The 72,089-nt window shown below is 32.2% G+C and overlaps 6 protein-coding genes across 9 annotated transcripts in view; 4 read left to right on the top strand and 2 right to left on the bottom strand.

Annotated features, from left to right (window-relative positions):
- Window positions 1-11,356: 11,356 nt before the first annotated feature.
- Window positions 11,357-16,926, bottom strand: LOC119835561 (N(G),N(G)-dimethylarginine dimethylaminohydrolase 1). The gene is made up of 5 exons (XM_038360467.1): window positions 16,353-16,926; window positions 14,650-14,752; window positions 13,893-13,990; window positions 12,763-12,990; window positions 11,357-12,296 (listed from the first exon to the last, which is right to left on the bottom strand). The coding sequence occupies exons 1-5, from the start codon at window positions 16,611-16,613 to the stop codon at window positions 12,189-12,191; spliced, it is 798 nt and encodes a 265-aa protein (XP_038216395.1). The 5' UTR covers window positions 16,614-16,926; the 3' UTR covers window positions 11,357-12,188.
- Window positions 16,927-22,389: 5,463 nt separating this feature from the next.
- LOC119835905 (transcription initiation factor TFIID subunit 7-like) lies at window positions 22,390-24,221 on the bottom strand. The gene has a single exon (XM_038361013.1). It carries the CDS (start codon window positions 23,650-23,652, stop codon window positions 22,453-22,455), a length of 1,200 nt encoding a protein of 399 aa, XP_038216941.1. The 5' UTR covers window positions 23,653-24,221; the 3' UTR covers window positions 22,390-22,452.
- Window positions 24,222-24,345: 124 nt separating this feature from the next.
- Window positions 24,346-36,483, top strand: LOC119835904 (nucleobindin-2). Of its 2 annotated transcripts, none has more exons than XM_038361012.1 (10): window positions 24,346-24,492; window positions 24,774-24,890; window positions 26,588-26,695; window positions 28,356-28,463; window positions 29,068-29,235; window positions 29,622-29,744; window positions 32,119-32,215; window positions 33,842-34,075; window positions 34,848-34,951; window positions 35,339-36,483. In XM_038361012.1, the coding sequence occupies exons 2-10, from the start codon at window positions 24,780-24,782 to the stop codon at window positions 36,122-36,124; spliced, it is 1,839 nt and encodes a 612-aa protein (XP_038216940.1). In that variant the 5' UTR covers window positions 24,346-24,492; window positions 24,774-24,779; the 3' UTR covers window positions 36,125-36,483. The 2 variants fall into 2 exon arrangements, with proteins under 2 accessions (XP_038216940.1, XP_038216939.1); XM_038361011.1 differs by lacking the exon at window positions 32,119-32,215 and adding an exon at window positions 31,974-32,073 and having other exon boundaries at window positions 24,347-24,492.
- An 8,848-nt stretch (window positions 36,484-45,331) lies between these two features.
- Window positions 45,332-54,151, top strand: LOC119835527 (chitinase-like protein EN03). Of its 2 annotated transcripts, none has more exons than XM_038360414.1 (9): window positions 45,332-45,503; window positions 48,863-49,134; window positions 49,710-49,842; window positions 50,289-50,459; window positions 50,880-51,048; window positions 51,486-51,616; window positions 52,185-52,310; window positions 52,952-53,051; window positions 53,703-54,151. In XM_038360414.1, exons 1-9 carry the CDS (start codon window positions 45,392-45,394, stop codon window positions 53,812-53,814), a joined length of 1,326 nt encoding a protein of 441 aa, XP_038216342.1. In that variant the 5' UTR covers window positions 45,332-45,391; the 3' UTR covers window positions 53,815-54,151. The 2 variants fall into 2 exon arrangements, with proteins under 2 accessions (XP_038216342.1, XP_038216343.1); XM_038360415.1 differs by having other exon boundaries at window positions 48,884-49,134.
- Window positions 54,152-54,605: 454 nt separating this feature from the next.
- Window positions 54,606-55,400, top strand: LOC119835811 (ATP synthase subunit b, mitochondrial-like). The gene has a single exon (XM_038360823.1). It carries the CDS (start codon window positions 54,606-54,608, stop codon window positions 55,398-55,400), a length of 795 nt encoding a protein of 264 aa, XP_038216751.1.
- Window positions 55,401-70,361: 14,961 nt separating this feature from the next.
- LOC119835513 (carboxyl-terminal PDZ ligand of neuronal nitric oxide synthase protein) overlaps window positions 70,362-72,089 on the top strand; it is a 140,351-nt gene continuing 138,623 nt past the window's right edge. For both annotated transcript variants that reach the window (XM_038360395.1, XM_038360394.1), the window contains exon 1: window positions 70,362-70,617. The gene's annotated coding sequence lies outside the window, so the exon portion shown is untranslated. The remainder of the gene's footprint in view (window positions 70,618-72,089) is intronic.

Raw genomic sequence — 72,089 nt, forward strand, 5'->3', positions numbered from 1 at the left:
AGCATGGAAATACAGTATTCCCGTCTGACTTGGTTTTTCACGAGTTGATTTAAAATATCAAACGTCGATGGTCGGTTTAACATTTAGTTCGTAGAAGGTATGTTTCAAACTGGACGTATTGAAGAAAGAAAAAAGCATAGATCATTCTGTTACATAATGTTGTCGTAACGTGCGTTTTTTGTACTAGATGAAGCTCACCGATTCATCCACGAGGTTTTATAACAACTTACAAAGCAAAAAGGGCGCAAAAGATCAATAAAATCGTAAACAATGATATAGACAAAGATAATGCCTCAATCATAGTTATTACTCTAAAATAACAACAAAGTTTGAATAACAGTCTAGAGTGTAGAGAAATAACCAATATTGTAAGCAAATATGCATAAGATCTGTATTTCTGGATGCATCCAAGTGCTAAGAGCGAATGTTGATCGAAGCGTATCCAGGGATTAATTACACAATACATCGAATGGAAACAGTCTTATAATTTGGTGATTTGACCGAGATAGCAGATTTTGTAGATAACGAACTGTCTATAGAGTAATAGCTGTAATATATATTTACATATGATTATTAAATAAGTATATTACTGTTCTTGAAGCGTTGTTAGATGTAATTGTTTAGGCAATAAATCACATAAAAAGTACTGCAGTAAACGTCATATAGAAATTGTTTTTAATTTTTACAACTTGGTCCAATATGTGATGAACCTATATACATATGTTAGCATATAAAAAAACACCATTTTAAACGACATTTCTTAAATATTTGTAATTACACATTCACCATTTTGTAAATATAGAACATAGATTATCTGATTTTATTTTCATTTTTCCCAGATACAATAGCATTTTTTTATCAGATACAACTTTATTTTTACAACTAAGACCAATATTTTTGAGTCATCATCATTATCAGCTCAATATATGTTCCCACTGCTGGGACACAGGCCTCCTATGAGGGTTCAGGCCATAATCCACCACGCTGGCCAAGTGAGGGTTGGCAGATGTCACATGTCGTCGAACTTTTAATTCTTGGACATGCCGGTTTCCTCACGATGTTTTCCTTCACCGTTTAAGCAGTGGTGATGTTATCCACATGCGCAGATAAATTTAAAAATCAATTTATTTCCTGCACGCTCGCCCGGTCTCGAACCTCGACTTATCGATTTTGAAGTCCGAGGTTCTCACCACTGAGCCACCACTGCTTTTATATTTTTGAGTGACTGCTTTTATACTTTTTTATATTTTTGAGTACATATTAATTATTATTGAAGTAAGAGAGGTACCGTAAGAAACAAATGATGATGATGGTTTTATACGTACTGATTTATTGTTATAACTTAATTTTAATGGTAAACTGATATCTCGGCTAAACGTGATTAAATTGACCTCAATTGTATATTATGCTTATAAATATCTAATACACATAATTTATCTGACCCGAATCTTTTATGCCAAGATAGCGTAAATGCTTATTTTGCCATTATTTCTACAATCATTAATCTTCATAGAAGACATATCTTCACAAATAGGTGGACGAAGTCGCGGGTGACAGCTAGTTATTGAATCTTAAAAGGGTAAACCTCTTCTAATTGCTTAATTGAGGGAAGGGAACCTACCTACATTCGGGCATCTGCCAAATTTATCTTAGTTACAAGTTAGGGACAGTGTAAGTAGGTACCTATAGATGTAAGAAAAGGTCCAATTTTCTTTCCAGTCTTATTGTTTTCTCGGTTCTTAAAAGGATTGTGATATTAGGAGGACTTTGTTCACATTGAGAAGTAATTGAGCGGGTCTTAAATTTTCAGTAACAATAAGAGAAATTAGAAACAATTGAAACGATTCCCATTATGGTTCGTGAACCTTTAGAAATTGTTGATCGATTGACTGAGCTGTGGGAATATTTTTGACTAAACTCTTTCAGCTAGGTGATTTTTTATACTTTTAAATATCCGAGTCTTAAACATTTTGTATCCTAAACAATTTATGTATTTATTTATTTATTTATGCTATAATTATAAATTGAGACTTAACCTAGGGAAAATTATCACAAATTATTATTATATTGATGCATGACATCTATATTATAATATAAATTACTAAACTTTATCTTTTCTAGCTTTGAATTTTCGCTGTATTTTTATATCGAAGTCTATTAAAAACAAAATGTAGCCTAAAGGGTACTTCATTCACGAAGTCACTTTCTGTTGTATGTCACTGTCGTTTCCATCCCAAATACTATAATAGTATTTTTTTTCTTTATACAGCACAAAGTGAAATGTCGAAGGAAGATACACGTCGGCAATGTCAAATAAAACAACAGATTATCGGCATGCCGGCCGTGCGAAGAATATAACATAAGATTTGGGACGGTTTCGCAAACCATACTGTTCAACCTACGAACTTTACAAACTCCATTGAATGTTTGTTAAATAGATTTCCAAGTGGCCTTATTTGATATTTCTAGGGATTGTTGTATGAAGACATTTGAATGTCAGCTGTACTTTTTTGAGTTCCATGGTACAATAAGTAATTAGTAACTATTATGGTTTCGCCATATCCGTTAATTTGTCTGTCCGTCTGTACGTCCACCGTTCAGATTCGGACTATTTATTGGCACTAGAAAGTTGTAATTTAGAATATGTAAAACTGTCACACTTCAATTTTTTCAATAGAGCCACTATTGATTTTTTTATGTCATAGCGGACAACCGAGCTGGTGGATCGTCTGTAGGAAAGCGATCATCACCGATCATTAAATATTTGTAGAGACACGGCATACAAATTTGCGTTCACTAGTGTGAGGACTAAGGAAAAGAATGTAATCGAAAATTAAGGAATTGACTGGGAAGAAAGAGAAAAAGGAAACGGGCCGCCAGCTGCCCCACACCTCGTATGAAAAAAAACGCATTCATATGCTACTATATATAACGTCGATCTTCTGGGGGGTGTGGCACCTTCTCCGGTGCGAGCTGGCCCACATTTAAGACATGGCGTTTTAAATATCAACTGGCCGCGTTATCATTAAAAGTGTTTAAATCAAACGCTTTTGGAGTAGGCAAATATATGTGAATATAAGAAACAAGAGCAAACATACAATAGGACATTACATAATCAGTTTGAACGCACTAATCTCAGGAACTAATGGTCCGATTTGAAAAATTATTTCATTGTTAGATGGCCCATTTATTGAGGAAGGCTATAGGCTATATTGTATGTACCACGCGCGAAGCCGGACCGCTAGTATTAAATAAAAACAGTAGTGTTATTTAGTGAATAGAATTCGCATATTTGACCAATTAATTTCTTTTTCTAACCGTTAACTGACCCAATTCATTCTACACGCTCCCTGGTTCTAACCAATGTAATCTGCGCTAAAGCATTTTATAAAAACATATTGGAAAGGATTATTTTATTCCAAATATGCCCTGTATGATATGTTTATTTTAAAATTGTATGCAATACCATTTTGATAATGTATTCAGTTAGTCACATTAAGATCACAACATGAAACATCATCGCAATAATCACTGTTGGGAAGTGAACTTTTATATATTTTGTGTCATAAAAAAATAACTAGAGGTTACTTTCTTGAGATATAATCTTATACCTTTAAACGAGCAATTCTTGTATATATATATATATATATATATATATATATATATATATATATATATATATATATATATATATATATATATATATATATATATATATAATTGGAATCTCGGAATCGGCTCCAACAATTTTCATGAAATTTAGTATATAGGGGGTTTCGGGGGCGATAAATCGATCTAGCTAGGAATTTTTTTTAGAAAATATCATATTCGTGTATTATTCGTGTTTTATCGACTTAAACTTACTTCCGTTTGAGTAGTCCCAATTTATTATGATTCTTCCTGACATCTATTGGCGAATAATAATACTATAAATGCGAAAGTTTGTGAGGATGGATGCATATGTATGCGTGCGTCTGTTACTCTTTCACGCAAAAACTACTGAACCGATTGAAATGAAATTTGCTTCGTAGACAGCTGGACAACTCAAATAACACATAGGCACTTTTTATACCGATATTCCTACGGGATACGGACTTACGCGGTTTCAACCGCGGGTCACAGCTAGTTATCTATAATATTCGGTGTATGAATACCGAAACCATAACTTGATGAAATTAACAAATTACTATAGAAATCTTATAAAAGCAAAGCCAAAAATCTTCTTATTTCATATTGAAAATAAAAATGGATTGATTATCATTTTCTTACAATTGCAAAGTGCGACTTGTGTTGACTTATGATTTGGCATACAATTTCTTTGTATATATAAGCCATACTTTTTGATTCTTTTGCCTGAACTCCACCTGATCGCGTTGGTACCTTTGTACCCTATTTACGAATAAGGGGAAATTTAGAGCTTACATAATAAGTTATTTTATTTAATCGTAATGTGGTGAAATTTCAATAAGTGTGATATAAATAAAAACACGTTTTCAAGAAAATCCAATCTGAAATGTCTGAAAATATATTTCTATTGTCTTTTCAATAAACTGTTAATAAATTAGTTAAACAAACAATGCAATATTTTCATTATCAAGGTTTGTTAACAAGTTTTGAAATATATAAATTCCGCAAACTATAAGGTTTATAATTTTAAGCTGTGGACGAATCATCGAATCATCCGTGATTCAAGCGTTCCATAGTACCTAACTATAAAACATGTTTGTTGGTGTAAATGACTTTGTTTGAACTTTTAAACCAGCATTCGATTTCCACCGACCGTTTTATTTGATTAAACTAACAATTAAAAAACAATTACCAATACAATATTGGTTCATTTTGTGGGAACCATTGCAAAGCCGAAAGGAATCCAATTAAGATAATGGTAGTGGGCTCGACGTACAAAATATAGTATTACTGCTTGCTTAAAAGGTTTGTGTAACAACGCAATCGTATAGGATGGAAGTAAGAGTATTGCTCTTTGGTATTACTGTAAGTATAGGTTATTGTATTTGTCGTCGCAAATAGCTTTCTGCCCCAACTAATGGTGTATAGAAGACTCATAATCATAATGTAGGAGATATAACATTAGTTGAGAGCATTGGGTGTCTAAGGAGATGCCTCGAAAGTGCCACTAGATTAATATACGGGTATACTACATCAATCTAACGCCACTGAAGGGTGCCGATATTATATGGGATATAACGTAATTTTCGTACGGCATCTTTAGTTAAGTGGGCTTGTAGATCAGAGTTAATTTCAAGATAATATCGCATTATTTGATTTTATACAGAGGTGTAGGCATTTCAAAGATCAATTGTTATTCTATCGAAATTTGATGAGTTATGCTCGAGGTCATGAATACAAGGCTAAATTCCAATGAAATATTAAACCATTATTCCAAGAATACATTAAAATGGATTCACGAAATTTCTTTGGAGTCTTAGTTATACCTATCATACAAAATGATTCATTTAACTTTTTGATAATTAACGAACTAGATAGCTAATGTGGTGCGATTGCGATGCAAGCCTGGTGGCAAATAAACGGAGGACCGGACAGGTCAAAGATAGGCGGAGTCTCAGTAACAGGGTTCCGGTTATACCCCTTGGGGAGAAGCCCCTTTAGAGAGACGGGAATACACTTTGGAGACCTCTAAAAATTAAATGAAACGATCATCTTTTTTTTTGTTTTATATTCGCAATTCATATGTACATATACTTTTTTGCATTGTTTTGTTTGCTGACTAAAGAGTACCAAAAGATTACCCCGATCTATCCTGCTTACTTATTGGGTTATATTATCCGTGGGTTACTTATTGCTTCTATGGCACTTAATGACAACTGATTTCCAGAGGTGACATGTGTCTTATATACAAAATAAGTACTCAGTAGGTCCTCGATTAGGAAATAATTTTATACCATATGCGACTAGCATTGCATATAATATCTTCCCTATCTTCATTCAAAGCGAAGATTCTAGAGCCAAGGCCCTAACACTTCTCCTAATAATGTCTTATGAAGTTGTCAATACACTTGCGGCTTACATTGTACCTCCTTATGAGCAACCTGTTTCGTTCGTAGACTTTTCAAGCAAATCTCGACTTAATAGGTGACCCAATTAGCTACATTTTCTATGTTTCCCGAGGTGATATGGCGCGGATTCATTAAAACCTTAAGGTGCCTTAGGTATTCATTGTATTTGAAGTACTTATGACTGCTTTGTGAAATGTTATTTAAGTTTTGCGTTTTTAATTTCGAAATGCATGCTGTTAACACATTTTTACACGTTTGTAAACTTTTAGAAATCATTAACATGACCAGAAAATATGAATATAAATAGCTACTTACCTACATCTTTCTCTTAGTCCAATTCTGTTAACCAAATACTTAGATCGGGAAGTTTATTTTTCATGTCAGTTATATGATACTTAAGTGTAGTAAAAAAACACAACACATATTAGGTTTAGAGGCATTACACAACTCATACCGAGTTGTGTAATGCCTGTAAACAAAGTTAGGTATTACACAATTTTTAATTTGCAATATCATTATGTTTTATCGGACAAAAAATACATTTGAAAGGTATCTTACTGCATTATTTTCACAATAACACGCATTGTTTTAAATATTTTTTTATCATAATCTTCATCGCCACACGCACACGCCCAAAGGGGTTTACCTAACCTAACGCAAACCTTTTACGATTAAAAAAAACACGCCCGACGCTGGTATTCATTTCAGCCATTTGAATAATCCTTCAAAAGTATACAAATGCAGCAAATGTTGATCTAGACCCGACTTATTTAATAAAAGAAGCGTTACAATGTAGGTAGGTTATTTAGGAGGTTATTCTTTCTTCATTTTTATTTATGAAGTTAAAATTAACATAAATAAAAAAATAACAAAACATTTAAAATAACAACAGCAATACTATGTCAATTATTATATTTACAAGTAATTAATTAAGTTTGATATACTAATAAAAGGATTGTTTAATGATTTCATAAACATTTCATCTAAGCCAAGCTAGCCATTTTCTATTTCTAATTCTTAAAAAAAGGGGGACATATATTTATGCGCCCATTTCTGATCGAATCATAATTATAACAGATAGACAAATTTCATAGTAAGAAGGAAATTACATCCTAGTGTTTGAAATTGTAGCCATTTACGTCATAAGAAAAATTATATTCAATAATCACGTCATGTATTTATTTACCTTTTATGCTACGACGAGACTGGTTTAGGTTATTTTTATAAAAAAAAAATAACAAAATGAGAATTTGAGGAGAATTATAAAAAAAATAATTCTCCGTTTTTAAATTTTATTAGATGTGTTTTATTTACTATCAGGGCGATGCTTCTCTCTTTGGCTTTGTCCCTGAATTACACCCATACTTAGACTTAATCTAATAATGATTTAAATACATCAGGTCTTCGTTTAAATATACATAAAACCTATGTAATTAATAACATAGCTAGGGATAAAATAAAACAAAGTTTACACTCCGGCTTTTTATTGGGCACTACCATACATCCATTATCATAATTAAATCGAGATTCATGACATCGCTAAGTTTATTGTAAACATGTCGAGATATTCCAAGTGAATGTTTGTTTCATAGCAATTTACGTAATCTCGTAGCAATATACCGATCCGCTTTAATCAGATCGATTAAAACTACTATTAATTTATTGACAAATTTTATTATACAGTACACAAAATAAATATTCAACTAAAAACTAAACCACTTTCAAATCGTCAGAACTAGACCAAATTTAATCATCAAAATACCGAGTAAAATGTTACGTGGTAACAAACACGAAAACACATTACAATTAAGAATCACTATTTTAAGACGGTAATAAAAAATATTGATACTTTTTCCTGCTTATAAAACACTAATATTTTGTAAAGTTCTTTACTAAGTCAAAACAATGGCGATAGGGCAAAAGAGAAAGATGAAAACACATTACACGTTTACGAATTCGAAATAGTTTGAGAATAATATTTCAAGAAATCAGATAAATCGTATAAATTGTCTTAATAAAAAGTAAGTCTGTAGGGCAAATATTTGATTTCACATAAAATAATGGATTCTAGAATCTATTAAATAGATACAAATCCCACAAACATTCACTTAGAAGCACTGCCTATACAAAATTTAACGATACAATAAATAGGTTTAATATTAAAAACGTCGATATATCGATTACTATAATACTAATATTACAGGGGAATGCTAATAAATACTTATTTGTGCATAATTAATATGTGGGTAAGCTCACAGCTATATTGTGCGAAGATTATATAACTTATACAATTTTATTTAACCTACATACATAAATAATGTATAATTAATAAATAGCAGAAGTACTAATTCAAGTTTTTGGTTGTAATATATTTTAAAAATGCTAAATATTCGATAAAAACTTTATATAGAGGATAACACGACAATAAATATTTTTAATTGGATAATCTAATTTCTACTTCTACTTACAATCAGGTATCTCTCAGCTTCTTATTATTTTATTCAAATCTCCTTAAAATGATCAACATAATATAAGGCAAACAAATTTATCAGAAGCGATACAGTTATATAATATATACTCAGCGAAGCCGTTTATTTCCATTTAAAATGTATTGAAACATCGTCAAGATTATATACTACAAGCGGCATATTTAAAAAAATATAAATTGGTCATCACACGCACGCAATACGCAGAACTACTTTCATTATATTGTATGAAGTTTCACATTTTACGAACGATATTACGTAAAATACCTACGAGTTATTTATTTACGTGCGTGTCCTTGAATTGAATAAACGAAAAATAATATACACATTTAAATAGTCGGAGTTCGCAATTCAATCTTCAAAGTTTTAAATACAGAACATAAAATACAGATGTATCACATATTCGCTGTGTATGTATGGAAGTTTGTAAAAAAGCAAAATTTATCGTTAACAATATCGAAAACATTTTAATTCAACAACATATTACTCTTGATCGAATATTTTGTTTCTTCTAGGTGTTTAATATATTTTAAAAACACTTCATTCACTACACTAATATTTACTTGTATAAGCAATAGTGTAAAAACTGTTGAATATATTATAAAAATGGCGGAGTGTTTTTAAAAAATTCTAAACAAAATTCTCTTCTATAGATTGCATCACGAAATTGAAAAATCCTGTATAGAAGACATATGAAATCTTCAATTATGCACACACATTCGTGTAAGCACTGAAAATTTTGTTAAATATAAAGCTACATATTAATAACAATAAAATCACAATATAATTGTGTGTCCACACAGAACCAATGAAAATCGTATACATACACACCCGGTGTGGACGTAGCATATCACACATACACACATAAAATTATATACTTAAGACAACCTAAAGGAGTATGCATTTAAATACAAATAATAATTAATAAATAAGAATACTTTGTACTACAGACGATTAAGTATCATTAATGTATTACAATAATATAAATACATAGTTTTTTGCTTTGCAAAATAAAGTAACAAAAAGTATAGTTTTCATGCAATAACACATACATAATGACAATATACTATATTATGAGATTAGAGAGAGATTATGAATAGAAGAGAAGACCGCGGTATCCTTTCTGTCTCTCTACGCGAGTGATCATCTTAAATTGCGACGAAAGAAAAGAAATAACAACCTATCGCCATCTTCTCCTTCTAAACGTCACGTTCCTACTTACAGGGATGTCATACCTGCTATATTTTTACATAAAATATGCATATATAAGGGTTTTATAAATAGTTTAGGTATAACACGCGACACCAGAGATTCTTATGTCGAGTTTTAACTAACATTTACTTTTAGAATACCGTTTGTCATATTAATGTTTTATATTGATAGATTTTATCCAACATATATTAATAAATTTCATCAATTACCGTCAATACTTTGTCTACTTTTACAATATAAGGTGAGAAGCATTACATATCCAATGATATAATTAATATTGAGAGACATTTTAATATTTACCGCGTATTGGCATTAGTTTTAAATGGTGAACCTAAACCTATCCAGTACTAATAAAAATGTGTCAAAACACATTTATTTCAAAGAACGTAACACACAATTCTTTATAATACTTAAAATGCACCTATTTATAACTGGATCCATGAATATGATGTTTTATAAACAAAAAAGTTTCACAAAAAATATCCAAGCGACGTTGTTTAAAACATTTATAGAAATTAACACCTTATCTCGTTAATGTAATGTTCAAAATCTATTGAAACTGATTTTGAGTTTGGGGTGACAGATTTTTACTGCGAACAAATTTTTGAGCGTTATGGCAAGTCTTCTTATAGTATTAATTGTACATCAAGTACTAAAATTCACCTTTTTATATTAATTTATTTATTTATATATAACTAAGCGATCGTCAAGCAATATAAAAAGTGTAAAGTCAATTAAGAGTTTACATAAAATCAATACTCTGTACTCAATACCATCGAATACAAGTCAATATTATACGCTAAGGCTATTCAAAATATTCGATAAACATTATAATATAAAATAAATAAAAGATAACCGATTCTAACCTAACATAATATACTAAACTCACAAAAGGAAAACATAAATTATTGTAAACAATATAACAGATAACAAATGTTTGTGCTTATAATAACGTACGGTCATGAAAAGTAATTATCTTTTTCCTTGAACAATACAAATTCTAGAGAATATAAACACTAATTAGCATGCTTTGCATAAACATTGCAGTTTGTCATTAGTAGAGGACATTTTTGACTACTTCGAACTTGATAAATGTATATTTTTTGACTACTACTACTATATTTTTTGACTACTAATATAAGAGTTGAAACTATTGTCAAAGTAATTCCGTTCTCGAGTATTACGTATAGCAATGCAATTCGGCGACTAATTTTAATATATTAGATTTAAAAATGTCCTCTGTCAAGCAGAGATTCTACATAACTACAAAAGTATCAAACAATAAATCCGTAGATCATACAAAAAACTTTGCAACAGTTATAAATAACACACACCTTCTATATTTTTCACGAACCGTACCCAAAAATAAAGGAAAAATAAATTACTTATAGGACCTTTTTTCAATGTTCAGTCTTAACGTTAGGGAATGGATAATATACATCTATGAGGTATGAGGTTTGTCTATTTGTTTATGATAAATATGTCATATGTTATAAAATATAATAAACATTGGCGTTTAGATAGATGTGGGAAAATCGCATTGATTCTTGTATCTATGAGGGAAAACTCACGTATTTGAGGGAAAGAATCGCTCCTACATTTACATGCTCATACTTTTTTTTATAAAGAAAATATAAAGAAGTCTTTCGTTTTGTCTTTTCACATAAATGCATGGAAGTATGAAGTGATTGGAATTCACATCTACGACACAATATCGCAAGATCAGATTAGTATTAAAGGCGTACAATAATATAAATAAACTGAACCAAATTTTTATATATCTAGTAGACATATTATATTACAATATATGTGAAAATGCCAATATTATCTACTGACAGGACAATTTTACGTAGTTTCTATTTTAATCAATTTCTGAATAGCAAAAGCCATGTCTTTGAAAATCAGAATATCGAGCATATTCTATTTAAGTCCTTCCGAAATATTTCAAAAAATTCAGCGATGATTAGATTTTTGTTACGACACTAACAATAAATATTATCTCCTCCACAATTTCTCCGTTACATTTATGTAATAATATCATGGAATATATTTCTATGTCACAAATTGTAAGATAACATCTGAACACAATAACATATTAGCCTTATCGTATTGCACGCTCTCTTATTAATTTTCGTGTCGACTGATTTCTCTTATTAAGATTTTTTACTCCACATATCAAGAATTGAAAAAAAAAACGAGGAAGGAAACTATTTATTATAAAGTAAGTTTTTAGAATTACTTTGTTAAGTTATTGTATACCAAACTTTTTTCTTGGAATGCATCATATTGTCACATTAGTAAGTTTTCTTCTGTCATTATCTTCATACTGTAAAAACTGCATTTAATCTAGAAATATCGTACTGTATCGTAACTGTATTTGTATATGACGCTCAGTTATTAAGAAAAATCAATCTACATAAAAATGTCAGAAACATCTCAAACCGAGTGGGGGCTCCTACGGCTTCCTGACCAGAAGGCAGCAAGCGCTGAGTCCAGACGAAATCTTCGACAACTCGGAGAAGCAAATCGATCGTCTCGCGAAATCGATTTTTTCACAAAACACCTGAAAATCACATGTCAAATCATGGAAGGTTTAATAATTATCTATTACATAAGATAATCATTTTCATATATTAAATGTTGTAAAATTATGAATTACTAGCTGAGCTGCGCGGTTTCACCCGCGTAAGTCCGTATCCTGTAGGTATATCGGGATAAAAAGTTACCTATATGTTATTCCAGTTGTCCGAAACCGCAGGGCGCAGCTAGTACTAAATATAGTTTAAAAAATTACAAAACTTGATTTAATGATAGAATCAATCAAATTACCTCATTTGCTTGTATACAGAGTATACATTAGGAAATATTAATCCTGACGATCTCAATCAGGAGAATAAGAAATGATTTGATGTATTGCCACTAATCCATGATAAGTGTACAAAATTGTACAATAAATCTGTCCGTTTCAATCGAGTCCAATCGAGTTACACATACAACTGAAGCTAATAAAAACATGTTTAAAAACTAACCTTAAACGACTGCGGTATCTCTTCAATGGCTCTATGAATCAGAGTGCCATTCGCATATAAACAATTGGCTGCTTCATCTTCCGGCACGGTGAGCGTCTGATAAGAGAAAGTTGCCTCTCTCTCCATCCTTTTCAGCAACTCCTTCGCCTCCTTACTCGCAGCTACACAAAGGACATCCGGCCCAGCCACTGTTATGTACTTCTTTAAATGCTGCGACCCTTTGGCTACCTGTATGAACCAATGTTAAATATTGTAAATGCGAAAGTAACTCTGTTTGTCTATCTGTCTCTACTATATCCCTTAACGAGTAAACTGATTTGGTTAAAGTTTGCTAAAGAGATGAGTGGATTTGGTGATGTTTATTCTAAATTAAACTGTTCTCTTTACAACATGTGATCTCTAACACGTTACAACTATGTGGATGCATACAATATGTCTTTCATTTCGAATAATATAGACCACATATCTTTTCCAAACTATGTACCAAGTAAAATTCTGGATAATTCAATATAGTTGCTGTATTGTCCTAAATATCAGCGTATATAAAACGTATTATTGTATACGCTGTAAACTCGCCATAAACATGTTATTTTCTTCGTGGTTTATTGTTCATAAGTGTTTTGTCCCGTCCTCATCCGTCGTACGCTTTTCTCTCTAGATAAGTACCGTCTCGCTTAAGCGAATTGGTCGAGCCGTTCTCTAGTAGTTAGTAGAAAGGACAGGAAGGACGGAAAGGACATGTTGTAAAACTGTTCTTTGTGAGAGCAGAGTAATTCACTTGAGTCAATACAAATTGTGGAGAAAATAGTTATATTAAATGATAACGCAGTGGTGGCTCAGTGGTGAGGACTTAAAATCGACAAGTCGGGGTTCGAGACCAGTCGAGCATGCAGGAAATAAATTGCTTTTTTAATTTATCTGCGCATGTGTAACATCACCACCCCTTAAACGGTGAAGGAAAAACATCGTGAGGAAAGCGGCATGTCCAAGTATCAAAAGTTCGACGACATGTGACATCTACCAACCCGTATTTGGGCAGAGTAGTGGATTATGTCCAGAACCCTCATAGGAGGCCTGTGTCCCAGCAGTGGGGACATATGTGGGCTGATGATGATGAAATGATAACTTACTTTGATGGGTGTGCATGGAAATTCTGGAAAAGCTTCAGCCACCGCTATCGCACCAGCTTCATTGGTTGTTTCACAGATACCCACAAAGAATTCTTGTCCTGTAATATATACAATTAGAGATTAGTTAGACAATTACTGCTCTTACAGTGGTATAAATAATCAACAAAATATGTGAAAGCATTAGTAAATTTAGCATTTAGTTATAAATATACATTCCATCACTAACTAGAGTATTTGTAACTTGATTATCCTTCGAGTGAAGTTTAATTGAATCACTACATAGTATAAAACAAAGCTCATTCTCTGCCTATCTATCTCTCTATGTATGCCAAAATTTTTTAAAGCTATACATCGGCTTTGATAGGATTTTTTAGGACAGTTTATTTGTATAATAACATCTTTTGAACTACTCCGAATTTAAGACAGAATATTATAAAACCTTACTATTAGTATAATATAACTTTGGGATTATAATCAACAATAATATGATGAATATTACCAACATTGTGATGAAGGATGCTAAGGAGGATCAATATAATTATTAAATAACAAATAATTAATATAAATAAAGCTGATATGTATTAATGTAACACAATCTTAATGTATATAATTTACATGTCATATTGTTTGTCTGCAAAGGACTCCTAAACAAAAACAATTTTAATCAAATTTGCTCACAATGTGCAATTTGATCCAATTTAAAATATAAAAAGTTAGTTATGCAAATGCTGTAATCACTTTAAGAAAGTAAACAAACCTGTAAATAAGACATCTGATCCCATAAGCTTAGCATCAGGATCAGTAACTTCAATCACAGTCTGGCCAAGATCTTTTTCCAATACTTGTTTTAATGCTTTCACCTGGAAACATTATTAGGTCTGTAAGATAGTCAAATATAATAAGAACCAATAAGAACCAATGATTAAATCATCTAATTTGATAAAAATATTTTTTTTATTTACAACCCAAGACAACCTTTAAAGTTATAAAATAACTGCCCACTCAAGGCTAATTTTGTCCCTTGATAAAATTTTACATAATATATTAATTCAATATTAATATCAACTAATTATTGCATTGAGCCTTAAATAAATTATATTTTGAAAGATTCAATTTAAATTAATTATTGCTAGCTTTTCACCCAAGGCTTTGCACAACACTTCTTTTGTTAAAGGAAATTGGGCAATGAGATGTTTCACTAATGTACAAAGGAGCATATGCTTTCCTAGCCTCCAACTATTGCAAAGTGTAACAAAAATCAAACATGCTTTTGATTAATAATAATATAATATAATAAATAGCAAGTAAAGAATAATATTACTTGACAACATCGTGGCTAAGTTTTGAGGAAAATTGCTGCCAAAATCCTAATTCTATTTATAATAATACAAGAAAGGAATAATTCATCTGTAACTTACTCTATAAAAGGGGATTCTAAAAAAATCATTAAAATATTTGACAACGAAAAATATTGTTATCAGGGAAAACAAATTGAACAGGAAATATTTAAAGATTATGATATAAAATGAATAACATAATTATGATTATAAGTACCTAAACTCCTATAATATTACTATATGTAGTATATTATATCCACTATTATCCTTAATCTTAATATACATAAATTATGTGTCACATTGTTTGTCCATGATGGAATCCTAAATTATTTGACCAATTTTAATCAAAATTTGCACACCAAGTGCAATTTGTTCTAACTTACAAGAGAGGATAGTTTATATAATTTCAATTACAATAAATGACTACCTGGGCGGAGACATAGCGTGCAGCTAGTTTTAATATAGTTAGTACTAGCAAGAGATTCATATGACACCAGTTGCCAATTATATCAATTAACAAAAATTAGGTTAATAAAATGTCAAGGTACAAATAGATAATAGGTGACTAACATAAGAGTTTATTAGGCAACCTCAATAAATGAAAATTTTACTCAAATACAATGCTCTTGACAGATTGTTATTCATTACATTCATTGTCCATTGCTTCTAATTTCAGCGTGGTAATATTATTAACACTACAATAAAATTAAAAAATTTTTCTATTTATTTCAAGTGAATAATAAATATAGACCATCCACCATCACCATCATGCATGCTGGTTAATCAAAACAGAGACTATATATAAACTATAGATTGTAACTAGTATGAATCCTTTCAGGAAGAAGAATATTGGTTCAAAGCACTTAATCTGGAATGTGGAATGTTCACCATATGGACCACCATATGGATCACCATATGCAGGATATATAGGATAGATCCTAGGCATCAGCCTAGGATCTGTACAACTCTAAGCGAGGAAAAACAGGATAGTCAATATTTAAATTATGAATCTTTTTCTAGTAGTGACACAAGTATCCTGTTTTACTTATAGGTAGCTGTCATAACCAATCAACAGTAAAAATCAGAGAGCGAATTTGCCTAGATATAAAAACATATTACTCACTGCATGTCCATCTTCGGGCTTCTGTTTCGACAATAACGCTATTCCGTGGCATACTAAGGCCAGATCTTCAAGTACTACATTTTCCGGGAACGAAGAACCCGTGTCCACTTCAACAATTTCTAAATTAAGTTCACTCAATAGCCTGACATAGCAATCGTGTTGGCGCCGTGAGTCCTTAAAATCGGCTCCATCTACTTTCCGAATTGTGTTCGTTACTTTGCTGATTATAGCATGAGTATACTCGTGCATCTTGAAATCCATTTTAGATCACAATTACTGAAGGACAATTTCTTACTCGAATTTATAATTTAAGTAAAGCTAAATCATATAGATAAATTCTGTTTTAGGTAAAGAATTTTATAATTATTACGAGATTTTAATAATTTTTCTATACAATTTTTCTACAGAATAAATTTCCAATTAGTGTGTCTTTTTTAAACGTTATTAACAATCTGTATCACATTAATATGCCGATAAAACACACAGAGCAAGTAGAGGAAAACGTTTTCATACAGGTCTCCGAAATCACAACATTTCAAGTTTCAAGCCATCGTATTCATATTTCATAGATGATAGAGTACTATAGCAGTCTCAAGTCTCAACTCTCATGTCTGTGTTCATAGTGATAAATATTATTTGGCATAGATAAAATATGATTTGTAATAAATCATGAAAATCGGAATTGTAGTAGATAGAATGTAATTTGTCTTTACAAATCGGAGCAGCAGTTCCTAAGATTGTCGCGTTCAAACAAACAAACTCTTCAGCTTTGTAATATTAGTATAGATTTAGAGGCTATGACGATGGATGGAACTGGATGGAGGAAGATGAAATGGCTTTAAGCCCTATGGATGATTATATGGTACGCTATAAAAAAACACTCCACACGGCTTTTTTCAACTATGCGTACAATAAAATAAAGATATATAAAAATAATGCTTCATAAAACTTTAATATGTACACTGCTATTTTAGTTGATAATATACAATTATAATAAAGACAGATTCATCATTAGATAAAACGTTTTTAGCGTTATTTCTTTAATAAACCTTTATTCGTATTTGAGATTTACGAGATTTACAAATCCAAAGCGAATATAGATAGTTAGGTAGGTGTAATTAATAGTACTTGTTAAGTAGGTAACTATGGTTACGCTATAGTGTACATTATGCATTATTTAGACAGATATTAGTTACTACCAACTATAGTCTGTAACGCGGCAAAACGAGATGGCAATGTATTATACAAATAAATTATAAAGCTCATAGTTATGTAAATTTTGTAACAAGTCAGTATGCTTCCGAAAATGGCAGGATTAAGCCGCCATCGATATTGAAAATAAGTGCACACATATATCAGAGCTAATTGTACTATATAGTTCAGGAATTATACATAGACACATATCCGGGCCTGGGGTGTCTTGCTTGGATGGTTTTCTATGTGTACTGTCAAGGGTTGTCAAAATTAACTAGACCCCTCGATCGATCCGCCGGGATGTTGACAAATAAAGGTTGCACCGATACACCCCTTCCCGACCTTCACTCCTCCTGGAAAAAATCTATAAATTCAGTGCTCAACTTACATTCATCAGGTTGCAACGCCTGTGCAGTGAAAAATTAATTGGAAAAGGGACATCATGGATACTCTTCCAACTGAGATCTTAATGCAAATTTTCGGCCCTTTAACACCAAGCGAGCTATTTGCGTGCAGAATTACATGCGTCCGTTGGAAAAATGTGATTGACGGCATCTTATGTAATGAGGAAATCTGGAAAAAATTTTGCGCAACTGATTTCCCAACCATGAGTCAGATCGCCCGGTACAAGTCGAAGCAAACTTTGCATTGGAGAAACATATACCGATCTTTGACTTTGTGGTCTCGTCTGGAATTTGCTCAGGAGATAAGAGATGAGTTCGCCCCCGCCTCAGTCCCGCGCGAGGAGATACAAGATTTCCAGATTCTCAAGAACGGAACCATAGGTGTCCACACACGCAGCGGCGTTAGATACTACGACGTAATTTCCACCAGAGCTTTGAACGAGCCACTTGTTCCTGGCAACTACCTGAAGTACATGGAAAATGAGTATGCAACCTTATTTATGTGTTCCAATTTTCATTTGATTATCATGCGTAAGGTGCCACAGCGCACCCATATCACATATGAAGATGTGAAAATGTTCACATTTCATAATAACGATGTCTATTTTGTCAATATGAATGATGATCTTGTTTATTTTGACTTGAACGATGTGGATTTAGAATGCTCTCTTGTGCATCGCTTTCCAAATGAGATTATTTCTATCGCTTTTCAGAACAACAATCTGAATGTTCTTTGCAATGATAAATTTATCTACTCTGTTGTCAATAAACAGCTCGTCTTGCAAAGTAACATTGTATTTTTCCCCAACATGCTGGATGAGTTTCACAAATACAACTTGTTAGATCATCTTGATTGGCGAATTTGCTTTGAGTGGATGGCACTGCTGCACCACCCAATACCTCAGGGCCCCCTGAGAGATATTATCACTATCCGCACATATGGGGACATATTCTTTGTGGGAACAAATTGGGGTGTTCTTCGCATCTACTATAAACCATACATCAACGATCAACTTGATTTGTTCAACTGCGACCCCGTTAAGCAGTACAACTTTATGGAACCTTACGAATGCCCAGTGCTCAGTACAAGCCCTATCATTCAGATTGATGTTGTTGAGATTGTAGATGGTCACATTGTGATCGTGGCAATGCCAAAAAAATTGGCAGTTCTGAAATTCAAACATGACTTTGAATAAGTTATTGTTTGTTCTCAAATCTTTCAATAGAGCTTGTAAGAGCTTATGTATTTAAGAGATTTAAGACTCAAATGAAAATACTCACAGCTTTATTAATTTATTATTTAGATATTTTACAAAATGTTTTATTATATACTTAAACTTTATTAATTTATTTACTGACCCAAAATGGTTGTTTATTCTTATTCTATTAATTTATATTCTCTGCGGGAACGCACAAATTTTACAACGATCTCATTATTAAATGTTTATGTGTAGTACCCAAATGAAAAAAAAATGTAGTAGTGTAGGTAGATGATTGATGTTATTCCATTATTTAACTTTATTATGCCATATAATATGTACCTATCATGATTAAATCATTTATTTAAGCTTTGATATGATCATTCCTTATTTATCTTATAAAGAATAATTATTGTATAACTTAATGTAAAATGTAACTTGATGTTAACATTCTAGTCATATTATACATGTAATGTTAATTATATAAATGTTTTTAAAATAATTAATATGGGGCATTCAAAATCAAAGGGAAGAGATGATCTTTATCACAAACTTATTTACAAACATAAAGATAAAGTCATCTTCAAATGAGGCCTAATGGGGCCTAATTAGGCATTCGTTTGAATGGGATCCTGCTAGTGCGGAATATTGTGATATGAATACAGGTTCGGATAATAAAGGTAAAAGAATCAGAATGATATAATTTTCTTAGAAAAAAAAAATCTTTTTCTACTTCCTATTCGATAGTTCATTATTTTATACTTGATCATAGTATGGTTTATACTCTATAAATATTTGGTAAATGATAATTTATACAAACTACTTTTACATTTAGATTATTTAGTCAAACTGTAAATTTACCTATAATTAGTTTTTATAATACAAGTTTATCTTTTGATATCCTGATTATATTTTATTGATCTCTTTTAGCTATAAGTCTAAAACTATTTATATTAATTGTAAGATTTCGAGTTTTGGTCCATAACTGCAGCTTTATGGTTTTTAAACGTATATGTAGATACACCTACCCTATATGAATATAAAATTTTAAAATTATCTTATAAATAATGGTGCTGCATAAGGTATTTTTCAAAAGTGAGTGCAAGTAGTTTGTTGCTTTGGATCCCAAAACATTCCATCGAGAAATAATATCACATCATTTAAGGACCCATTGGTGGGCCCCAAATTTGTATGTGAATTCATCTAATGCCAAAAATTGTACTTTACATACATAGATGATTCTATTATGTTATATTACCCATTTAAATATAGAATTGTAGTGTTTAAGTGATTCGATGTTATTGATAAACTAAATGTATCTCAATGTATTAAAAATACAGTGTTACATTCTACTGTCTTTTAAGTAGGTATGCCATTATTGTATTGAAATTGGCTTCGTATTGATATTGTGTATATTATATCTCTGTCCGGATATATTATGCAACTAATGTATACCATGTGACTATGTTTTTGAAAAATAAATTGATGTGGACAATATCTTGTTTTACTTTTCATTAAAAATTTCACTTATGACAGTATAATTACTAGCCTAATGGCTATTATAACAAAAATATTTTGGATTTTCTTGAAGGCCTTTTACAACGCCTGCCTTTCAGGCACACATGAACTAGCATTACATAGACTTCATGAAATGTGCAGATCTATTTGTTCATGTGGATTATGAGACTATCATTAACGTATATCAAGGAATGTATCTAGTCTAAAACAGTCCATAATTGACCCTCAGCCGTGGTCCTTTTCACACAAAATATTACATTAGGTACTGTAACTTCATACTTTAGTTATACCAATTACACATTAATGTGAAAAACGAAGCAAATACCGAACATGCATTTTTTACCATGCTCACACATACGTGTTCGTAATTCGCTTCACTATTCGCCCCTTTTTCGTACCAGGGTGTAAATTCTAGATTATAGTCACGTTAGCTCGCGGTAGCTGTCCTAAAAATATGTCTGATCTTTAAAATATTTAAGATCTAAACCTGAATTGTTATGTTTATCGATTTTCACCTTCATGGGTAATCTATTGAATATTATGTATAGAATATCGTTTTTGAGTTATAAAACACAACAGCAACCTTATACAATTATTATTTTATTTGTTAGTAAACCTAAAAACTGGCTATCATCCACAATTAAGTAGGTACTCATTAGGTTCCCCGTACCTATGTCGAGGCAAGTTTAATAAGCACAAACTTGATGTTTTACACCTCACTGCTGATAATATTATAGATAGGCTTCACTGTATTTCGTCTCCCACCTTCATGTGTACCACCAGTATGAGACAGGTCGTCTACGCAAACAGTAAAAAAATGCCCATGAAGAAGTACCAACATATAAATTTTGTAAAATTTTGTATTAAATACATATTAATAAATAAACTATAAATCATCAAAATATACTACTGTTAACCAATGAAGAGATCCCTTGTCTTCTTGATTACCATACCCCTAATGACATTCACAGCTCATCTAAGTGTTCATGTTCATGTAAGTTCTCATTAATAAAAATTAATCAGAGGGCTCAATGTGAACCATTGAGGACTGACGAAAAACGTCGTAGTTTCGGCTCCATTATCAGATTGACCTAGAACTTCATTAAATAGTGGGGCTTGAAAATAGTTAATAATAATTAATTATCAACCAACTTCTGAACTATATTCATAACTTTCTAAACCGCCTTCAAATTGTCAGAACTAGACCATATTCAAATGAGACCACAAGGGCACCCGGTTTTCACATAAATCCACCACCAGGTTTTAAAGAAAACAAAGAATTATAAACATTAGTTTACCCAGTAATAAGTTATGTAGAACATAACAATCACAAGAATTGATAACCTCCTCCTTTTCTTAAGTTGGTTCAAAATATTATAATACAGATGTTGCCTGTTGTCCCTACGATTTTTATCAGTTCACGTGGGATTGGGAGAAACTCCTTTGGGATGCCATCAACAGATTCTGGATTCCTTATCATAAGTTCCCTGGAATATCTTCTTACAATAGAAGAATCTTCAAATTTGGTTTATAAATCTAAAAAACTAAGTTACCAGTGAACACTCCTACAAATATGTATAATACATTGAATTAACTTACCTCGATTTGCGTCATTAAGTGGGTAAAAACTAAATATAATCAAGTACTTGTACTAATATTGAACAAGTTCTTAGTTGTTAACAAGTTTTTTCATTTAGGACCAAAAAATAAAGTTCCCATATTATGTTAGTAGCATTAACTTTATTACAATCACAATTACAATTATTACGAAGGTGAATGATTCAATTAAATATCCTCGGAAGTTTGCAGAGTAATAAGTCCTTGATATTCCATTTCTTTATACATAATATCTTGATTCAGTGTGTGTAGAGTATCTTGGAAACGTTGTCGCAGGGCTAGATTCTCCATACCAGCAATTTCGTTCTGAGTTCTCTGTCGACGTTGTTTCAATTCCTCAAGTTCAGCTCTGAGTTGCTCGATTCGCACTCCCATATTTTCTTTAGAATCATCTCTAAAGTTATATTCAATTTCCTCTTCTGAAGAATGCTCAAAGGCTTTTTTACTTGTGATAGTTGAAGTCACATTGCGATTGTGATGTTTTGGTATCATGCTGCTGTGGGAGGGTTGAAACATATCAGATTCAAATTCAATTGGAAAGGATCGTTTTTGGTCAACCAATCCAAGCATGAGGCTATTATCAGACATTCTATCATATGTAGAGAAATGGCTATCATCCATTTCTACATTAATGTTCTCGTCTTCTATATCGCTGTCACTGAGAGCTCCTCCAAATATATCTGTAGTTGATATATTTGAAGCAGGCTTTGTAGCGTGTACGGTTTCTTTTTTGGGTTCTTTCTTGGATGCTCGTTCAGCTTTAGGTTTCTTTTCAGCTTTTGATGCCAACTTACTCTCTGCTTTACTTTTTGGATCATCTTCTTCTTGAATAACTTCCCAAGTAACATTAACTGCTTCATTATCTGCTCGTAGTAACCTTTTTACCTCTTTCTCAATTTCTGGGCCTTCTACATACTTTTTTTTTAATGTTTTACGAAATCGACGTTTACGTACATTTTTAGTGGGTGGAGTGACACCATGAGGCCACAAAAATTTCTTATCTACTTTGTATGGATCCTTTTTTTTGTTTTTTGTAGGTGTTTCTTCATCTGTTGGTTGATCTGGTTCCTCCTTGCATATCATCATTTGGCAAATATCGGCTGATTTATAGAAACTCTTATTATCAATTGTTTTAAGTGATTCTATAATTGTTGGCATATCAACAATTTTTGCATGCATTAGCCAATGGTCAAATCGGACTTCTCCATGCCTCATATCGTTTTCAATTTGTATGGTGAGACGGTTTTTAAAATTTTCTCCTGATTTTAGAAGTTCCTTTAGGGCTTTTGTAGGTTCATCAGGTAATCTGAGAATGAATTGTGATTCCAGTTCAGCTGGATATTCCACTTCCCGTTTATCTCTATTCATTGTGAATATTCAGTTCCTTTGTTTCTATATGTCTTTTGCTATTTCGATAGGGATCAATATATTATCGAATTGAACAATGTTTAATGGTTTACATATCTATACTATTTTATACTTTATTAAACCAAAACCTGAATGTTCTAACTATTAATGTATTATGTAGCAATTCTTATGAAATTATTAATAGGTAACAACTTTTAACTTTGCAATTTGCATTCAGAACTCAGATTTCAAAGAGGACGCAGGACGCAGGGCGCAGCCACCCTTAGCACTTTTCCTTTTGACAGTTGACAGACTAGCACCGGGTAAGTATCATGATAAGCACTTTGTTAGTTTGTTCAATATTGTGGTTGTTTATGTCGGATCTCAATATTACTTATGTATGTAACGTTATATTATTAAAACCAATAATTATAAGACAATACGATGTAAGGTTTTAAATTGAGCCTTTTGAATACTATTACTTTACTCGTTCGCCTTTTGTCGTTCGCATGTAATTTTTCTTGCACTATGGAATTGCATATCTAAACTATATTTGATACAAATTATTAGACAATAAATGTTATTTTAATTAAGATTTTTACTTTCTCTCGTGAAAATACCAATTTAAATAATTTATTGAAATTAAAAAAAGCCTTATTATGTAGTCTATGGACTCGTTTCTAGTTATATCTTTCTTTCTTGATTGGGACACGTCATGACGTCAAGTCAAAGGCTAGATTTAATATAGTGATTCGCGATTCGCGAAAAGCAATAATTTGATTGAGGCTTGGCTATTGACACCAAATGTAACTTTAACGTATTAAAATAAGACGTGGATTTTGTTTATATGACGTTAAAGAGGTAAGTTAGGTGATGAAATAAAATGTGTGCTTATGTACTTTATATAATGTTATAATATTAAATATCCGTGCGTGTACCTCACACACGACAGAATTTATTCAATCGATTCTAACAGCTGTGTTTAGATCAATAAAAATTATGACTATTTTGTTTTGTTTCATGAATACAAAAATACTCTACATTTTTGTATTTTTTAAAGAATTATATGATAATTATTGTAGTTAAAAAATAATTTGCTAATATAGATATGTAGCATGAATAACAATTATTTTTTGTTTCAGATCACAATGAGACCAATATTATGTATATTTTTTCTGATAGCTATACTTCATTGTTCATATGCACCACCGGTTACACCAGATAAGTCAAAAGAAGACAGTGAAATTAAAGATGATCTGGTAAGTTTCTATTTGTACAAGAATTGATTATTTGTCTAAATTTAAAACATTTTATCTTTCATAAATATCATACATTTCATCATGTATAAGGTAAAACAAGTAATTAATGTACCTCTCATTATTGCGGTAAACTAGTTTTATAAAGTCACTTGTCCTTAAATGTTACATGCACTTTTTATTTTCAACAAACAGTTATGAGCTGAGCCAGGCTTGTGTTTTATATTTCCTATAATATTTATAGAATAGTTTTTGTTATTTTATTGTCATATAAAGCTTATTTTTGTATATTTATATGCATATTTTGGGTTTTTTTTTCAGCGAAGGTCAATTTTTTTCACCAAGAAAATAATTTCCATTATATTTATTATTAGAATTAGGGTCCAGTGTTTATATTTTGACTTTATAAATCTGTGGATATTTTAATAAATTTTTAAATTAATTTGATAGTATAAGCAGATCTAAGTCTCAAATAAAATTAATATGCTAAAGTTATATTATGACAGTGCATAGTTATGTGTTTTCAACCAGATAAATTTACTCAGTACATAATTTATATTCACTATTTATAGAGTCTATCTACTATGTGTGTCTAGTCATGTCTTGATATCATTGTAAATTTAATTGTTTGAGTTAAAACTTTCACTATAATTATTTAATGCAATGAGCAGCATGTGCAAAAGTTATGTACTAACAAAAATTTCCTTACATTTTGTTCACAATATTAAAAGAAAATCACAATTCTATTACATTTATGGTTTATTACATTTTGTTGATATGCTTTTGCAATATAAACAAGAATAAATAGTCTATTAGGTTTCAGTAAAGCCAATTGTATATGAAAGCAATCGGCTGTAGCAATTACATGAGAGTTAATTTTCTTATCAATGCAATGCAATTGTTTCAATTTGCGAGTGTGGATGTTTACAATTATGGAGAAATATTTCTTTCAACATTTACATTACATGTATCAGTATGTGTTTACTGAGATATATAAATTTAAAGTAGTTAATAAGAAACTTAAAAAAGCAATGTTCAGAGTTTTCTCTAAAAGCTAGTAGATATGTTTAACCAATTGATTTTCTTTATCAGTACATCATCCTCTTTAATGTCCTTACTCTATGAATTCTGAATTTCTGGAAATTTATAATTCTGGATGATTCTATTCTATACGAAAAGCTCAAGATATAATGCAATGCTTTTACTTTGGTTTACCTGCTCTTTGCTAAGCGAAAGTTAGAATAAATTCATGACTTTAGTTATGTTATACTTTTTATTCATGATTGACAAACTTATTTAGGGCATTTGGTGCTGATGGATAAGAGCATTTACTTATATCAAAACATTTCACATGCGATGCGAACAAGAGGTTCTTAAAATTTTTATTGAACCTCTTTTCAAGTCCTATGCGCGAAGTTTTGTTAAAACTTGAATAAGCGAACTAATGTATTGCGGTAACATTTTACCGAACAAAAGTGTATGAAATTAGCAACGATAATTTACAAATAAATACACATTCCCTAGGAGCATTATTTAACGTGATCATTAATAGTGAACGAATGCCTGAGAAAATGCTCTCACATATACCCTAAAATATATTATATACAATTGACAGTCAAAGGCGAAGTATTGTTTTTAAAAGTTGAAGCTACCTAGAAGCTATTCATCACCACAATAAAACTTGATTATTTGTATTTCAGGAAGAGTATATGGAATACCACCGTTACTTGAAGGAGGTGGTGCAAGCTTTGGAAAGCGATCCAGACTTTCGCGAACGTTTGGAGAAAGCTGATGAGGAAGACGTTAGAGTGAGTTATATGGGATTTGAATTTGATTTATTTCATATTATTATTTATTTCACAATATGAAGTAGAAAGAAAATATTTTCTTACGCATGTTCGCAATGGATACAAATTAATAAGTTGTTCGTGTAAGTCTAGTTCCTCTTGGAATATTTTTTTGCTAGGCTCATATAAAACAGATTTTGCCATAGAAAAGCCAAGTAGCAGCTAATTGAGCAAAAAATCATTGACGAATTAAATTATTTTATTTGAAACTAGCTGCGCCCCGCGGTTTCACCCGCGTAAGTCCGTATCCCGTAGGAATATCGGGATAAAAAGTTGCCTATATGTTATTCCAGTTGTCCAGCTATCTACGTACCAAATTTCATTGCAATCGATTCATTAGTTTTTGCGTGAAAGAGTAACAAACATCCATACATCCATATAAACTTTCGCATTTATAATATTAGTAGGATTATTAATATTTGAAATTATTAAATTTCACTTGATTAAGTGCAAGGTTGTCGAAGGGTTGGCTTTTAATGAGATACACGCAATGCCATCTTAAGCTATGGCCTTGGGCACGTAAGAATTTGGGGCCATTTTGGAAAGTAAAAGTAGTAAAAGTAAGGAAATTCTTGATCCTCTGCGCCCCTCCTGCGGATGGGGGCCCTGGGCACGGGCCCCGTGTGCCCTTATAGTAAAGACGGTAATGGATACACATCTGTTTCTGCAAATTATTGAAATGAGTCGTTTTATATTAAGTTGTTCAATCTACAATATTAATTTCCTGTTTATCTACAAGTATTGCAATTGAAATCCACGGCCGTACGTAAATATATTCGACGAGATATTAGTGTCGGACGCGGGTCATTACCCGCGTTGTGGAAACGATTTCTATTTATATGTTTATTAATTCACATCCACATTACCTATTAATCGTTTCGATGTATAAACATAGTTTTTGGCATGATTTTAAGACTAATATTTGTTATGATAAAGTAAGTAAATTAGTGATAAAGAGAACAAAAAAATATAATGTAAATGTGGTTTTTGTTTTTTTAAATCTGGGTACTCTTTTTATGATATTGGTACTTTACATTTATAGATTTCATCCTTATAATTGACCCTAAGGATCAATGTAATTAAAGGAACTGGGTGTAATTTTTTACAAATCGGTTGTTCGATCGGTCGGTTCCATTCTAGGTCTGGTTCTACGTGAGCGAATTTTAAAGCGAATTTGAGGATTTTTTTTTTTATTATTTCTTTCTTTTTAAAAGTAATGAAATGTTTGTTTTAGTTAAATTTTCTTTTAACAGCATAAAATGTGAAAATACTCTTTCTTTAGGTGGTATTAGAAAATTCCATCCTATATAATGTAAATGCATCTATATGTTTAATTCGCAGACAAAAGATGAGATATGCATCACTGGATGTGCATCTCAGCTTAATAACATTTTAACGGATGAAAATCTGAGACCATTTTAGATTATTGTTTTAATAAACAGATGGCTAAGTAGCAGATAAAAAGAAAAAAAAATGTATAACTTATGTCTACTTACTTATCTTAGGGATATTTTTTATAATCGTCATTTACTGTAGGTCATTTGTTTTCAACGGGTGTTTAAATCAATAAATTACTCATTAGTCATAATTAAAATGCGTCATATCAATGAATCGTTTGCAGACCGGGAAAATAGCGGAGCATTTGGACTTCGTGAATCATAATGTCAGAACGAAATTGGATGAGATTAAGCGGCGGGAATTGGAGCGTCTGCGACATTTGGCCACTAAGGTAATTTATCATCATAAGCCCTATATATTATACCCAGAACATGGTACTAAACAAATTATTCAAACCTCAATTTAAACTTTTATTTCTCTCCCATTAACACTTATCGTGATCTCGTGTTCACTATTTGGATGAGTGAAGAATTAATTTTTGTTTTATATAACCATAAAAATTTTGAATAAAAGAATTCTTCGTCAAATATCTACAAGCATTTTTATATCATAAATGTTATAAATCTTTCATTGTGACGTTATTCCTGAACTCTCATCGTGTAAAAATGATAATTGTTTTGTGTTGCATTAGACTTGAATCAAAATAATGTGATATTTTACTAAAATAGTGTATTTGGTTGCTTACACTTGGCGAGATTGTAGGTCGTGGTCTAAAGCGTCATAAGAGCCATTGTAATATGTCACTTCTACAGATAGAAGGATACAATACGCAGTACATAATATGTATTACGTGTTTTATTTTCTCTTCATATTCAGTGTGGGCTTTATACATTTTTTTAGGTCAGATTCCTTACTATGATAATTACAATAAAAGCGGATCGTATTGTCTCTTCCATATTAGTACTATAGCTAGCTATTCCAATTTTATATTCCAGCAATATGAATTGACAAATAACCTTGAGCATGAAGGTAAGGTGCCGTCTAGCGATCATTTGGACCACCACAACCCGCACACCTTTGAAATTGAGGATCTCAAGAGACTCATAAAGAAGACCACAGAAGATTTAGAAGCCGCAGACAAACAAAGGAAGGAGCAATTCAAGGTATTGTGATTTTTATTTGAAAAACTAGTTTACTCCGCTTTCGCTCATTTTTTTTATAAATTTTAGTCCTATTTAACTATTTTAGGTGGAGGCAAATCCAAAAAAAAGAATCATTAAAATTCGTAAAACCAAGCTTGGTCTCAAAGATTTTGGCTTTGATGCATTCGTCTTCTCTTAGATTGATATAATAGCTGTTTAAATTTGAAAAGGTTAAAAAACGTCTTTGATGAGTCGCGCCAGACAGTTGTCTGTAACTAGTTAGTTAATTACATGCATACATAAAATAATTTTCAAATGCATATTATAATTAATTTATCACGGATAAATAGAAAAATATATGAATTTATCTGGATGAATATAATGATGGCAATAATGGGAAATTTCAGGAATATGAGATGCAAAAGGAATTTGAGAAACATCAGAAGTTAGAGAGTATGGATGAAACGCAAAAGAAGGAATATATGGAGAAACTGAAAACTGAGGAAGAGGCTAAGAAACATCACAAACCCGTAAGTATCTGTCATCATCAGCTCATATTTCGTTCCTATGTTTGGTGACAGGGCTCCTATGAGCCAATGTGTCTAGAATCATATCATGTGTGCAGTGGTGAGGTGGATAAAGTTCAAATAAAATTGGAAAGTCAATTGTTTTCTTTGACCAGACGAGTGATCTCGAACTCACGACTATTCGATCGAACTCTGTGGTCTGAACCGCTGAGCCAACACTGCTTTGTATAGTAGTTATATTCAATGTTAATTATTATTATTAACCTTTATTGTATATAAATAATTTAATAGAACAACGCGCGAGGTACTAGTTTTGGAAAAAAAAAAGAATCATCAAAATCTGTTCACCAAATAAAAAGTACAAACACAAAAAAACCCTTCTTCCATTTTTGAAGTTGGTTGAAGAAGAATTCGGATAATTTTAGGCATATGTTTTCTATTGTAATGTTAAGTGCTCTCTTTTTTAGTAGGTTATTTTTGACATTGTGTTTTTAACTATTTGCGCACCAAATTTCATCAAAATCGGTGTGATCTGAGCATTTGTAATGTTAGTATGGAGTAGTGGTGGTTTGTGTGTCATTATGTTTTATGTTACTTTAATGTGATAATGTGAAACAACAGATCAATAAACATTATATTATTAATATGTGTAGGTATTTCGTATTTGATTGATGTCGTTTTTATTTTAATATAATTAATCAGTATTTTCTTTTGTTTCATATTTCATAACATAAATAATAAAATTTTTAACATTTATAACGTAGAGGTAATGAATATAATCAATAAATCGCATATGTAATCCGTTTTGGCGGATTTTGTTACCTATGTTCTATGAAATCATTTAATATTACTGCATCATTCTATTATTTTCTGCTTCGCTTAATTCATCTGCTTTCAATTTAATCTTGTTAAATTATGTTAACTCACTAAAGTTATGGTAATTGAAATAAACCATTTATTATCTCATCCATGTATAGATAATTAATATAATAACAATATGAACTTATCATACGTTATCTCACTATAAATACTTATTTTTGCTTTGAGCAATAATCATGTGTTTGTGAGATTTTCTCATACAAATGTAGTGGAATCGGTTTTTTGTAATTTGTAACGCTTTACAATTTACATGCGTGAAACATTTCAACTCCTTGGTTTAATTTATCCATATAAATTGCATTACATAAGAAACAACTTTATTTCAAACTAGCAGCTCGCCCCAACTTCGCCCTAACAAATTACATTTTCTTAGACATTTCGGATTGATTTTATTTTGCAAGCTTTTCAAATTAGATTTCTTTTTTACTAAGAAGATTTGTTTATTTACTAAAATCTATGCTACATTTACTGTATCATTAAATATTCTTCAGGTTTATAAATGGTTAATTAACAAGTATTTCTATAAAGCAATTAAAAATGACTAATCTATATTACCAAGACATTGTGTGTGCTTTAATTTTATAACTTAAGCATATTTATAAATTTTTTATTAACTGTGAAATTCATTAAATCTATAAGCAGTAGTTGATATCTGCCTTCAAAAATAAACAATACCTTATACATATGTACATATACATATTATTTGTTCATAAAATTAACTGTTTTTAGTATGTCACATTTATCATATGTTTATTAGCGGTTGCCATGTAAATTGACATCACATTAAAACTTTGAAGTCAGTCACGATTTCATCATGAATATTTCGCATTGTATAATAAATTGCATTTATTAGAATGCCTTTGTATGTACCTATGCAAGATAGCATTTGAACACATTATTCAGATCATTAGTGTATTAAAGATATCAACAAAATTAACTTCGCCAAGCGTTTTCTGTAATGAATTTATGTTAATATAATATCCTAAGATTTCTGCACCATTCATAATATTTTATCGCCCTTTAGTGGAATTGCAAATAGGACAATGCTGTTCACTTCGAAAACACTTATGTCACCTTGATTTGATAGCTTTGTACTAAAATATAACACATTTCGATTTAAATTAATAGTTCAGATTATGACAAAACTGTGCTTTAATATTTTGTTACCATTAAATTTCTTATAACATTTATTGCACGTTTAGTTTGGTACAAAATTCTGTACTAATGTTTTATCATATTGATCATTTTATGGAATACATGATCGAAGTTTACCTTGGGACCAAACTGGCTATCGACGTATACGACCATTTATGATACCTTAAGTTAAAATTTTTCGCACCTAAAATTGAACAGATCCACCACCCCGGCTCCAAACAACAGTTGGAGGAGGTATGGGAGAAACAGGATCATATGGATCAACAATTTGACCCAAAAGCATTCTTCATGATGCACGGTGAGTTGTACATGCCGCGGAATAATTATGTGTTGTCTGTGACAGCTTCACCATCCAGTGACAAGGGGTCAGTTGTTAGAGTTGTGGAAAAGTGACCGAATGGACAAAGATTTCGACCCAAAGGTGTTTTTCATGATGCATGGTAAGATCCATCGCGTGCGTGTGCGAGTAGGTTGTCGATTAGATTGTTTTGTTTTTATTGGGATGGGTCGGTTGTGCTATATATTTTTTGCATTTATATCAATACTAAGATATATAAAGCTGAAGAGTTTGTTTATTTGAACGCACTAATCTCAGGAACTACTCGTCCGATTTGAAAAATTCTTTCAGTGTTTGATAGCCCATTTATTGAGGAAGGCTGTAGGCTATACATGTACAACGAGCGAAGCCGGGGCAGGCCGCTAGTGTGCTTATAAAAAGAGTAATTATATTAAACCAGAGGCATGTGTCCTTTTCGAGTCCTTTACTTTCTTCTGCTTTTATGCCTTATCTTTTAGAGTGTAAATTAGAGTGCTTATAAGGAAATACATGTACCAAAGCATTTAAAAATAACATAAATTATACAATTAAAATTTTTTTATTGAGATGACAAATCAAAGAAAATTATATGCAGCAAGAGAATTTACTATTTACGTCAAATCTGAAAATTTTCTTACATTTTTTTAATATAAATTTATAATAATATATAAATTTAATTATTCATTTTGCATATGAATGTTAGTACAACTGACTCGTCTCTTTAGCATGGTCGTTAGTTTATTTTTATCAATATGTGTTGTCTTGTTGTGTTTGTTTGCACGCTTTAGATCTTTATTGTGTAGTGAAGAGCATTTTAGTGTATTTTTGTGTTAATTTATTAAAATATATAGGTCAAAGGTAAGTAGGAATATATTTTTTATTTTATTTTTTACACAATCTAATATTATAACAATATATTCGATTATTTAATTTTCCTTGGTAGAAACATTAAAAACATGTGGTTACTTTTGTGAACAAAAGTTCAATGTTCATATCACATTCATTATTTTAACAATTAGTTTAGGTAAATAAAATTGATTCTTTATGAGCTTCACATTAAAATAATAAGCAATAACAGCAGGTCGATAAACAAATGTAATATTTTTAATAAACCCACCGTATTTCGTATCTCAGACTTTTCGTTTTATCGATATTATAAATTTAATTTTTTACATGAATATCTATGCTCATTTATTCTCTTATATATTAATATATTGATATAATATATTGTTATGTTATCATGCATACTCGCATGCACTTATGTTACATACGCTATACAAATAATCCATACGAAACAAGCATACATACAAAAACATACAGCAACTTTAGTTCATTTATAACATATTTATTTATTTAAAGGTTGTTATTGTTATCGTTACCCAAATAAACAAGTATACATCACATCATTCTTAGTGCTAAATGTACAATTTTTGGTAGGTAAACACCACATGTAAAAAAACAAGAAAAAAATAATATTGATTTGCTAGGGTTTTTGTTGTTATTATTTCATCAAATATTTTGCAATATAAATAAAATAACAATCAAGTGATACTTAATTATTAAAAGTGGTAATGTAAGTAGTTTAATTAATAGAACTCGAAGGGCAATTTTTCTTCAGACGCTATTAAAAATTTAACATGCGTCACATTAACATTATCTTAAATAATTTTGGTAATAGTATAGTCATATCAGTTTACAAAAATCAAAACTATCCAAAAACTAATAAATATTCTGTCATCCCACAACTCAGATGTTGATGGTAACGGTGTATGGGACGCTGACGAGGTGAAAGCGCTATTTATAAAGGAGTTGGACAAGCTGTATGGACCAGGAGGGCCCAATAAGGACTTACACGAGAGGGCCGAGGAAATGGAGAGGATGAGGGAACACGTGTTCAAAGAGAATGACCGGAATGGAGACGGCTTGATTGATTTCCACGAGTTCATGACTGAGACGCAACGCGCTGATTTTAATAAGGACGAGGGTGGGTTACATTTATACTGATTTTATTAATTTTGCTTTTGCCCGCGGCTTCGACGTGTTCGTTCATATTGTAATAGATGTTTTTATACATATAAAACTTCCTCTTGAGTCACTATCTATTCAAAAAATCCCCTCAAAACCGGTTGTGTAGTTTTAAAAATCTGAGCATACATACGGCACGGTCATTCAATATAGTGTATATATTATATGGTACATGTTTCCAAAACATTTTTATACTACAAAGTGATTAAATTGATTGAGTGAAGGTTTAGAGACCGTGAATGACCGGATCGAGTTCACCCGGTAAATAATATAAGATACTATCTATTTGCTCATAAAATTTATTGAAAGATTATTATTTTTAAATAAAATAAAACAAAAAATATTATTGTTATTTATCTAGGTGTTTTACTAAATTTACGTTCTTTTATTTTTTTTGGTATATGAGGAGACCATGATAAATAAATTTTTAATGTTATAAATATTTTCTACATTTAAGTAAAATTCAATGAGTTGAACTTGAGTATGACTCGGTCGTTCCTTTTGGAATAAAAGGATTCTGAATGTGGGTAATTGCCCGTAATATATGTCATTATTTTGAAATATTGTTAATTCACTTAAGAAAATAAGATCACGAATTATGACTTTAGTAATATTGAAAAATAAGTTTTAAATTCTTCTTGATTTAATAAATTTACGGCACGGCTCCTATCTAATTTCTGTTAATTTTTGATGATAAAAAAAATGTTACTCATAGAATGCGTTTGTCTTAGGTTGGAAATCAATCGACGAGAATCAAATCTATACCCAGCAGGAATACGAGGAATATGAACGGAGACGTCTCGAAGAGCTGAGATATTTACAACAACGCGGTCTGGTATGTTGTTATGTTATATGCTAAGCTGATATTTGAGATTTTTTAGTTTTACCTTCTAAATATCGGTTGTATCATATACCAGCTGCGCCCCGCGGTTTCAACCGCGTAAGTCCGTATCCCGTAGGAATATCGGGATAAAGAGTTGCCTATATGTTATTCCAGTTGTCCAGCTGTCTACATACCAAATTTCATTGCAATCGGTTCAGTAGTTTTTGCGTGAAAGAGCAACAACAACAACACACACATCCTTAAAACTTTCGCATTTATAATATTAGTAGGATTTTATACTTGGTTCTTGGATTGAATTAATTCAGTTTAACTTTGATTATGTTAACAATTGACCCACTATTTTACTTAACTAAAAATGAATATTTGTTTATTATAAAGGTTGACGCTCACGGTCGTCCGATACCTGGTGCTGAACATCAGTTACATCAATACGAACAGCAGAAGCAAGCCTACCACCAACAGCAACAACAGGCCTACCACCAGCAACAGCAAGCTTATCACCAGGGACAACAGTATCAGCAAGCTGGCTATCAGCAGCCCAATCAGTATCCTAATCAGGGTGCACCCCAAGTTCCTCAAGGCCAATACCAAGGCCAACCCCAAGGCCAATTCCAAGCTCAACCACAAGGCCAATTCCAGGGTCCACCTCAAGGTCAATTCCAGGGACAACCTCAAGGTCAATTCCAGGGCCAGCCTCAAGGTCAATTCCAGGGCCAACCTCAAGGTCAATTCCAGGGACAACAAGGCCAACCTCAGGCACAGTATCAAGGTCAACCTCAAGTCCAACCTCAATCCCAACCGCAATATCAAGGCCAACCTCAAGTCCAATCTCAACCTCAAGCACAATATCAAGGTCAGCTTCCAGGGCAACCCCAGGGCCAAACTCAGGGCCAACCCCAGGGTCAACCCCAGGGACAACCCCAGGGCCAACCCCAGGGCCAACCCCAGAGCCAACCCCAGGGTCAACCCCAAGGCCAACCACAAGGCCAACCCCAAGTCCAATATCAAGCCCAACCTCAAGGTCAACAACAACCATCTCAAGCCCAATACCAGCCAAACCAACAAGCGCAGCCCAACGCAAATCTAAACCAAGCTCCAGTAAGCCAAGGCCAACCCCAGGCCCAACCAGCTCAAATCCAACAACCACAAAATCAAGCTCAATAACTGAATCCATAGAAAATTTAAATAAATTAGTGTAACGACCAGTTTCTTGGTGAGATCTGTCTGTCTTTTAGCCCAAAATTCCTTAAACGTTACGTGTCCTAAAAATCCGTACGACAAAAACGTCAGGATAATATGGCAATATCGGATGCATCGGATTTAGAAACTTGTCGTATATTATGTAGTACTTTTTGAATATATGTAAATTTTAATCATTCACACATTGGTGCCAAATTCGCACGCTGTCATCGCATCGGCTATTAAATTATTCTAATATTTCGTGTTTTAATAGATCAAAATCTATTATATTCTTATTATACAGAGATTGTTAGAATTAGTTTGAATTATACGTGACACCTAAATTGCGTTTTATTTATTATATTTCCTACTAATCATTGAATGAACACAAAACAAGATGGTACGGAATATTTAGAACTAGCTGACCCGTCAAACATTGTTCTGTCTTACTCTTGTAATTTATGGGTTCGAGCAGTATTTCTCCACTGTATAATAGATGTTATTATACATATAATCTAAATCAATCTCAACAAAATCTGTTGAGTAATTTTAAAGATCTAAGCTTAAGAGACAGGCGATTGGCTTTGTTTTGTACTATGTACTGAATTTCAAAGGATGGTTCGATTGTACGTTGGCTTCAAGTCGAAAGTATTGAGGAATAAGATACAATTGCATTACATAATATGTATATAATATTATAAATTTACTTTATTTATTACCAGTCGCATTCTAAGTTTATCTGTTGTCGTATATGCAGTCCTCTCGCATCCTCATAAAGTTATAAAATGTGACTGCAAGCAAAGGACTATTCTAATTATAAATCCTTTACTCTCAAGCCTTAACTAATACTTACATTAAAAAGAAAACATATTTTGATCGTTTGTGTTTACATTTTTACCGAGCATACCGAGCACACATTTTCACCAAATTTCATAGGCATTTTATACGTTTTTATATCAGGTCTATTGTTTATGTATTATGTTTATGGCTGTATATGGTTTGAAATCGGTTTAACTATCTGTTTTAAAAATAATTGTGGAAACCGGAAAGTCGCTCAAAAGTGACTCCTAAGGTTTTCTTATAGTGTTTCTTGATTTTCCTCGATTTCCTTGAAATTCCATCATCGGGTCCTGACTTTATGATAATGGATCACCTTGGGAGTATCCGGAGTATCTGCACTCTTCTTACGAACAATAATTATTTTAAATCGGATCTAAATTGGCGAAAATACAACATACACAAAAAAATACATACAGAGAAAGTCCGTTAAAATGTGAAAATTTATGTTGATCTTATAATAGGTTAATACTTTCCTCAATCGTTAACATATTTTCTTAAAAACAATTTTAAAACAACTTAACTACAATTGTGTGAATAGGTATCTAATAGATAAAAGTTTAAAGGTCATTTTGTAATGTAAGTAAAGATAGCGGGAAAGTACATACTTAATAATATGGAATGAGTTGTTACTGATAAGTGGAACGGATCTTAAATGGACGTTTGTTTCAAGTTAAAAAATAATTATCTACATATCTTGTAGCTTGTTTCTTATTTAAATATATATATTTTTAACTGTAATTAATGTACAATTAAAAATTTTGCTGAAACTATGGGGTTACATACCCAAGATTTCCTTTGTCTTGGATCCAGCGCTGGCAGTAACTCGGTAGCGAAAGCATAGAAAGTTCTAATGGTGCTCTTTGATCAAGATATTCCTATCATTTTCACGTTATGAAGTTCTATATTTAAAGCCAGCGTAAGACCTTTCAGGATCACGAGATCGATCATTTAAATCTTCGTAGAATAAGCATGGTACTAATAACATTTGTTATTGACAAACATATAAGCTTTCTATATGCATATTTCTGTAAAAAATACGCACGATTGAAAACGCCTATTTTTGGTTCGTCTATTTTCGAAGCCTTTTTTATCTTCAGGTTTTTATGATTGATTATTATTACTAGTTTCAATGAACAATGCCAAAGGCCATCTAGAAATAACAATAGGTGCCAGTCTTATTGATAATATGCATAGATACACTTATTGGTATTTGTTCTCGATCCGAGCAAGCACATTCGTTCGCATTGGTAGGCGTTGAATTGATTGAACAATGAGCATAACAGTCCATGTATTTGAGGAAATAACTGATATCGCGTTTGCATCACCCACCTGACTCATACCATTCTTATTATGCTTAGCACACGCTAGCAAGGCTGTTTGAACAATGCTGAATCGGGTAAAGTCGAGCGGTGTTAAACACGTAGGTACTGTGATGAATTGGCAATATATAGAATTTGCACTTTGTTCCTCTTCTATTTTAAATTGCATTGCAATTGAAATCAATATACTATGATCAATACATAGGTAAATAATGTCTATCACGTCTTATTTAAGACTGTTGGAGTTTTTATAATAACGTGTCGGTTAATTTTCATATTTGTTATTTTTTCTTGTATGTTTATTTTCTTTTCTACATATATTATTTTTATTCAATAAATGTATGTTTGGCTACACTTCAATAAGACAAGCATAATGAGTACAAACGAATGCAATGTCTCATTTTATTGTCTCGGGTTGTTGCCTTTAAAATAAATGTATTCAGGTATGTAAATTTATGTTCCGACATTATTTATTTATCTATCTTTCATCTCTCGATTATCCCGTATATTGCATTCTACGAATGTGGGATCGAGCACGCTACAGCACGAATCGGGACATCTCGCACCGGGGAAGTACCAAACTCCCACTGAAAACCGGCGTGAAGTAATGACATGCCACTTTGTCTCCCGCTTACCCTACATTTCGTATGGTGAGTGGGAGAGCCGGAATTCGTTTCCTTTTCCTCACCCGACCCAGTCTATTTGTTCTTTCCAAACGTCAATCCTTTCTTTTTCCCTTACCCGGGTAAGGCACTACCACTGCAAATGATCATGGAAGGTGGTGATCGCTTACCATCAGGCAATCAACCAGTTCAGTTCGCTATGATATAAAAAAAAAACGATTCTTTTACAACTTGGACATTGGCTGAATGCTTAATTGGACGTAAATAGTATCAATAGACATCGACAAAATTAAGCAAAAAGCTATAACGAAGGTACTTTTGAAACATACAAATACCTATTAATATTTTCATTCGTAACGAAATAGATTCCAGTATATTTACCAATCATCTATAAAGCGAAGTTTGATCATACTTCTATACTTCCAATTGGAAATTCATTCAATATTCATAAATATCGTCGTTCGTGCTGACGAAATTCAACAAACTTTCTTTCATTGCGATATATTTGCATTTTGCATAATACCTACGTATTATGTTATGCTTCTCGGAAAATATGACTCAAGTGTTTATATTTGTTGCTTACTTTGATTGCATATTGTGTCCTTTTACGTTGATAAGAAATATGTTTTTGAATCGTGTTCGAGAAGCAATGGGTACAAAATTTGCATCTGGATAAGAATTATTTTTTATTATTATTGATCTGTGGAAGGTTATGTTTAGGTCTTTAAACAGTGCTCATTCCAGTATGGGAAAAAGACACAACTATATAATATAGGTTGTCGAGCGCCGTCACGTTTCCACACTGGAATTAGTAGGTACGATTTTAAGACGCTCGCACTCACTCTCCAGGTATCTACCTACCAGATATCGTGCACTGTTATCATAGAGGTCTACAAAATTCGCTTCAAAATTAAAGGTAACTTAGGTAGTTTAAACTTGGATACCTACCTATTATCCTTACTGCTGTTTTGTGAACATAACCCTTAATTACCGTATTATGCGACGTCATCGTCACGTCGTCTTTTTAATTACATTTGTTTTTATTTATAAACAAAATATTATATTCTTACATACTTTCTAGATTAATCTTAAATTAATATTTTTATACTACAGCACATTCCTACATAGTTTTTAGTACAAAAATAGCTTAACAAGGAGCGAAGCGACGCGCGTGTTAGGTTGGCTGTGATCCACCGATTGAGCCAAGCGATCGAAGCGAGCATGCCACGGCAGCAGCCAGCGAAATTGAATTTGGACTTTAGTATTCATTCAAACAGAAACAAACCATGTAAACAATTGCTTGTATGATAATATAGTTATTGGTTTTTGTATTTAAGAGATATTTTAGATATTTCAAGGTAAGAAGTCTACATTTTACAAAGAACGTAAAAAACCAAAAGAGCATTAAAATTTGAATAAAATCTAAGAATTTATGGAGATAATTTTGTTAATTTTGAATTTGTGTAATTGTGGAAATTACGTTCGGGAATGAAAGCGTCATGAATAACTACATCAACTAGAGAATAATTTAAATATACCATAGTTTCGTTTGTGATACTATAAATTACATTTTTCTGAAACCTGAGTGAAGTGATCATCGTCAGGACAATAGTAGGTTTGAATCCCTCAACTTTTATTTCGTTGTCGTCAATTGCATCTACCTTAATTACTTTATTTTTATCAAGGACTCATTACATTAACGCCGTCATGAGGGTAAAAGATTAGAATTAAAATTTATTGCATTGGATTAAGTTCGGAGGGTATATTTACTTCACATATGAGACCTTAGATAAATTGGTTAGATGGAGTTTATTTTGATAGATTATGGTTTCTAAATACTTTATAAGAAATTGCACTTTCAAATCAATTCCATTCTAAGACTCAAACCACAGAATTGATATTATATTACGATTCTTCTTCTTCTCTTTTTTATGGTTTCACACAACAGTGGAACTGCGTCAATGTATATTACGATCAGTTGAACGTTTTTAATTAAACTTGAAGTGTCTTGTATCTGTGCCGAGTGTGTTGCTAGCCTTATTATATCTACGAAAAATTGCTCATGTTCAGAATTTAATTAAGATCTAAGTAGAAAATATTTTCGCAACTCAAGGCTTCCCTTGAGATGCCCGTTTTGAAGGAAAAAACGTTTAATCTTGTTTATCTTATTTTAATAAGATAAATCTCGTTTTAATAAATTGCTAATATTCTTGTAGGTGTTTAAAAGAGCTTAATATTAAAACCCACTAGGAGATTTGTATCTTTAAATCCGTAGGTACTTTCTAATTATTCATTAAAAATGTTCTAATTTCCCTATTTGTCGTGTTTATTGTCCCTTGTAGCTATTGTTTGCACTTTCTTTTAAATAATTTTCTTATATTTAAACGGTTCCATAAGGATAATTTTTAGAGCTGGTTACATTTCTTTTCAGTAATTCGTTTAGAAAATTTTATAGTACTTGTATAAAACAAATCACTTTATTATTTCTTTAAGTACTGCCATATTATTAATTAAAAGATATGCTTCAGAAACGGTTAATGTTCAGAAAAGGTATGTCCGAGCTAATACCGATTCACCATTTGTGACGTTAGCTTCCGTAAGAAATTAAAAATATTTATTAAATCTTCTAGATAATACACGGATCCTCGAAGAATATTATATACAGTATGAACTTTAATTATATCGACGAAATCGTTTAAAAGGGGTAAATCAAATGAAATTCTGCTCCCGAAAAGCCATACTACTAGTTAAGTATCAAAAAGTCCTGTTTAGCCTAAATTCTTCGTAAGCGATTAGTGTATTTTTATTTTCCCGGCACGAATGTGACCCAGTTCTTACAAATACTCAACTTCCACTTCAATTTTTAATTTAAAATCCCCACTACGTACTTGTATCGTGGCTAAAACTCATGTCCATTAAGATTAAGGAATAGATTGAAAAATTGCTTTTGTCAATTGTAAAATAGCCCGATAAAGTTTATTTAAACTTTGGGGTTAATGTTCAGCCACTTTACTGTCAAAAACATTTACTTCCTTAAAGGAATTCGTTCATTTATAACATATTCGATTATCGTTACGCTTACAAATGAAATGAATTAGACGACAACTGAAAAGTATGTCCTGAACTTAGTGAACCTAATTTATGAAGATCATTATCATGCAGTTATAGATATTAAAGTAATTATTTCAGTTAATGTTCATTTTTTATAGCATTAAATGCAATAAGTGTACATAATACATATATAATACAAATATTTGTTGTGTATACAATATATAAGTGAAAATTTTAAAGATTATAAAAAAATATAATTTTCTTAATTAATTAATTATTATTGCAGAAGCGTTACTTAATAATTCAAATATTTAACAATAAGCTAATTTCTTTCGTCTTTTCTTGGCTAGGTATATCTTGTGTATCACTGTTTAATAAAAACGCACTGGGGTGATTTGCGGTCCCGGTCGATTCTTATTATTATGAAATTTGGGCTTTGCACCAAGGTGGTCCTTACCCTGAGATTTTTAGGCGTTGATATTTACTTTTTACCGACTTATCGATTTTGAAGTCCGAGGTTCTCACCACTGAGCCACCACTGCTACTTTACTGTATTATAATAACATTGTCACTTAATGTAATATGTACCAATTTTATAAATCTCTTACCTGGACTCTTCCTAAGAAATCCCTCTTCATTGAATTTCATTTTGCTTCAAAGATAATATCTTGGTAGCAAAATATATTACATATGATTCATTAATGTGTTTGCTGTGGTCTTAGTCTTTAACAAAAATTACACAGCTAGGTCTCTATTTAAAACAATTAACTGGTAGTAATTACAAGAATATAATCAGGTAATAATAGCATTTCAATAAGCATGCCTATCTATAGGGACTCACTACTCATTACACATTAATAATTGTGCCTATAGTTCGAGAATTTCTGGATCTATTCTTTTGAAGGTTATATATATATATATATATTTAATATATCTTTGGGGGTACCCATTAATTAAGTGAGGCAATCAAGAAGGGAGAGGGTCGAGTTGAATCTCACTTAATCTCACTTTGAAGAAAGGCAAGTATCATGTAATTTTATTTCCGCTAGAAACATGAAATATTTTCGAGAAAACAGTTGAAAATTATGTATAATATGTTTCTTTACAGTAACGTAAACTATATACAATAAAAAAAACGCCTCGTTAAATAAATAGACGCCTTGCCAAATTCGAACTAGTTGTTGGCCTGTTTCCTTCCCAGTCCATTCCTTCTTTCCAGTCATCAATTCTTCCCAAGCGGGCAGTGCATTCACAGAGGCACTACCTCTGCGAATGTTCATGGGTGGTGGTGATCGCTTATCATCAGGCGAACCACCAACTCAATTGCCCTATGACATAAAAAAGACCTGGAAGCGTTCTTACCTGTAAAATTGTGCTGCATATACATAGAAACTTTCAGTATTTATATTCAAGAAGTTATGAAAGTCAATCTTGCCCAATTAGAAAGTTTAATGATTTGTAAGACTTTCTATATAAACTAAGCAATCGCAGTCAGACATTCACATAAAAACTAAGGCATAAAAACTATTTTGTACAAATAGTTTAAACATTATTGCCATTAGTATCATAATTTAAAGACGCAGATATTAATAACAAGCAGATACATATAAAACTATGACCTAAGTGGTATGGTTGTTACCACTTTAACCAGATTACGGGAAGCCGATAAATATCAGATTTCTATGAACTGCGAGAAGTGATAAAATAAGAAGTAACCAACGTTATAAACTGTGATAATAAAGCTATAAAAGGCAAATAACACATGCCTTTTAAGAAACTGCGTATTCATGTATTATGATTTAGGTATTAGGTACGAATATTTAACCAATTTATGTTTAGGAATTGTAATATAGAAAAAAAGATGTCTGATTTAAATTTAGAAGAATCAGCAGTGATTTTTGATGACTATAAGTATATTGTTACCAGTAGGATCTTATTATTATAAAATATAATTCAGTTAGAAGGTTCTGGCATAACATATTTTATGAGATAAAAATCTCTTCCATTTGTTTTGGCTTTGGCCACTGATCGGTTACGACTTTAAACCGAAATTACTACTGACAAAAGATTGATTTATTTTATAAATAGTACATTAATTCACTAGATTTAAATACAATTTTTTAATATTGACCTCTCGCATTTCAAGGTAGACAAAAAAATGTTTAAGGTTGTTGTACGAAACCAACTACATTTCAGTGATATCATCTCTGTCAAAGAGTAGTTAATAGCAAATGGTAGTTGTTTAAATGGTTTGGTCATAGATGAATTTGTTTAAGAATAAAGTATAAAAACGCTGTTTTAGGGATTTATTTATTTAGTTTTATTAATGCGAAATTACGTTTTAAAAATGGAAATAACATTTTTTTAAGTATTGAGAATGTTTATCGTTTATATTTTTTAATTATTTTCTTGATATTTTGCCAGTAGATAGGTCAGAAAACAGTTTCTAAAGAGTAAGGCGGCCAAAGATATCCTACTTAAATCATACATGTCGATATAACTCAGTTTATTTATGTTGGTATCCTCGTATCTTTGATTGTTTCTTGAAATGTAGACTTCACGCATTTAATATGCGTAAATTATAAAATTTATGCTCTTAGAACGTTATTTCCATAATCGCATTATAATTATGTAAAATTTACTTACCAGTACATTTTGAAACAGTGAAACTAGTATTTACGATTATTTTTTAGGATGTTCCAGCAAATAAGAAATATCAACTCATAATCGTATTAGCCGCTGTCAAGTGGGTCATGCATTATGCTATTATAATGAAGTAAATAAATAAAAATTTCCGTTAATTATTACCTTATCAAAAGAGAACAATGCAAGTAACAATTATTATATACCCAGCTATTATAAATTGTATTTCATTCTTAGTTATAGTAATAGACACTATAGATAAATTTACTTAAAAAAAGATATTCTTTTTCACACTAAGCACAATATAGCTGATGTAAAAGAATGTATCAGTTTATACATAGTTAATCAAGCAGGTCACAAGCGAATGCATTTTTTTCTCGTAAAATATGTTCAACCAGAATCAACAATTGCGCCTTCATAGTGAAGAGAACGCAAACCAAACAATATTTATTCAATACATCTCAGTATAAATAAATATTGCTTAATTCATTGCTTCATCCTACTAATAGACCATTATAAAATATATAATATACATAGAGATCAAAAGGAGTACGTTTGTTGATATCAAGAATTTGCTCGTCAAGTATAATACCATTATAAAGTTCATTAACATATAAAAACAACAATTTCTCGAACGGAACCCGGCTCGGATTATCGCATTGGTCACTGCATAATCTTTGACCCACCCGTGCACACCACTCCATCTTAGTTTGCATCGAAATCAGAACTCATTCGCCACAAACGCACCGTGGTGATCAGACGTGAAAGCAGTTAAGATGAAGATCCTTCTCGCGTTCGTTGGAGCCTTGGCTCTGGCGGTGGCCAACCCACCCCCAAATCAGGGCAAAGTCATCTGTTACTATGACAGCAAGAGCTATGTACGAGAATGTAAGTTGATTTTTTTTTCACGCTGCGCGCTTTTCTTAAAGATTTTTTAAACACTTTTACATAAGAATAAGATTGCTAAGACGTAAGATTCACGAAGATTGCTTATAATGTAACCCAACTAGTTTTAAGACGCGAATTTGGAACTGGTTTAGAAAATAGAATGTTTGTGAATATGATTATGGTAACCATGCGATTAATGTTGATGGAATATTCCAGATGTTTTGGGTCTACCCTCTTTATATATAAAAAAGTAAAACGACCTGTTATTATATCTTATTTCAGTCAATGATTAGTTTAACCTAGGTCTGGTTCAGGGTCATATCCATTTCAACCTTCAACGTCTATTATTATATATTTGGACTGTTCTTATGTGCCTTATTTTATATAATATCAGATAACTTTTCAACGCTCATATCATACTTTATTTAGGACAAGCTAATAACTAGATTATCAATGACAAGGACATTACGACTAGTACGATTATTAGCGCATACGCAGAAAAAAGTCCTCTTGCACTGCTCCGTTAAATAAATGTCTCCGTATTTTTAGCATATTTTGAAGACACGCTGTATAAAAAAAACACTAAAACGTTATTTTTATATAAACCAAAGAACCATACTGAGATACACTTACCGTATTGCGAATGCTTTTATTTGTTTTGTAAATAACTATAATTAATTTGTAAATAATATATTAGAAGAAGAGAATCCGTTCGTCCGTCTGATGATGTCCATTTGTAATCATGTTTGGTAATTTTATAGTTCTGTATAGGCTCTATAGCACATTTACTGGAGGTTGTTTTATAAACAAAACATCGCATGATGTGTATGCCTAGCTTACGAATATAGTCATATGAGTCATTAGTTTCATTTCTCATATTATCTAGCCTATGAATAAACGTCTTGGCTTTTTCTATCACGAAGCAAATGAGTATAAATCCTTTTGTTATAAATGCTTGTACTAAATCGTTATTTTACTAAGACTAAGTTATTCGATAAACGATTTATTTAAGTAACTGTTTAAAAAGTAACATATGTCCAAGAGCCATTATATTGGATTTTATTTATTAGACGTATGCAACAGTTCATTTTTATACAAATATATCCACATAATACGCATACTAATGGTGAAAAAAGTGTTATAATCGTCATATTGCTATATATTTAGATATTTTTAATATTACAGGTTGCTAAAGGAGAATCACTATAAAAACTGTGGACTTGTTCAAAACACACCTTAAACACGTATTGAATCTCAAATACCAGCTAGTAGGTACGAATCGTTCCCTCTCGTAGGCATATTACGTAATCCTTTGTGATTTTTAATTTTGTTTACCAAGTTCAAACTGCTATGATAAGCGTATTATACCCAATCATTGCCAACGTTGACCTGCTTGCGGGTGTCAACCAATAACAAGATAACAAGAGCAAACAGCACGTTTCTAGAAATAATCTCGACTTTATTTTCAATTAGGAGTCTTTTTCTTAGCAACATAAGTTTATCTACGTTCGTGTGGACTTTGAAATGGCAGGCGATATTGTACTGATCAAGAATAATATTTTTTTTTATAGAAGTTTTTGATTTTAATTCATTTTATCGATAAGTAATAAGCACATATATTAATGTTCTTAAATGCTATACTGGTGGAAACACAAAAAACAAAACTTCATAAATCATTCAAAACAAAATTTATTTTATAACTTTGATTTGAATGAGTCGTGTAAGTAGATTGATTGTAAAGGTATTTTTTGGTCCATTAAGTGCCACAGACGACGTTTTGCGACCAAGGTGAAGTTATAAATTGTGTTTGACTTATGTTAAATATTTTATTTATTTATATATTATACTGTATTTCGTAAAGACATCAACTCGTGTCATACCAAACAACCTTAAGAAAATTTCTTAAATTGACTGTATAATTTTGCTCAATCAATTGTGAACATAATCTGTAGATGTATTACAACCGTTTTGAAGGATAACATCTTGCATACTTAAGGTTACAAGTTAAACGGGAAAGCTGCATTTAACGCGTCTATTGTCTCGGCTTACATCATTTTGTCTATTGAACGAACACCACACACCTACACGTTACTTTAACTCAGTATGTGTATAACACGGCCGAATAAAAAGGTCTGGCAATACTTGTTGAAGCTATCTGCTTGTATATGTTTTAAAACTCTTTCTATAATTTATTTTTGGGTCTCCTTTATTTGTGATAACAAAATATAAATAGGTACAAACTGTTGTTAAAAACCGTCTGTTAAAATGCATACATTAGAAAAAAATATATATTCACAATCTAAACATGTAAAAGGAAATTATGTTAGTTATTTCCATGTTACAGACACGCAGCTCAAGAACGGCTGAACGGATTTTAACGATTTTTGCTTTGTTGGATCATCTCCGCTTGTATTTGGTTCATAAATTAAATAAAAAATGTATTAATTTTCTCTGAACTCAAAGCAGATAGTTTACACAAAAAAGATATATGATCTTCAAAGGCTCCAATTATCATGTTGCTTCAGAAATCTTGTGATTAGACTTAATGAACTTAGAAAATAATATTATAATTATGTATATACCGATATAATAACGGTTATTATGTAAGAGCGTTGTGTGTGAGTCATGTTATGCGGATTTACGGAAGCGGATTGTAGTTGTTAAATGTTCGTTTGTGAATGAATTAATGAATTATTAATCAATACCATTGATAAGGGAACCCATCTAAGATTATGAATGACTTTGTTATTCGTGTATAATAGATATTCATAATTATCCTAAACAAAGCAGAAAAGAAAAATTAACGTTCCTTTTATTTATATGGTTAAGAGCATGATCATACTACTTTGAATAGAGTAAAAGCGAATAAAAAACATAGACATGTTCAATAAATGTAATGTAATATTTTTTCTTCGTTCCTTGTTATGAAAATTGAAATACCTATTTTAATCTCTCGCATTTATAACGTTGCTTAATTTACTGTATAGATCTTGTTACTAACTAGAGCATGTACGATACGAGGAAAGGTCGCGCAGAATCTTAGTAAACACATACAATATGCATGTAGAATTGGCAAGACATTATTTATATTTCGATAGGTCACTATCACAGGCTACGATTGTTATTAAAATCGGTATTAATATTCATAAAAACGAAGCAAATATTGAAAAAAAAACGAATTTCAAATATATATTTAGCATATTTAATGTAAACAATCCATAAGAATGAGATGAGAATGATTTGATTTGATTGGATACAACAATATTTTCAGTCCAAATATGAGTTCAAAAGTTCACTACACAGCTACCATAAGAAGGTTTTAAACTAAGATCACTAACTGATATTACATCAAAGTATAGTTGAAGGATGCATTTATCCAGCTCAAGCCCGCATGCTGCCTCTCGACCTGGACCCAGCTCTGTCCTTCTGCACCCACTTGGTCTATGGCTATGCCGGAATCCAGCCAGACACTTACAAGATGGTTTCCCTCAACGAGAACCTGGATGTGGACCGCGCCCACGCTAACTACAGGGCTATCACCAACTTCAAGACCAAGTACCCTGGCTTGAAGGTTCTGTTGTCCGTTGGAGGCGATGCTGATAATGAAGAGGCTCAGAAATACAATCTTTTGGTGTGTATATACAAATTTAATGAATATTATGTACAGTCAGTCGTCTTTTCGTTATTTTATAAATAATAGTGCTCCACGGTGCATAAGTTTTAGATTGGTTTAGGTTAATAATAGAACGTAACATTCAAGTCAAGTAAATTTGTAATTTTATGAAAAGGGGAATTTCAATCATTGAGAGTCTGATATTTCTTACTAAGGTTTAATTCATAGACCAAAAACTATATATTCATTAAAAATACATAAACACGTTACAAGAAAAAAATATAACGTTTCATGGAAAATACGTATTCTATAAATATTTGGCTTTATAATATTGAATGCTATAATTAATGAACGCGCCTCCTCGGTACAGTGGTAAACGCGTGAGCGTAGAACCGAGGGGTCCTGGGTTCGATTCCCGGTGGGGACAATAAAAAAAAATGTCTCGGTCTGGCAGGACACAGAAGGCTGATCACCTACTTGTCCATAAAGAAAATCGATCAGTGAAACAGATGTATATCATCTGCCCCATACCCCAGTAGGGGACACGGGACTTCACTTTTATAATTAATGAACCAATATTTATTTTTTTGTAGTTGGAGTCCCCGCAAGCACGTACAGCATTTGTGAATTCTGGAGTGCTTCTGGCTGAGCAGCACGGTTTCGACGGTGTCGATCTAGCTTGGCAATTCCCCAGGATTAAGCCCAAGAAGATACGCTCCACCTTCGGTTGGTATTCCATCATTTAAGACGATTTCTCTTGATATTCCTTCCCATTAATACTAAGCGTCTATTAGAGTAGAAAATGTTCATAAATAGTATTTTGAATTCCATCATTTCTATGACAGTTTAAACGTAGGTCGCTTAAACTTTTTGAAACGACAATTTTTGGTAATAAATCTCGCTAAAATCAATCACAATACACAATCAGTTGGACATATAAGTTAACGACTCCTGAAAACTGCAGCAATTATATCATCAGGTCAATTAGAAACAACTTATTGAAGTGTTGTATATTCGGACTGCATATTTCCTTGCCTGGGAATTAACAATAAATACATAATTTTTATACAGATCGCCCGAATAATCGAAGCGAAAATAAAGAATGAACTAAGTGGCTTTTTTAACTAAAATATAGCGAGATATTTTTAATGTCTCTAATTAATATGTCGCAGGTTCCATTTGGCACGGTATCAAGAAGACCTTCGGCACTACCCCCGTGGACGAAAAAGAGGCTGAACACCGAGAAGGTTTCACCGCTCTGGTGCGCGAAATGAAGCAAGCCCTCAGCCTGAAGCCCAATATGCAACTGTCCGTCTCTGTTTTGCCAAATGTCAACGCTTCAAGTGAGTTGATATTATTATTACTAGTGTAACATTAATTAATATTCCATAATTCCTAATATTTAATACAAATGTATGACATTTATAAACCAATGATATTGACGGGAACATAAATAATTAAAGTTTGGTTTATTGCTTAAGATGTAATGAATGAAAAAACAAAGAATATCAAAATTGGAGTAAATAAATAATGAAAAACGGTCTAAACTATCTACGTTTTTCTTACTTTCTCATCCACTAATGGTTAACAGTTTTTATACTTTTTAATACATGATATCTAAACTCTCTCAAAAAAGACCGTTTTGACGTTTAGGTTTCAATAAGATATTTTTTACAGTCGAGTAATTTTAAATGTTCGCAAAACTCTGCAAGGTTATCAATTAATATCATGGTTTCTTATTTAACCCTGTTTTAATTTGACAGTCTACTACGACGTCCCAGCTATTATCAACTTGGTTGATATCGTGAACCTCCACGCGTACGACTACTTCACACCAGCCAGGAACCCCAAGGAGGCTGACTACGCCGCTCCCACCTACAAGCCACAGAACCGCAATGAGCTGTCGAACGTTGATGCCGCTATTTCATACTGGTAATATTTTATATGCAAAGTTGTATTGGTATTGTGATTGGATCACTTCTTTGTAGAATTTATAAAGAGATAAGTAATTAATTATTTTAGATATAAAAATCTTATTGTTCACACAATTGGTTTTTTATGTATCTACGTAATATTTTAATTTTAACCACGATAGAAATATGTGATAAGTAATCAATATTTTCCATCGTTTATATCAAAAAATCTATTTGTATTTGAGTTGTGGGTTTTTCAATTCTTTATTCTTTAATTTAATCTTCATAACATTGATGTTTCAAATGTCATAACCTAAAAGTAATTAGCTGCGTACAGTTGAAAAATACATATAGATATACAAACATTTCCTTATATCCTTATTATTAAGTACACATATAACCCTGCTGGTAGCGAAAACCGTGAGTTTAAACTTATTCAAATACATATTTGTTTAGGCTCACCGCTGGAGCCCCAAGCAACAAGATCGTTGTCGGTATTGCAACATTCGCCCGTACATGGAAACTGGATTCTGACAGCGAAATTTCTGGAGTGCCTCCAATTCACACTGATGGACCTGGTGAAGCTGGTGAGAACTTACTTATATAAAGAGTATCTTGTCCTAATTAAACGAAGTACGGAGTAGTTAGGATTTCATACAGCCTTTACGGATCAGATTGAATTCTGATGTTTTTACATTAGTCAGAGAAAACTTTTTTCAAAAGAAAAAAACGTAATCCGTCATTACTATAACTTCAAATTTATTATCCGCTTAAGTTTTCATATCTACGAAATAATATTTATATTCAGTATCGAACACTAACTGGCCGGGAAAGCAACTGTAATACCAACAGTGTTTTTTGACATGAGGTGGCCCACCTGCTTCTTAGCCTAGCTCTGCGATAAAAAATATCTTTGAAGAAACTTTGAATATTTTTTTTTATTTGCGAGGAAGTAGTTTCACATTTGACACTCTTATATTTTATATGAGATAAGTGCATAATGCAAGCGTTTTAATTCAACATATCAAACAGATACTATTATGGTAAGATTATTTTTCCATATTTCTCTTAAATCGAATGCTAAATATATTTTTAAATATCAAGAAAATAATCGACTAGCTATTAAATCTAGCTATAATTGGATTTCTGTTACAGGCCCTTACACCAAGACCGAAGGTCTTCTAAGCTACCCAGAAGTTTGCGCTAAGCTGATCAATCCTAACCACCAAAAGGGCATGCGTCCCCATTTAAGGAAGGTCACTGACCCGAGCAAACGTTTCGGTAAGGCTTCTTAAATTAGAGCAATTAGTATAGATCGTATTTATATGTTGTACATTAATCCATACGAGATATGCTTTACACGTGTAATAAATTCATTAGTTGAATAGGACATAGACACGTACGCATTTTTACACAAGTTTCGAGAGAGATAGTGAGATCTCTCAATATTAGCTCAAAAGTGCTACCAATTATGCTACCAACGGGAATTAGTTGCTTCTTTACGTTTTCAGACAAGGGCTTAACCAAGGACGGCGATTTCTTTGGTTGGTACTTCATTATAGCTGACTTGGCTTTGTGTGATTTAGTTGGTGAAGGATGTGTTGGTATTAGGTGTTTTGACGGATAGAAAAAGAAGCATGACCTTTAGGTGTTAGTGCGTGTGTGTAGGATTTAAATAGTTTTCGTTTTGTTTTTATTATTTTCCACTTTTGTATTTCTTATTTTGTTTTTTAACAATCTCCAACGAATCTAGTTACAATAATTTGCACGCGCTTCTTATGCACATGTGAATGCTAATAACGAATATTATATTCATTTTAAACAAGCGTAAAAGTAAAAAGAAATAATAGTCAATGCTATTAATTCTTTTCTCCTGCAACAAGATCTTTGTATGTTATGTTTCATTGACATTATTTCCACAGGCACCTACGCTTTCCGCCTTCCCGACGACAACGGTGACCCAGGCTTGTGGGTTAGCTACGAGGACCCCGACACGGCTGGCCAGAAAGCTAGCTACGTGAAGTAAGTACCACTTAGTATTATTGTTATCTAATTGAGTATTGCTAAAGAGGAATCCTTTGCTGAATGCGATGGTGCATACAAACGTTGTAGGTATATCATAATGGTTTAATTAGTTATTACATGTTTATTATATCTGCCAGAAATTTATTAAATGTGAATTAGCTTTAGATGATTGATTTAGTTTTGATTGTGCTTGGTACATATTCGAGCATGTTTATACGTGTATATATGTATGTTTATCAATAGTTTGGGTAACTTATAATACTAGTATAGTATTATGTTATCTGTGCTTATAAATTACCTATGATATGCCTATGATCAACTCATAGTGAGATAAAGCGTAAAAATAATATAAATAGATAATTTTCCGTAACATGTAGATGCTACTTTATTTATTACTATGATTAGAAAGAAGAAAGAAAGAAAGAAAAACATTTATTTTGACACACACATACACACACAAGAGATCATAACAGAAAATAAACAGCATACATTAAATCTAAAAAGAAGATAAAAAATAACAAAAATTAGCGGCTAGACTTAACAATTGTGTGTTAGCTGAAATATAAGGCGGAAACTTACGAATATATATGATTGATTCTAAGCAATTATGAGCACTTATTGACCAAAATTATCTCTCTTTTATTACAGATCTAAAAACCTCGGTGGAGTGTCCATTGTTGACCTATCTATGGATGACTTCCGTGGTCTTTGCACTGGAGACAAGTACCCCATTCTCCGTGCTGCTAAATACCGCCTTTAAAATTGACTCATTGTATTTGTAATTAAGATAATACGAGCTGGAAAATGTAATGTTATAATCTGTGTTACACTCTAGTATATAAGCGTTCCTCGATGACGTGTTACTAAAATTATTAAGAATATAGAAATCTTCGACTTATCGTATTGAGGTAGATCAATTAAAGTAAGCTTACTATTTAAAAAACCTATTGCAACCTTGTATTATCGTCACTATAAACAATATAAAAATAAGATCACCTATGGAATCTTATAATAAAAATAGTCAAAGTGCATTGACATATTCTCGTGATTTTTATAAGTGAAAACGCTTTAAAAAGTAATAAATGTTGTGTACCTAGTCCGTTTGTTTCATTTTTAACCGACTTAAAAAAGCAGGAGATTGTCATTATTTAGTGAGTTGGATATATGTTCGTTATAATAGTTTCTATCATTATTGTTCCCAATAGTTACCCAGTCCTTTAACGGTATAACAAAAGAGTATAAAATGTACGTATGTATCTGTTTCAAATACATGGAGGTATGTTTAATGGTTTTGTTAAATTAATGTATTTTTATGCTTTATTTGTAAATAAATATAGGCTTTCTGCACTCCTCTATGTAAACTGCCAAATTTCTGGTACTGCTGCTACTTTCACGTATTAGGTACTACGGATAATATAGCAACGAAAATAAAAATGCAACATGAAACCTTTTTATTATACATGTCACAATTTGACATACATGCATAGTGATTGAATTGTACATTTACAATATCTGTCTGCATATTTCACGGAAACGATTTAAACATCAAAAATGCTAATTTACAAGATATCAAACCTAAGGAACCAATCGCAATATGCAATACCTCTCATATTGTATGCACACACAAAAACTTGCCCAGCTAATTTCAAACCAACAAAAAAACCCGTTTGCCCCGCGCCAGGATCTAAAACTCCTGGTGCTTCAAGCACTTCTTCAGGAGGCACCGGCTTGAAACGTGGAGATCCAGGTAAAGTCCGCCTTGGATTCATTCCTGAAGAATGGTTCACCTTCTTTCACAACAAAACTGGCGTAACTGGACCTTACTTATTTTGGATACTATTAGCAAATTACTTATTCAGCAAAGAAATATTCGTAATGGAACATGAGTATTACGTCGGTCTATCCATATTTGTTATTCTTTATACCGGAACCAAAAAATTAGGCCCAAGTGCTGCAAAATACTTCGATGAACAGGTGGACGCTGTTGCTAACGGACTTGAGCAGAGTAGAAAAGATATGATGGCTTTATATGAAACAACAATCAAGGATGCGAAGGATATGCAAACAAGAGCGAATGGACAGAAAATGTTAATGGAAGCAAAGAAGGAGAACGTAGCGATGCAACTGGAAGCAGCTTACCGAGAGAGACTGATGCAAGTTTATAACACAGTTAAAGGGCGTATGGAATACCATGTGAAGCGCAATAGAGTTGAGAATCGAATTCACCAGAAATGGATGATCGATTGGATTTTATCCAATGTCAGAAAATCAATAACCCCGGAGTTTGAGAAACAGGCTCTCAACAGAGCTATAGAAGATTTAGGAGCTTTGGCTGGAAAGGCGTAAAATACAAGCGAAATCTTTGCAAATGTACCTTAGAATATTCTCGTAACATCTCATTATAAGTATGTGCCTACTATCAAAGTTTCTTTATTATATTCATAAAATATTATCAAATTCCCATTAAAAGTTTTAATTACTACGATAAGCTGTTAATTTACTTTGAAATTCTCGCTTGTTTACGCATTTTATCCTTTGAAGTTTAAAAATAAATGCAAGATTATGCTTTTTAATATTCTTTATGTTCTTTTGTTTCTACGTTTGCCACTTGTGAGGCTAGAGGTGAATGAAACAGAGCATCTTTATGACAAAGGTAATTTGATGTGTAATGAAATGGTAACCGAAATCTAGTAATACGTGTAATTATTGTATTCTATTCTAAAACGCATTAATGACTCAGTTGTTTTATAGATTTTCTAGATGTGGATTCTAATATCGCTTGTAAGATGCAAGCAAACGGCTTCGATTGTTCTGGAAAGGGTGTATTAACGCCCAAGTAAGTATAATAATGGTTTACATTGTCTATAATAAATACATTGTCCCTTATATAATTTATTTTGATTAAATAGATACTACTACGACATTAAAATGGAAAATTGTATAGCCAAGTACGTAGGACAATGCGACTACGAATTTAACAGTTATTCAAACCTTCGAGACTGTTATGAGGCTTGTAGAGGTATGTTGACAAAAAAAATATCAGCATAAAATCAATACATTTTAGTTCGTCTTTATATGTAAACTTAATTTTATTAAATGAAACATTTGGAACACAAGAACAAACACACAACACAATTTTTTTGGGTTGCTGTTAATACATGCATCACATAATACAAAGTCTTTACTAATAATATAAAGTTTAAGAGTTTGCTTGAACGCGAAAATCTCAAAAACTACTAAACAAATATCAAAAATTCATTCAACGTAGGAAATGTACGTGATTGATGTATCATGTCTTTAATTTCGCACGGCTATAGTTTAACTAACGGTGCACCCTAGCTCCGCCCACGGTACATGATATTCAGTGAAGTTGCAGCTTAATAATGGTGAAAGAATTTTTGAAATCGGTCCACTGGTTTTTGTACGAAAACGTTACAAAAATGAAAAATACAAATAAACAATATCATTTAAGATAATATAAAAATTTAATATAAACAATAAACGAAATGACTAACAGCCCATTATATATTTACTTAATTAACTGTGAACCAGCGCTATGGTTACTGACTGATAGATGAATTTTCCAAACATTTTCCCAACAAATATCCATTTAATTGGAAGCAATTGATACGTTTCGTTTAACTGAAAGGAAATACGATCGTACTGATCATTTCTGTCGAGTTTTAGATTCAACGCGGAAAGAAATCAAAGGGAATATCTCAGCAAAAATATACTGTAGGCTTCAACCAGACTTCGGCCGATGCAATAGTTATCATCCAATGTAAGTTCATACAAAGATAGGTTTAATTAAATAAAGGCGGAAATTCACTTTATATATTAAAAAGTGAAATCCCGTCTTGTTTCAAGATTCGCATTGTTAGTGTTAAAAAAGAAAAATTAGGTAAATCTTGAGTTATTCAAAACGGATTAGAAAATACAATCATCACACCGCATTTGATTACTTAAATCTTGTTTCATAAATTTTCTATTTAGTTACAATCGTATTATATATAATTTCCAGGTGGTATTTCGATCTGACAAGCCGGACATGCCGAGGGTTCTCTTACAGCGGCTGCGGTGGCAATATGAACAGATTTCCGAGTCAGCAAGACTGTGTGACATCTTGTGGCTCTTATGTTACCTTCTGATCCAAAAAAAACCAAGACTCTTCTAGAAAATTTACGGAGTGTGTCTTTCAAAAATATATACGGATTACGAGCATATCTTCCTTAAATAACAGTTTCTTCTATTAAATCATTGTAACTTGCAATTGAAATAAATTCAACTACATGTGTGTTATTTAAAAAAAAATTAACTCTGTGTGTTCGTCTGATTCTTCTTCAAACCACTGAATAAAATTAAATGAAATTTGCTTCAAAGATAGTTTGGAAGCTGACAAAGGACAATAGATATATATCTCGGATATACCACAGGTATAGGAACTATACAAGGAAGACCCGGAACTGTATAAGAAATACAGTTCCGAGTCTTCCTTTTTCTTTGGGTTTACTAAACTCGTACAAAATTAGGGAATGTTAGATTCAATATTAATATTCAAAAAATATTATATCAACGTTGATGTCAATAGAAACGTTATCATTAATATATAAATTACATTTATCCATATAAAAATACACGCATATAACTGCTTAGTAGAAACAAAGCTAGAGACATAAAATATTGCATAGTAGTTATTTAACAACCTATATGATCTCTGTACGGAAAACAAAACGTCCCGAAAATAAGGATCATTCGCCGGAATCAAAACAAAAACTGATATAAAACTCGTTAGAGGGTTTACTCCACAATGTCGATGAAATTTCAGCATCAAAAACTTCTAAAAAGTAAACGATATCGGCTTTGGTGCACGCTAATTGCTTTTAGCGGGGCTCTGAAAGTGCAGTTGTTTCTAAGCACTCATATCGTGTTGGATTTTTAAATTACTTTAAGCCTTCCATCAAAAAGTAAGATTATATTATTGCAATTAATATAATTCCGAATAGACATATTCTAAATAAATTAGTGTACAACCATTGTACAACTGACTTTTGTCAGATCTTTGAAATGAAGAAAATGGGCAAAGAATCAAAGATCTTGATTATTTTCGACACGCGAAAAGATACACGAGTGAGAAAACCTTAATGTGCCATCATAACTTGCATTCATATTATTTATCAAAGTAAATATTAAAACATTTTATTTTAAATCTATGAATTCCTCAGGGATGTCATTACAAAGTATTTCTATAATTGCTAATCGATACTAATATTATAAATCTGAAGAGATTGTTTGTTTCAACGCACTAATCTCAGGAACTACTGGTCCGATTTGAAAAATTCTTTCAGTGTAGATAGCTCATTTTTTGAGGAAGGTTGTAGGTTATATATGTACCAAGGGCGAAGCCGGGGTGGACCGCTAGAATCTAGGCTTACTAACTTAAATCAATCAATAGTTATTTAACGTGAAAGTGAAACGTGATTAATGGTTATCACTACTTTTTACTCCCACCTCGAATATTTTACTATCCCATGCAATAAACAGAGAATCTAGGCATTATAAAAATGACTTTTTACAAACTTACACAATTAGTTAAACACGTAACGAGTGGAACAGTCGCACGGGAATGCTACCATGTTTCATGTGATGAGTAGTAGACACGGAGGATCGCTTTTCCTCACCTTTCTCCGTCCATTCCTCTATTCTATCTTTCTTTATTTCTCGTCGTCAATTCTTTTTCTCTCACTTATACCTTAAAAGTGGGCAACATTTTTTCAGATCTACGTTTGTAAATGTTCATGGGCAGATTGATCGCTTACCATCAGGCGAACCACTTGCTCGGTTCCCGCTTTAATATAAATAAAAAAACTTTGGCGAATTCTGTATAATGGGAAACCAATGCGATATAGCTTATCGTGACTTTTTTTGTCCTTACGTGGAACTAACCTATATTTCTTTTGCAACATAAAATTTCATTCTTTAAAATATGATCCTTTAGTAAAGTGGTTGTTGTCGGTGTACGGTTCCTTAAAAGCTGACGTCATTTTTATACGTGGGACCTCATGACTTCTTATTGAAGGTTATAACCAAGATGCAGCCTATCTAGATTGAAGTGGGCAAGGTCAACTGGTTGTAGTCGAAACTAAATGCTGTCTCTCCATAATTATGTGCTTTACGCTTCTTTAGGCTAATAGGAATGTTATACATTTTTAATAATTTATTTTCATACAATATAACATAATTGATATATATCGTACGTATATTCGTGTTTGAGTTTTATATAAGTAAGTTTGTAACTCGTTTAAATACTATTCTATAAATTTACGCGAGAATGAGTTTTTGATATAATGTCTTGAAGTTAATCAAAGGAAAAAATCTAACTAAATCTATTTATAATTATTGATCGGAGTTTGAACTGTAACCTTATTAGTAATAAATGTATATAAGCTTGAGTCCGAGTTATTGATCCATCTAGAAATTATATAACTTAACTACCCATCCGCCCCGGCTTCGCCCGTGGTGGAACACACAGTGAGGAACTATTCCATCAATGTTCGTGTGTAAACATTACATACATACACATAACTTGTATATGAAAAACACGCATGTTACATCTTTACATTTAAATATCATATGATGCGACAAACATATAAACTAAGTATCGATCTCAGTACAAATTCACGTAAACTTAAGGATTAGGTAATGGTATCGGTCACATCTCATATTCCAAACTCCATTCGATCTTTCTTAAATTTATAAAATAAATTGAATCATTCAGGCAATAGCTCGCCAGAATACTTCAATATTTGGTCTTAAAATAAAGTCGTCGATATTCATCCCTCGATGCCATTTATGATAATGTTGTATTTGATTGAGTTTCATAGCTCGCTATATATAATGCTGGGTCAAAACTTTATCAATTTGATTTAGAAAACGCGCAATGAATTTAAATGTTGTGTAAGGCATCCGATTTCATGTAATCATGTCATTTTCTTTTTCTCCAATCGTTATATTATATAAACTGTATTGTACAGGCCATATAAAACGAGAGTAAATATTTGCTCAAAAAAAATTTTGTCCATTGAAAAGTTACATTTGGGGTTGTGTTTTTTAGAGGACGCAAAGGATGTATTTTATTCTGTTTTTCAGTGACAACTATGTTTTTTTTAGCATTTAGACTTTTTAAGCGTGCTTTTTCTATTATTCCATCATGAGTGATTGTTTTGTTTGTAAAAAAACCTTTAGGTGAAAATAAAATAAGAACTGTGAAGGCAAAAGGTGTAAAAACTTTACTAGACCGAGCGGTCGAATTTCTGAAGATTTTCGCTTATAACTTTTTTATTTATAGTTCTACGATAAAAAGTTACTGAACCAAAGTTGTAGAGAATTTAATTTGCAATAACATTTGTTAACAAATTTTTTTTATCAAATAAATAGTTTAAGAGATATATCATAAAAACCGTTTCAACCCCTATTTTCAAGATGGCGGCCGTGGGACAAGGGTGGCGACCCCACAAACTTGGTTTTAGCTTTACACTGACCCCCTCTACACATCAAAAAAATAAAATTGCGTCCTCTAAAAAACGCAAGGTTAGGCCTAAAAAATGTAGCATTTCAATGGACTATCGTTATTCAATTTCCTGTTCAAATTATTGTCGTGCGAAGAATTCAAATTATTCTGTTTTCGTTCTAGAAGTTGCGGTTTTTATGTGTGCATTTTTAATAATTAAAAACGTAAGAAATGCATTATTCTATGAAAATATTGAAGATACGTATTATATAAAAGTAAAGCTTGACACAAATAAACTACTTCACATAATAATTTATAAGCAATGATAATACCAAATCGTAGCTCTCTTATCAACTACTGATATAGTTGTTTAAACCATAACCATTTCTTTTCAAGGGCCCTGATTCCAATAGCGAATTCAAGATAATCTATCTCTTGAAATAGAAATTGACCGTGTACCTTATTTAATATTTAGAGGAGTACCTACAACATTTTCTTTAGAATGTGTTAGCCCCGTTCACGGTCTATTAACAGCTTCTCTGAACCCCTTGGAGGTTCGATTATTATTATTGGTTCTGACTCAACGCTCTTTACGATGTACGTATAATAACGTGACTTTATAACTCTGATTTCGAACACATTTAACGGTGGTCTGCTGTTTTCATTTTAAGTGTTTCTCTCAGATTATCTCACATGTCGGTTATGTTTATTAGTATATAAGTGACTTGATAAAGAGTGAGTAATTAATTTTAAATGTGTTTGTTTTACACTATGTTAGGAAAAATAATTTGTAGTGGGAGCCGGTTGGAACCGTATGTTCATGTAAGGCGGTCGCACAACGGAAAAAAACGGTTTTACGGTTTAAAAAAGAAAAACGAAAGCTTCGGTAGAACATAACACAAATTTTGTTTCGTTTTGTACTAGATGGGTATATGATAACCAGTAGGAAGGGGGTAGAGGAAGGGTTTAGGGGACAACCCGAGTCCCTTCCCTGGAATTATTTACTGTACTTATATACTGTAACTGTACTATAATGAAACTATTCTATTTTTTTAGTCGCTTTACTTTTTCTTTAGTCGCATTATACAAATAGGTACTGAGCGAAATAGTACCTACATTATTTTACAATCTCTGTCACCTTTATGACCGCCACTTTGGTGAACGCGTGAGCGTAGAACCGAGGAGTCTTTGGTTCGATTCCTAGTGGGACACACAAAAAATGTCTCGGTCTGGCAGAACACAGCAGGCTGATCACTTGCTTGTCCAGAAATAAAAAAAAACGTATGTATTTCATCTGCCCCATACCCCACTAGAGGATTCCACTTTGTTCATTTCTACAGTAATTTCGTTTTAGATATTTTAGCGTGAAACGACTAATACGCACCGACAATCACTTATAATTAGATATCATTTATGATTCGCCACAATTGTTCACAGGTTCTGAACACGTCCTGGAAAAAACATATTATAAAAATATTCCAGAATGTTCTCTCGCTAACAAACGTTCCGTAAATTGCAACAGTTTCTGCGAAATGATTTCCTAGCACAACCTCTTGCGATTTCTTTCATGGAAACATAATATTGCTATCATGTCAGAAATATTGCTATTAGACTTGCTTCAACATGCTTCAGTACAAAATGGATATTTCATAGAAATATGTACGAGTATTGTAACGGTAATATATCATATAACTATTAGGTTTCCTGTATATTTTTAAGTATATTTTTAAAAGTGACATATTCTTATCTTATACCTTTAAACGAGCAATTCTTGTATATATATATATATATATATATATATATATATATATATAATTGGAATATCGGAATCGGCTCCAACGATTTTCATGAAATTTAGTATACAGGGGGTTTCGGGGGCGATAAATCGATCTAGCTAGGAATTTTTTTTAGAAAATGTCATATTCGTGTTTTATTCGTGTTTTTTTTTTCCTGACATCTATTGGTGAATAATAATACTATTTTGCTTCGTAGATAGCTGGACAACTGAAATAACACATAGGCCTTTTTTATACCGATATTCCTACGGGATACGGACTTACGCGGTTTCAACCGCGGGTCACAGCTAGTGGTATATTATTAAAGTAAACTTTAAAATTTTATGGAGTTTTAAACCTTGATACTTATATACGAAAGTTTTGAATGTATATGTATGCTAAAGTGAGAAATATGTATAATTTTGTCAAATACAGTAAATATAAACTATGTAGTATATTACAAAAAAATATTTTTATTTTCTGTATATTTTTATGGTTTACATGCAACATGGAGTTTATTGTGATGCTCAGCTCACCTAATTTTATGTTCAGCGTGCTGTCAGAGTTCAGGTCCACCTTAACCAACATCTGGAGCCCTGATCACGTTCGTGTAATGCTTTATACTCTTATTTCCCTACAGATTATAAAAGGAAAGGTCTCAAGGAATGGAATCAAGGGGCCCTTGCAAGTGCCTAAAATGCCCAGGGAAAGGTCTCGTGGCATTACTAGCTAGCCACCAAAATTACCTACACAACATTTTTTAATAATATGAATAATGACGTGTGTCATTTAATGAAATTAACGTTTGTTGTTTATTTTATAATATACTGGCTTTTGCCTGCGACTTTGCACGCGTTAAATTCTGTAGTTTAATTGATGTTATTATACACATAAACCTTCCTCTTGAATCACTCTATCTATTAAAAAAAACTTTCAAAATTCGTTGCGTAGTTTAAAAGATTTAAGCATACATAGATAGGAGCATAGGGACAGAGACTTTATTTTATTCTATGTAGCGATAGCGTATTTTTTATTTACATCACGATTTTAAACTGTTTTGCTCGTCTATTTTAGTCGTTAAGGTTGTTTATAAATAGCTTGTTATTTTACACACTTATATTACCTACAAAATTTCTCTTTCATCTAGCTCAATACTCTATACAATAACAAAGGACTTGATCTAATTCAATTTATGTTTAATGAACATTAAGAATGTTGTTTTCTATAACAAATTATGACCAATATTTGTCCTATCCATTAAAAGGGATTACCAATTGCAAACACTCGTTAGCCGTGCGTCTCGAGATGAAGCAATTAATATCTCAGATCGTGTACACTCAATTGATCCCCAATAATTAGATTACGAATAGTCAATAGCATATAAACGGTTGGGTGATATCTCTCTACTGGGCGATCAAGCTATTATGATTAACAATATATATAATACATTTTGTAGAAGTTTGCGAGGATTATGTAGAGAAATTAAGGAACAGTACTCCACCAAAAGAAATAATTAAGCACGCGGGGATACTAATTGATTTCGTAAGTTTTAGATAAATCCGGTTATTTTTAATAAAGAGAAAGAACAGTATTTCAAATCTGCAAATGCAAACAATCAAGGGTCATTAGACGATTCAACAGAATTTTATATTTTTATAAATCGCAATGTTTGGGACAATATAGGTAAGTTTCATGAAAAAATTTCTTCATTTATTAACAATAGTGATATCAAACTTTGATCATAAAATTAATTCAACGAGATTAAAGACACAATACGATTTCATTTTTATTTCTTTGGAATTTAATAACTTAGAACAGATTAATTAAGAAAACTTACCCCTTTGTTTTTAAACCTTAAATTGAAAATGCCTGGAACCGGCGCTGAAAGTGAAAAATTTTATCATCCACAGGCGAGCTCATTCAAAGATGTTATTAACTTTTCTTTCAAAGGTACGAATTACCTCAAAAATATATACTCAAGGAACAGAGGCACGTGCCGTATTGGAGTTTGTTTCGGAATACTTTTGTATATTGTTACAAAATATGATGTCAGCGAAACCAATTTTCTTAAGAGCGGTTTATATTGCAGATGTTTACCGTTATGGGAATGCACGTATAAATCTAGACTAGATTTGCAAATCATCAAATTCAAGGAAATAGAATTAACGATTTCGCTTTCTTTTAATATTAATTATACTGTAAAATAATAAGAGTTAGATGATTGGCGCGACAGACAACTTCTACACAAAGAAATAAATCACTCCTTCTATCCCAATAAATTGTAATAGCCCGATCATATGATACACATAGCTAGCTTCAGGATAGATCGATTGGTCGAAGATTATCCGTTTTATAATAATGCAATGTCATGGTCATTAATCTTAACTTCGCCCTTTCGTCGAGTCCTATTTCGTGAAGGTTTTACAAGAGAGCGAGACTCTATTACGGAAAGGTCGGGATATGATGTATGGGAATTTCGTTTTATATCATCACCATGTTGTGTATGTCCTTGGCGTGGTGTATATGATTTGTAATTCCTATTTAATAAATAGTTGGTTTACTGATTGTCTGCTGTGTGAGTACATGTGAACGCTTGAAGAACTCAAAAACGTTTTGCATGGATTGGGCTCAATTTATGTTACGATATGCATCTCGCTTCAAATTGTTATATATTTTTCCTCATTTCTCATGCATGCAACCATAATGTTACACTGTGGAGCATAGCGGGGCGGAGGTGGTTTTATCCTTTATTCAATTCTATGAAACTCATTTCTGAATAAACTTTTTAAAGCACGAGAGAATGGATACATGTATCATAATTTGAGCTTGAACTTAAAAGTGTAATGCTACATTGAAAAGATTTATGTGTAGTAAGTTTACTGTGTATCAATTTTAAATTGTATATTAACCAAGCATAATTTATTATACTAAATATTTTTTAGATTATATATTACTTTACAGTAATCCATAGTTACATTACTGAGAACTGAACCGACTGAACGGATTTTGTTGAAATTTAGTACAGAGGTAGTTTGTGACCCGAGAAAGGACATAGGATAGTTTTCCAGTTGGGAATTCCTCGGAAAGGGGAGTTATGACGGTAAAGCTTCAGATCTGTCTATTCTTTTCTTCCACTACGAGCGTGTGAAACCGGGCGAATAGCTAATATCGATCGAAATCGTTTTTTGGTGTCAGTCTTTTATTCTTAGAAAAAATAAAATAAATTGTCTGAGCAAAGGAACAGATTCCTTGAATATATTCCTTCTTGGCTGAGTGTTCATTATTGACTACGAAGCTGCAACTCCATAGGTGGTAAGAGGAGTGGTTTTATGTACTTAATAAATTGGTTACAATCTATGCTAATAATGTAAAGTTGAACAGTATGTTTATATGTTTGTTTGAATGCGCTGATCTCAGGAACTGTTGAACGGAATTCAAAAATTCCTTCACCGTTGGACATTTTCGTGAGTACTGAATGCTGAGTGACTATTGGCCTATATATGTACCACGGTCGAAGCAGGGGCGGGTCGCTAGTATACATATATCATAACTTTCGACAAGCTTGGTGTAAAAAAATGTCGCAAATTCGCCCAATGCTTCATGAAACCCTTCTCGGGCAAACTTCAGTTTTAGCTGAAGTGAAAACGAGTGTACACGGTTTTGCTTTCACTGTTTAGCTAAAAAAAGGTATATCCATTTTGTATCTTTCCATTGAATTAGGTAAATTGTAGAATTTATGAATGGGAGTAAAGGTTTAAAAGAGTTTTTTGAGAATGTTTTATGAAGTCTATGTTGTTTCGATTATATTTCCAAAAAGGGCGTTCCAAAGAAATGGTCATTTCCTCAAGTCAGCTGGTTGAAGAGCGGTTGATTCTACGTTATCTGGTCCCACAAAGATGTGAAACTTACTTGTCCTGCTGTCGTGCCGTACGACCAGTTAACTTTTTAATAGCTACAAGATTTTGGGTTTTTATAAACAAATTTTAAAGCCGGAGGAAGTGAAAGTAAGATATTTTTTCACATACTTTTAAGATCACCACTGAACAACCCACAAACGGCCCTGCAGCTGACGGTCATCATGCTTAATGTGCACTTTTCTTAACCATTGAGTAGTTATAAGGGCAGAAGAAATTATTGACGAAATTTGCGCCTAGCTTGAGAACGGGAACTGAAGATTGGTGATTACACTCGTAGTAGCTTGCTATTGTGTCTACGGTGAGTAGGGGAGCCGGAGGCCTATTCCCTTCCCAGTCCATCCATTCTTCCCAGTCATCAATGCTTTCCTTATCCCTTAAACACGTAAGTGGTGGTTATCAAAATTAAATAAAATAAAGAAATGCTCGTATTATTTTCTATTGAGATACAGCTCCTTAACATAAAAAGTAGCATGAGAATGTTACTATGTTCCGTAATATGAATAAAGCCTTCACCATCTCCCATTTCTTTATTCTCATAGTCAGTTCAGTCCTTATCCCTTATCTCTAAGAAGCGGCAACGCATCTGAGGAGGATATACCCGGAGCTCCGTTTCTATTTCTTCATCCTTCCCAGTCTATTTGTTCTTTCCAGTCTTTCTCCCTTATCCCTTAAAAGCGGGTAACACGTTCCCATTTTCATGGACGGTGGTGATCGCTTACCATCAGGTGAACAGCCAGCTCAGTTGCCAGCTACGACATATAAAAAGCCTCTACATACACGTGAGTGGTGGTTATCAAAAATAAATTAAAAAAAATGAAATGCTCGTTTTATTTTCTATTTGGATATGGGTCCTTAAAATCCCACTTAGCTCCTTTATTACCCACGATGTCCCAAAATGTATATTATCCTCTTTCTCACGGTAATTCCGCAGCCCGTAATACATTCCTTACAAGGCCCCTGCGATCGCAGCCCGCCTACATTGTGTGCCATTATTAGATAACGTTTTTATTACAAAACCTTATTCATTACAATATTTGGACGGTATGTTTTTTATTCCCTGATTTTGTTCGGTAGACCTATAATACTGTTATAAAATAATAAGTATGGTAATGATTTTTTAATAAATTTTGAAGCCAGAGTAAATCGATTGTAACTGTACTGAACAAATTAATGTATTAGAGAACGTTTTTTTTTTTGTTGTTTAAGCAATTCATTGGTAATTTTAAATACAAATCAATTTTTTGCAATTTGGTTCTGAATGTTTTTAAAGGTATTTTTATATTTTATATTTGAAGCCAAATAGTTTCTTTAAATTGCAATAACCGAAAACGAATGAATATATGTGCGTGTGGGTGTGTGAGTGTGTGTGCTTGTGTGTGTAATATTAGTTTAAGATAATTTCCATACCAATAGTATGGATATGATATGATTATCCATTTTTAATTTCTATGATTTCGTATTTTTTAATAAAATTCGTGTTGGAGATTATTAAAATTAAATGAAAATTTAAATAGGTATCTAGCCAACAATTCTTTTCGCCGTTATATAAAATTTATACGCTGCAAATTAATAGCAAAAATAAAAAAAATAAAAATTTGCAAATTTCTGCAATTAACTGAATAAAAAGAATATCCTCAAGTTTATAGAAACACCATAAAGGAATAAAAAAATTGTGTCGACCAAAGATTTATATTTATAATAACATATTACATTAATTAAATAAGAGAAGTGCAATTAACACTTTTGGGAATATTTAGAATTAAAACCATCATTGCGAACGATCACCAAAGTCCTCTTCTTTTGGGGATGTCAGTTAAAATAAAACAGACAAAAGAAAATATAATAACTGCATGTATTCAATCACAAATGTGCACGTACATTATGGTTAGATAGTACAACGGAGATAAGGCCAGTTATTTGGAACATTTATCACCTGGAACTGTGAGTCACAGGAAGCGCCGCCATTTGCATTACTCTCTATGCGTTTTAATTGACACTAAAATATGAAAGTGCATTGTTGGTATACAACTGGGATCAGCTTGTTCTCTTCAAGTTTATTGTAACGTTGCACTGATATTCTTAAAATTGTTGTATAGTTGTTGCTATCGAATTGAAGATGAATGAATGTTTCTTCATTGTGGTATAAATATTCACAAAATTTTGATATCACCCTATACCCAATATGTTTCTTATAAGAATTTTTTCTACATAAAGGGTCACTGATGTCCCTGGAGGACAACCAGTCCATATTCACGTTATAAAATGAGATTAATTGACAACAATTTTTCCTTTTCCCAACAAACACAAAAACAATCACGCCTATCGTTTGAACATTCACGGAGTTTAGAAATTTAAAACTTTTTAACGGATTTTAAACGCGATTTATTCATTATATTATTAACCCGACGTTTCGAACACTTTACAGCGAGCAATTCACGGAGTTATCGAAACCGAATAAAAATAAAGAATAAGTTGTAGACAACTCTTTGTTTTTGGGGAGTTCCGTTAAAAATAAAACAGACAATCGATAACGCAACATGGAATATAGTTCGTGTAATACATTCATAGAATTATCGTAATATGCGCTAATGATATATCTAGACTAATCTATTAAACTAGGAATTTGACAAACGCGCCCGCAATTCATCCTAGATAATGTGGAGTTCATTCCATTCCATCGCCTCAACAGGGATGTGAAACCCATAGTATGCTAACTGCTCTGGCTCCGCCCTTTTATCATTTTTTTTTCAATCCAAGCAGATAATTCTAACAGAGCAAACATTATAGAAATCCGATAAACTGTTAAAGAGTTATTGGTGTAGCTATAGTCTTGAGTGTGATTTTTTTGTTATTAAGGCTATTTATTAAATAACAATTTCCAGTTTGTCTAATAGACGGTCTATTAGACAGTACAGATAGGCTTAGAGAGTATAATTAACTAGCGGTGCCCCTCGGCTGTGCACGTGGTATATATACAGTCTATAGCAATCAAAGATCACGTGCATACCCAATGATGAAAATATTTTCAAATCGATCGAATTGTTTCTAAGATTAGCGCGTTTAAACAGACGTTTTAGCTTTCAAGCTTTACTAATTGGATTTCAGTTTTGGCCTAGGCCTGAAAATGCCGGTTGGAGTAAGATTTAGGTCATGTTGCAGGCTGAGTCTAAAATGCGATGTACTGGTCTGGTTACTTCAATAAACTTCGGAGTACAAAATACAATAACAAGTTTTAGTAAGTTGAATTCGTTTTATGTTGACACAGTTATCATAATCCATAATTAGTAGTTAGAATAAAACTATAACATACGAAAAAACCTTTTGCAAAGGAATATTTTACGACTTCAAACTTACTTATAAAATCCATTCAATATTAATATCACATATTATGTATAGAAAATACCTTCAAATCACAGGATTGCGACAAAGTTTAATGAAGTAACACCCGAATATCACTAACACATAACTAATCTTTACAACTTACAGATAAACAGAACATAAGGAAATTAAAGAACTTTCTTGTTTTTATTCAAATGCAATACAAAAAAAGAATAAAGATACGATTAATTAGTCATGTGCAGGTACTGTGTATTTTAATTAAACGCTTCTTTTTTTTAAATACCATTTTCATGTATAATTGGGAGAACTACACAGCCAGTAAAATAATAAATAAACGCACATTGAGATTCTTATAAATTTATAAATAATCAAACATCACAGAAAGTTGAAATAGTATTTGCGATCGCTACTTGAAAATATATAGAAAACCTCTTATTGACTAGAAAGGAAATAAATAACAAATGAGTGTACATACACCTTCATACTTCTTACATGTTCAATCGAATCATATATTTTAAAAATGTGATATTGTATTTCTCCGTAAATATTGTGAAAAACCATAGATTACACTTTTTATCAAATAGAAATTGTGTTGCATAGAAACAAAAATAAAATAATTTACATGTGGGGGATGAAAAATACACATGCGCTAAAACCTCCATGGAAAGTATGGAAGCTTGAAGTTTAAACCCCAAAGGCGACAGCGGGGTAGCAGTGCGACGTTGCCGCTCCGATCCTGGCAGCTGCCTCACTTCGAATCGCTCATACTGCGAGGTACCTTCTCGGCACGACCGCGTGTGGCCGCTCGCCCGCCGCTCAAAAACTTTAAACTCACTTTCCGACGCCGGAAACCTGTTCCGCCGCTAAAAAAACAACTATTACAACACGGGATTCACTTCTAACTCATCTAATGAACTTGGACTCTGTGGTAACTTTATCGTGCTAGTGACAACTTGAAAGGAACTTGAAAAAGTTTTATTTTTACGAAGCTCCGGTTATGCTCGGCCGAAGTTTCCTATAAACCGGTAAGTAAACGGACTTATTTGAAAACTTTGTGATTGCATTGTATTCGAATTTTGTGTGTATTATATAATTTGAAATGTGATTTTATAGTTATGTTTAATGTTACGTTGTGGTCGGGTGGCATTCTTGTCGGCACCCACAAAGCTCTCGACTAGCCAATCAACAAAGTCTTTGTTTATAAATGTATAATATCCAAGAACGCGCATTATGTCTCAAAATACGTTGGTATTGTCTGTTCTTATCAGGCCTGTGTTTGACGCGATTGTTTCAACAATTCGAAGAAGGTGCAACGTAAATAAAGAATTCTTTGAAGATAGAGTTACGTATCATCGTCCAATCGTAAGATTAATTAATTCAAAATTTCGCAACAAATTTCTCGTTTCAATAGCGTAGTACCAACAAAGGCGAGCTTTTCAAAAGGACTAAATGACTAATCGATGACTGTATTTCCATTATAACTGCGAACCTTCTTATGTTGAAATCTAGTGCTAAAGTTTATTTAATGACTAAGTGCATTAGAGATAACTACACAATGTAGCGAAGGCATTCAAGATGATAAGTCACATTATTATTAATGACGAGTTAATAATTGCAGTCACTGCGTCTAAGAATTTAAATTGTGGGCCTCTTTCCTATTACCTCCTTTTCCCAAGATTTATTCCCGATTATTATAAGTCACTTTGTAAGAATACGAGTTGATATTCGTGACTTTGTAAGGCCTCTTTATTACTTTTTATTTTAGCTTTTAGAGTATTTCCAATACAAAAGAAGTTTTATTTAAAAAAAAAAAAAAGAAATAGAGTTGGAACAGCTCTAGAAATCAATATATCTCATATCCAAAATGAAAATTATTTTTCTCACTTCCTTACAAAAATTATAAATGTAAAAGAGTTTTTTTTGTATGTTTGTGTTGCTTTAACGTCGCAACGGAGTGATTATATGGAAAGATTTTTTTGTATGGAGATAATGAGGAGACTAGTGAGTGATATACGAATTTCCTTGGCCGATACATAAATTTGTCTTCGCCTGAAAGAAAAAAAAACCGCAATATAAATCGAATCCTTCAGGAAAAAATTGAAATTATTGATAGTGTATAAATGTAAAAAAAGATATTGTAAAATATGTTCCATTGCTACACGTATTGTTTCAGATATCCCTATAATTCATAGAAAATGAAAGTACTGTAAATGTTATTAACAGATCTGTAGACAAAAATATAAGCGTTGACGTAATATACAGTCATGAGGCATCGCCTATTCTGTACCCTTACATAACCTAATAATCCCTAAAAAGCTAAATGTAATCGCAAAATTCTCCTAGGTTGCTTCAACTTTGATGTTAAACAAATACCAACAATAGAGGGTAACTATTATCGTCATCTGCCTTCGAATAGATTTGTGCCTATATAAAATAAAATTTAAATTTTATAGATAAGAAACACAATACGGCGAAGATCCCTTTTAATCGTGTTTGT

Source organism: Zerene cesonia, chromosome Z, assembly GCF_012273895.1.
Source record: "Zerene cesonia ecotype Mississippi chromosome Z, Zerene_cesonia_1.1, whole genome shotgun sequence".
NCBI classification, from domain to species: Eukaryota; Metazoa; Arthropoda; class Insecta; order Lepidoptera; family Pieridae; genus Zerene; species Zerene cesonia.

Excerpts from the sequence above, each read along its gene's own strand:
- LOC119835561 (XM_038360467.1), bottom strand. The coding sequence starts at position 16,613 with ATGGATTTCAAGATGCACGAGTATACTCATGCTATAATCAGCAAAGTA. Across the intron at positions 13,991-14,649 it reads ATCAGATGTCTTATTTACAG|GACAAGAATTCTTTGTGGGT; the intron begins GTTTGTTTACTT and ends TATATATTACAG. Across the intron at positions 12,297-12,762 it reads AGATACCGCAGTCGTTTAAG|GTGTTTTGTGAAAAAATCGA; the intron begins GTTAGTTTTTAA and ends TGTGATTTTCAG.
- LOC119835905 (XM_038361013.1), bottom strand. The coding sequence starts at position 23,652 with ATGAATAGAGATAAACGGGAAGTGGAATATCCAGCTGAACTGGAATCA.
- LOC119835904 (XM_038361011.1), top strand. The coding sequence starts at position 24,780 with ATGAGACCAATATTATGTATATTTTTTCTGATAGCTATACTTCATTGT. Across the intron at positions 26,696-28,355 it reads CTGATGAGGAAGACGTTAGA|ACCGGGAAAATAGCGGAGCA; the intron begins GTGAGTTATATG and ends AATCGTTTGCAG. Across the intron at positions 29,236-29,621 it reads AAAGGAAGGAGCAATTCAAG|GAATATGAGATGCAAAAGGA; the intron begins GTATTGTGATTT and ends GGGAAATTTCAG.
- LOC119835527 (XM_038360414.1), top strand. The coding sequence starts at position 45,392 with ATGAAGATCCTTCTCGCGTTCGTTGGAGCCTTGGCTCTGGCGGTGGCC. Across the intron at positions 49,843-50,288 it reads GAAGATACGCTCCACCTTCG|GTTCCATTTGGCACGGTATC; the intron begins GTTGGTATTCCA and ends AATATGTCGCAG. Across the intron at positions 52,311-52,951 it reads TGACCCGAGCAAACGTTTCG|GCACCTACGCTTTCCGCCTT; the intron begins GTAAGGCTTCTT and ends TTATTTCCACAG.
- LOC119835811 (XM_038360823.1), top strand. The coding sequence starts at position 54,606 with ATGCTAATTTACAAGATATCAAACCTAAGGAACCAATCGCAATATGCA.